At 35.0% G+C, this 71,342-nt stretch overlaps 6 protein-coding genes and 1 pseudogene across 9 annotated transcripts; 2 read left to right on the top strand and 5 right to left on the bottom strand.

Annotated features, from left to right (window-relative positions):
* Nucleotides 1-6,042: 6,042 nt before the first annotated feature.
* Nucleotides 6,043-7,727, top strand: LOC147408402 (cytochrome P450 89A2 pseudogene; annotated as a pseudogene).
* Nucleotides 7,728-8,999: 1,272 nt separating this feature from the next.
* On the bottom strand, nt 9,000-11,721 carry KPL (kokopelli). Its single transcript, XM_086437387.1, has one exon. The coding sequence runs from the start codon at nt 11,406-11,408 to the stop codon at nt 9,390-9,392; it is 2,019 nt and encodes a 672-aa protein (XP_086293513.1). The 5' UTR covers nt 11,409-11,721; the 3' UTR covers nt 9,000-9,389.
* Nucleotides 11,722-14,948: 3,227 nt separating this feature from the next.
* Nucleotides 14,949-30,991, bottom strand: LOC147408400 (protein ENHANCED DISEASE RESISTANCE 2-like). Its single transcript, XM_086437385.1, has 22 exons — nt 30,188-30,991; nt 29,880-29,954; nt 28,271-28,324; nt 27,655-27,720; nt 26,567-26,673; nt 25,894-25,961; nt 25,680-25,796; nt 25,491-25,531; nt 25,291-25,391; nt 24,659-24,754; nt 22,814-22,878; nt 22,651-22,722; nt 22,375-22,530; nt 21,117-21,349; nt 21,003-21,042; nt 20,756-20,910; nt 20,544-20,645; nt 19,216-19,260; nt 18,991-19,131; nt 16,820-16,915; nt 16,603-16,704; nt 14,949-15,282 (listed from the first exon to the last, which is right to left on the bottom strand). The coding sequence occupies exons 1-22, from the start codon at nt 30,323-30,325 to the stop codon at nt 15,160-15,162; spliced, it is 2,193 nt and encodes a 730-aa protein (XP_086293511.1). The 5' UTR covers nt 30,326-30,991; the 3' UTR covers nt 14,949-15,159.
* Nucleotides 30,992-35,000: 4,009 nt separating this feature from the next.
* On the bottom strand, nt 35,001-41,108 carry LOC147408399 (E3 ubiquitin-protein ligase At4g11680-like). 2 transcript variants are annotated; one of them, XM_086437389.1, is made up of 5 exons: nt 40,321-41,108; nt 39,746-39,868; nt 39,519-39,651; nt 35,597-35,761; nt 35,001-35,389 (listed from the first exon to the last, which is right to left on the bottom strand). In XM_086437389.1, exons 1-5 carry the CDS (start codon nt 40,881-40,883, stop codon nt 35,216-35,218), a joined length of 1,158 nt encoding a protein of 385 aa, XP_086293515.1. In that variant the 5' UTR covers nt 40,884-41,108; the 3' UTR covers nt 35,001-35,215. The 2 variants fall into 2 exon arrangements, with proteins under 2 accessions (XP_086293515.1, XP_086293516.1); XM_086437390.1 differs by having other exon boundaries at nt 39,746-39,865; nt 40,321-41,104.
* Nucleotides 41,109-43,700: 2,592 nt separating this feature from the next.
* On the bottom strand, nt 43,701-48,626 carry RPD1 (Ubiquitin carboxyl-terminal hydrolase family protein). The gene is made up of 3 exons (XM_086437388.1): nt 46,603-48,626; nt 45,690-45,785; nt 43,701-45,582 (listed from the first exon to the last, which is right to left on the bottom strand). Exon 1 carries the CDS (start codon nt 48,612-48,614, stop codon nt 47,028-47,030), a length of 1,587 nt encoding a protein of 528 aa, XP_086293514.1. The 5' UTR covers nt 48,615-48,626; the 3' UTR covers nt 43,701-45,582; nt 45,690-45,785; nt 46,603-47,027.
* A 2,812-nt stretch (nt 48,627-51,438) lies between these two features.
* Nucleotides 51,439-58,037, top strand: LOC147408397 (MOB kinase activator-like 1A). Its single transcript, XM_086437384.1, has 7 exons — nt 51,439-51,560; nt 53,941-53,989; nt 55,556-55,664; nt 55,816-55,909; nt 56,077-56,210; nt 57,235-57,398; nt 57,756-58,037. Exons 1-7 carry the CDS (start codon nt 51,538-51,540, stop codon nt 57,828-57,830), a joined length of 648 nt encoding a protein of 215 aa, XP_086293510.1. The 5' UTR covers nt 51,439-51,537; the 3' UTR covers nt 57,831-58,037.
* A 1,607-nt stretch (nt 58,038-59,644) lies between these two features.
* On the bottom strand, nt 59,645-64,472 carry LOC147408396 (uncharacterized). 3 transcript variants are annotated; one of them, XM_086437382.1, is made up of 3 exons: nt 63,537-64,472; nt 60,806-61,299; nt 59,645-59,947 (listed from the first exon to the last, which is right to left on the bottom strand). In XM_086437382.1, exons 1-2 carry the CDS (start codon nt 63,881-63,883, stop codon nt 60,810-60,812), a joined length of 837 nt encoding a protein of 278 aa, XP_086293508.1. In that variant the 5' UTR covers nt 63,884-64,472; the 3' UTR covers nt 59,645-59,947; nt 60,806-60,809. The 3 variants fall into 3 exon arrangements, with proteins under 3 accessions (XP_086293508.1, XP_086293509.1, XP_086293507.1); XM_086437383.1 differs by lacking the exon at nt 59,645-59,947 and adding an exon at nt 60,007-60,480; XM_086437381.1 differs by lacking the exon at nt 59,645-59,947 and having other exon boundaries at nt 60,648-61,299; nt 63,537-64,471.
* Nucleotides 64,473-71,342: the final 6,870 nt, after the last annotated feature.

The following is a 71,342-nucleotide window of genomic DNA, read 5'->3' as shown; positions in this document are numbered from 1 at the left end:
GCAATCTAAACTAATTAAAAAATTGCATGTAAGAATAAAGTAGGGAATTCACCAATATCAAAATTGGTTTAATTCTGAACTAGACATTCGTTTGAGCTCCAATGTCACAAGATTGTCACGAGATTCTTTTGAGCTCTATTACATTTACAAACAATGTTAGAACATAAGTATGGAATCAAAATGAAAATTAATTGAACAATTCATTACAAATTAAATAAATAAATAATTTAACTATGAAATTGACATACCTACGAACACTTATTAAATCATTCATTGCAAACTACGAGCTCCAACTTAGTAATGTTCAAAATCAGGTTTATGTAATCGTTATTTTAGAATAAGAAAAATAAAGTAAATAATATTCAAACTAAATTAAATTCAAGATCTTCTTAAAACCTATCACAAACATTCAAAAATCAATTAGATTCATGTAAACATCTTCAAATGAGAATACAAGGGTAAAGTTAGAAAACTCATGACCCAACTTAAAATGTTAAATGGATTCTTTTCTAATTAACTAGTTTCAATATTATGAGTCTTAAAATAAAAAAAATTAAACCAATAAGAAATTATGTTTGTTAGTCCTTCTATGGAAATTTTACTGAGTTAAATTAGGTAATTGAGACTTCTTGAAGTCAACCATTATGATTTCATGAGAACAAGAAAATTAGATATACATAAATATTTTTCACTAGCCATGGAGACCACCTTATGAGTATTTGAAAATAAAAAATGCTTTAAGAACCAAGTTTGAGAAGAGAAATAGTGGACTTACAATCGGTGAAGAACTGAACAGCTCACACAACCTCGTTGATAATGGAACTCTGGAATTCAATCCATCCCAAACTACTCAAATCCATAAAATTTCAAACAAAAATTAGAATAAAATCTCTAAAACATCCAATCTCAAACTAAAACTAAAAATCGTAGAAACAAAAAAAGAGACCATCAATGAAGATTTGAAATTACCTGTAATCTTTAATGTTGTTTGAACTTTGAAGATTTAAAGAGAAATCAAAGAGTGGGAGAGGAAGATGGTTGCAAGAAGGAGGATTGAAGAGTGAGAAAATGGAAATAATGCCCAAATAAAATCACCATAATTTAATGGGAATCGCAAGTCTTTCAGGATTCAAAGTAAGAGAGATAGAGAGAGAGAGTATGAGACAAAGGAAGAGAGGGAGATCGAGAGTCTCTAGGGTACCCGCGAGAAAATCACCCCCAAAAATCAAACAGAAAATAGACCTAGATTCGTCGGTGATTTCGCAATAATCGCCTCCCCTAATCGTCTTTTTGAAGGTGTTTTACCAAAAATCGCCTCTATTTTCTGATCATTTGAGGCATTTCTCACCAAATGTCACTAATTTAGTCTCTTGATAAACGGTTAATCTAAAATCGTCATTGATGTTGATGTTTAGGCGACACTTCACTAAATCACCCAAAAAAAAAGCCTCTAAAAGCCCTTTCTTTTGTAGTGTGTTAGAGTGCAACCATCCACTAGTGGCATGCAACTAGTCGGTTCCTTTTTTATTTGTCATAAACCAACGAGATGGATCGAAAATTATATCTAAATGTTAAAAATCCAATCATCATTGAAAAATCAAGGTGTGTGATGAAGATGAGAAAAGGAAAGTTTGAGTATGCCAAAAAATATTAAAAGTGGACGTTGTGGTGAGGGACCAATAAGGTAGAAAAAGTGTATTAAATGAACCATGGAGTTATGTTGATGTGTGTATGTGTCCAAAGTGCCAATTTATTATTTCATAAATAAGACATCCACCCAAGGTATTTAACTCATCTTTGATTATATCAAACAATCAATGTTATAGGTTTTCATTTATTTCTCATATTAATTTGGCAAAAATGTCCAATTATACATAACATATAAGCTCACAAGTATAGTAGTTTTGTTTATCGTATCTCATCCATGGAGGTCTTTTAGCTCCTTTTAGTCTTTTGATCCTCTGCTTGTCTCTCAAAACTTAATAGGATTCAATTCAATGTAAGCAAGAAATCAAAATTACCACTAGACTCATCCATATACCCATCTTGACCAACTTCAAATGGCTTCTTAAATCGTTCTTTGATGTTGAACTCGTCCTCCGTGGGTTCCACTCAAAGTACGAGTCCATCATCATTGTTCAAATTAACTATCTCTATCACGACACATGATCTACCCCATCGTCTTGTCAATTATATTATGCATATTTTGTTTAAATTTAAGCAATAAAGAAAATATCTTGACAAGACAAATGACAGAAATACAATTAAAAGTTAAATCAGAAGAAAAAAAAAAGTATTAATGGTGTAGTACATGGAAGGAAGTATGACATAAATGACATACAACTGCCATCCATCATGACTCACATTAATATCTATTTGAAATATGACATTAAAAAAAATCTAATTGTATATTGAGAATATTGATGATTTTAATATTTGTGATTACGTATAAAATATTATAGAATCTTAAAGTTGAATCTTTTTCAAATTAGCCCAATCAATCTAATGGGCCAAGTGGGAGAATGTTATAACTCTATAACGTGTGACCCATTGACTTCATGATTTTGTGGTTTAATTGCACAAATTTCTATATGTGGACACGGGATTTTCAATATTTAAAACATCTCTCCACTTTGGGGTGTTTTGGAGTCGCTACCATTCAAATTTGTAAAAGGGTGTGAATGGTCACCCGATGTCACATTTTTCGAAAAATCATACATTTTGTATGTTTGATGACTCTCGTTGGATAATGCACGTAGCCCAACCTTGATTCAAGGTAAGGGGGTCCATTTATGAAGTAGGGAAGGTGTTAGGCACCCTACTCCATCCACGTAATGTGGTAACCTCGGATTCGGTTTTTTAAAATAAAATAAAATCGAAGAAAAATTCGATATGTGCCCTCAAGTGTGAGGGCCTTTCAATATTGGTTTCAATCATTAAGGGCACCCTTATGAAGAAGGGGCCCTTTGGTGATTTAACCCATGGTGGTGTGTAAATGTGTGGGAAAAGGGAAAGTAGAAGAGGGGGGTTAGAGGGGATGGTCCTTTTTCAAACCCACCTTGTCCCAATCTTGATCTTCAAGGTTTTTCTTAATGTTCTTCTTTGAGTTGACTTGGACTTGCTTGAGGTTGTAGAAGATTGAGTTGAGTTGTAGACTTTTTAGAAGATTGAGAGTAGAGTTTTGAGTATGGGATGAGAGAGGGTTGAGTGTAGTGAGGTGAGTTGAAGGTTAAAAGTAGTAAGGAGGGAGAGTTATCTTTTTAAGGATTTTTTTGTCAAATTTTCATTAGTTCTTGTAAGGGGAGAATGGAGGGATTTTTATAGAGGTTGGGGAGGTATTTTAAGGGTATAATGGGGTGAGGGATGAGAATAGTGGATAATGGCATGGGTTTTAGAGGGAAAGAGTGTGAAATTTGAGATGAAAATGAGGGTAGTTTTGTAATGAGAGAAATGGGTTGTGTTTTAACCCAAATGGTTTGGATCTTACCCAAATCCATTTGGGTAGAGTGTTTGGTGGGGTGAAATGAGTGATGGTTGATGGGAGGAATGGTGGTGTAAGGGAGTTGTTTGGAGAAGGAGTGTTGAGATGGTTGAAGAGGTAAGGTGTTTGATTTGAGGGGATGGGTAGTGATTGGTTTGATTTTGAGATGATTGAAGGGATGATGACATGTGACAAATGGAGAGATGAAGAGATGGGTTGATTGATGATGGTGGTTGGTTGATTAGAGAGAAGAGTATGGGGGTGATGGTGGGAGGTATGGGTTGAGGTGATTTTGTGGGAGTGTTTTAAAGAAAAATGATGGTTTGATGTGTGGGAGATATGGGTTATGATGTGGGTTGTTAAAGAATGGGGAATATGTTAGGGTGTATAGGGTATGGGTTGAGTTGTTGGTTGTTGATGATGAGAGGATGGGGAATAGGTTAGGTTAGGGTAGGGTTATGGGTTGAGTTGATTAGATGAGGGAGGTGGAAGGAGATGATGACATGTGTCATCTCTTGGTGATTGGTTTGATGTGATGATGATGGGTTGGATTGGATTTGGGTAGTGGATTGGGCTTTGGGCTTTAGTAGTAGATTGGGTAGGGTTTTGGGCTTAGATAAGGGATTGAATAGTGATGAGGATGGACTTGGATTTTAAGAAGAGTGATTGGGCTTGGGTAGAATAGTATTGGGTTGAATTTAAGGATGTAGGAGGGTGGTGAGGTGTGCGGGTCCATGGGCTACATGAGTGGCCTCGGACATTTATTAATTGAAATGTGTTGGATTTTTTGTAGGTTTGGGCTTCGGGGCCGATTCCAATTTTCGATTTTTGGGGGCATCTTGCGTCGAGGGCCCGCCCAAATTCGGGTGTCTACACTATATATAAAAAATATCGATATTTAAGGAATCCCAATATCATTAAAATTATAAATATTATTTAAAGTTAGTAAGAGATCTTGATGGATAAAAAACTTACTAAAAAAAGAACTCTAGGCCCTTAATCTTCTTTTTTAAAAGAGGATCGACGATCCCATATTGGAATGTACGAATATAGATAATATACTAATTGTGAAAAACGTACAAAGAAAAGAGTTCACAAGAGTAATATCCATCAATCACTAGAACCTTACTCGATCCACATAGAAAGAGAAGGGAAAATGTGAGTTTAAAATAAAAGACCAATTTGATTAGGGTTTCAAAAGCTTCGATGAACATGTGGATTGTAAGGCACATCTCCAACAATTTTTTAAATCAACGACTCTATGATAGCACAAGGTAAGTACCATCAATTCATTTTGATAATTGAATGAATAATATAATTGAAGTATGCTATAGATTATATCCTATTGGGAAATCATAGTTTATTAAAGTTATGTTTAAGATTTTAAATATATAAAAATCTAAATATACGCTTTTATCAAATTTTAAATAAAATTGAAGTAGAGATTGAAAAACCAATACCTTCAATTGGTGTTAAAGACAACAAGAGCAAAATCAAACAAGAAAAATAGAGCACGAACACAGAAGAACCCATGGGAGGATCAAAGATAAGTTATAACTCATAAATCATATGATTATTATTAAGAAGTTCAATTGATAATTTAAAATAGAGGTTTTATTTTTATTTTTTTTAATGTTAGAGTGCAACCACCCACTAGTGGCATGCAACTAGTCGGTCCCTTTTTTATTTATCATAAATCAACGTGATGGATCAAAAATTATATCTAAATGTTAAAAATCCAATCCTCCTTGAAAAATCAAGCTCTATGATGAAAATGAGAAAAGAAAAGTTTGGATATGTCAAAAAATATTAAAAGTGGATGTAGAGGTGAGGGACTAGGAAGATAGAAAAAGTATACTAAATGCACCATGCAGTTATGTTGATGTGTGTGTGTCCAAAGTGCCAATTTATTGTCCATAGGGACCAGCAACATTTAATAACAGTGTCATAAATATTTTAAAATCATGGATGTGAATAAGTTATGAAAAATTGTCAAATCTAATAAATTTATGTCATCTATCATTAAATTTGAACGCTGGTCTATTTGCCCAACAAACCTCTTAATGGAGTTTAAGAGGATTGAGTGTCCCCAGCATGGCATTTTCAAGGGGAGGGGAGATCAAACTGTTTACTTAAATGGTGAAAGGAACTTGCAACAAATTATTCAGACTCCAATGTGGGAATGCGAAAATAAATTTAAAAAATCGTACAACACTCATTAATAATTCTATGGGCACAATGTACACTACTAAAGTAGTGCAATATTTATCATACATGTTGGGTTGATTTTGTCGTTATATCTAGATCGATGAAGCTCCTTGAACAAAACAAATCATGCATGAAGAAACTCTTATAAACATGAACCAAAAAGGAAAAAAGTAGCGTTTGTAGTAAAGTAGTGGATTAATATACCTACGACTTATAGCTCTAGTAGCTTTTTTTAAAGTTATTCGTGTTCTTTATTTCAAGGAACATGAGATTGCGGGAGAATATTAGAGTATGTATAATAATGTACATTGTGATATACTGAATCATAATTTTAGATTAGACCAAATCTTAAGAGATTTAGATTAGATTTAGGATATGGTCTGACCTCCCATTGATTGCGTCTTAAGATTTCCATTTTCTATATATACCCTCTTAGGGTTTCTGTAATAATCATTCAGGTAATCAAATATTCTTGATTTCACATGCTCTCATTAGTGTCCCTAGTTTTGTTCATCATATATCTGGTCATACACAATGGTCTTTTTGATCCTTTGTGTTTTCCTCAAATACCTTCTTAATAGGATTCAATACAATGTAAACAAGAAATCAAAATTACCACCAGGCTTATCCACCATACCCATCTTGAGCAACTTCAAATGGCTTCTAAAATCATTCTCAGACGTCGAACACATCCTCCGTGGACTCCACTCAAAGGATGGGTCCATCATCACCATTCAAACTGGCCATCGTCTCCTCATCTCTATCGCGACACATGATCTGGCCCAGCAAGCCCTCATTCAAAATGGATCCACCTTTGCCGATCGTCCTCCAGCTCCCGAACAAAGTCGGATCGTATTTAAGAACCAACACAACATAAGCTCCGCTGCATACGGTTCTACCTGGCGACTCCTCCGTCGAAACCTTGTGTCAGGAATCCTCCAAGCATCTCAAGTCAAATCCTATGCACATGCACGTCGATGGGTACTAGAGACATTGAAGGAAAAACTCAAAGCTGAATCCGAATCGGGTCAACCCGTTCAGGTTATGGATCATTTCAAGTATGCAATGTTCTCCTTGCTCGTTGTTATGTGTTTTGGAGAGAAAATTGAAGAAAAGGTTATTAGAGAAATTGAATATGTACAAAGATCTCTCCTTTTGAGTTTTAGTAAGTTCATAATTCTCAATTTCTTCCCAAGATTGGGAAAGATCGTGCTTCGTAAAAGGTTGCGCGAACTTCTTGATCTACAACGAAATCAAGAAAATGTGCTTATTCCTCTTATAAGAGCTCGTTGAGGGAAGCAACAAAGTGAAGGGGACCAAGACTCGTCTATGGTTGTTGCATATCTTTAATCTATTTTTACCAAACGAAGAAGGAAGGAAACTCAATGACAAGGAAATTGTAACTTTGTGCTCCGAATTACTAAATGCGGGCACCGACACTACGTCGACTGCATTGCAATGGATCATGGCCAATCTAGTAAAGCACCAAGACATCCAAGCAAAGGTATTTGATGAGATTCAAAGAGTCATTGGATCGAACGATGAGATCAATGATGGGGATCTACATAAAATGTCGTATTTAAAAGCGGTCATATTAGAGGGATTAAGGCGTCACCCACCATCACATTTCTTACTACCTCATGCAGTCACTGAAGATATATCGTTGGATGGCTACGTCTTACCGAAGAACACTTCGGTGAATTTCATGGTAGCAGATATGGGATGGGATCCAAAGGTTTGGGAGGATCCAATGGAGTTCAAACCTGAGAGGTTCTTGAGTAGTAGTGGAGAAGGGAAAGTATTTGATATAACAGGGAATATGGAGATTAAAATGATGCCATTTGGTGCTGGGAGGAGAATTTGTCCTGCTTTTGGTTTAGCAATGCTTCATTTAGAGTATTTTGTGGCTAATTTGGTGAGGGAGTTTAAATGGATAGCTAGGAAAGGAGATGACATTGACTTGTCGGAGAAACAAGAGTTCACAGTTGTGATGAAGAATCCATTGTGGGCCCATATCATTCCAAGATAAAAATAAGGTTTAATTTTTTAACAAAAACTTATAAAAATAATTGAAGTGAAGTGGAATAATTTGTCTGATTTGATACAGTAATTATTTTTATTTGATAAAATATAGATGTTGGAGTGTATATTCTTGAGATATAAATCGAATTATAAAGAAAAAAGATCCAAAATCACAGTCCCAAACGTACATGTTAATTGTAGCCCATTGATGTTGAGGTGATTTCTAAACATGATTGATGAGAATTAAAAAAGTAAACCTCTTATAAAAAGGAGTAAAGCTAAAGGAAAGTTGTATTTTATTTTAGCCAAATTAACTAAGTTCACACTTTTGTTTTCTAAATTGTTTCTTAATCGTCGGAGTGGACAAAACACACACCATCCACCTTGTAATCAAGGCATAAAATATAAAGACCCGAGGATTCAATTATTCATGCCATGAATAACAATTATTCGTATTGAAACTAAGGGTGGCTTATCAATCTTAATTTCCAACTTTTGAGAGAAGATTTTGGTTCATTCTTTCTTCGCCAAAATTCAAGGACAACATTTTGAATGCATTGATGATGAAAAGGAAGAGAAGATAGAGGAAATTTCCTGAATGATAGGAATGAAAAAGAGAAGCACACTTACAGCCCGTGTTGGGAGCGGATCCCATGTAGTACATTTTTCATGAAGTTCCCTCTGGTTATGGAGGTATTGATCAGATTTTTCAGTGATTTTGCTATTTATTAGAAAATAGTGTTTCAGTAGGTGAACTAGCACAATGTGGGTGCAAGATAGAGCACCCCCATTATTTTTTTTTTCCTTTGACCCAAACTGACCAAAACATGAAACTCATTTATATATATATATATTGGATTTGATATGAAAATTTTGTTCGGTAGGAAATTATTGGAAATTTACATTGTGGCTCAGTAGGATCCTACCTAATCCACTTGAAAGGACTAAGGCCGAACCTATCGATCAAACCATTGTAGAAACTTATTGAATCATTTTAGGTGGAATAAATGGATTCCTATCAAATTTATGTTGGCGAATTTGATTGTAATCTACCAAAGAAAGCTTCATTTGAATTTTTTTCCCTACCAAGATTTTCTAATAATAACTAAATTAAGAGTTGAGGTTTTCACTATCATTGTTAATCTATTTTGCAAGTTTTATATGTATTGCTTCTTGTACAACGAAATCTTAGTTGAAACCTATTGTAGGTTGAAAGAAGAATGATGAGAGAGAAAAAGAAGAAAAGGAGAAGGAAGAGACCAAATGATTCAGTAGGAATGACGGGTGAAAGCAATAAAGTGTGAGGCGAGCAAATAAAGTTGTGGTAGATAGTGTGCTAGAAAAATAAATCAATCCTAAGCTAAAAGGTTTTGGGACAAGAAATGCTTGATTGTAATAAAGAGTTGAAGACAATGGCATTTTGATAATGTCCCCTAGTCTGACTCACATTCTTTAAACTAGAAGATTATTTCCATGACAATATTGTTATTTCCAGACACCAATTTTGGTCATTTATATATATAAACCATATATTACTTCATTTGTATTATAACTTTATGGGTATGGTGTTAAACTCTTGAAAATGAAATAAGACAACAACGGAGGAGTCAATCCATCTTGGACCCATATCTTAGATGATCATCTAATCGGAAAACAAATGTTATCTTCTTAAATTAGCTTAGCCAGCTTGTAATTGTGGTCTTTTAGTTTTGAACCCTAGTCTGACACGTGGTTTCCCACTATTGGCCCGTTTAATAACACCTCCACGTTTGTGAAAATTCTGCCACCAGTGCCACTTCTTAACAACCTTCTTCCTACGACTATGGCTTTTCCCCAACCGTTTGATTTCACCTTTTGACGGCTTGGATTTCCTCGAATGCCAAACATGCCTTACCAATCCTTCTAAAAGCGCATGGAGATACCCGTTGTGGTGTTGACGTGGCGAATTTCTGGTCGTAGGTTTTCTGAAGTTCTCAGCCGTTCTTTCTCCGTATATCTCAGCCACATATTTCCCGTGATCATCTTTACTTGTGCGGTGGATTATTTTTCGAAGGTGCCTCCAAAATGAACGGTCATGCTTCGGTGACGTTCCATGGCCCAACTCGGAATCACCACTACCACTATCATGATGATGATGGTGGTGGTGGTGATGATGGTGGTGATGGAAGATGATTGCGAGCTTGTTCTTGAATCTCCTCAACCGTCCGATCTTTTTCTCGTGATTTGTTCGGGTGATAGTTCTGGAGCTGACTCGACGTGGTAGATGAACCATAGAGAACGGATTCGTTGTTGAACGATGATCGTTCTCTTTGATGCGTTCTTCATGGCCCATGTTCGTTCTAACCTTGGATCTAAGGCCCACATGTGATGATCTATTTTGTGATGTCAGGCCCATTCGACGTTGAGTCAGCATCTTACCTTGTTGTGGGTCCCACTCGCTTTCACTGCTACTGGTTTCCTGAGTTGTCCAACTAGAACTTGAAGGAGATGATGTTGAGATTGTTTCTTGGGCCTCTGCTTTATGTGGCAGATGCTTCTTGAGTGGGCCCAGATGAGCATTCCTGTAGGTCCCACTCCTCGCTTGATGAGACAGATCTTTATCTTGGATGGACCCTACCTTAGTTTGATTTGGCTTCTGATCTAGCAAAGTAGGTAGGGTGTGAATCTGACGTGGCAGCTGATCCTTTTTATTTTGATTCATCTTTGTGGGCCTAGGTTCTTTGATCGGACTCATCTGATAATTCTTGGTGTATGGATCTACTGAATCATCTCTCACATGGGTGGGCGGTGGACCCAGTGTTCTAGTCTGAACTGGCTGTGTAGATGTTCCAGTCTTCTTGATCGACTGATTCTTTGTTTGAGTCTGACTCAGCATCTGAGCTGGCAAAGGGGAAGCAGTTTCTTTAGTCGTCCCAATCTTTTGACTTCTTCTTTGACTCATTGAGTCATTTCTCTCTAGAACGGGCTTGCGAGTCTGAGCCCTCACACTGTCCTTCCCATCCTTCTGACCCATTCTTTCACTCGGCAACTCATTTTTCCCTTCCTTCTGACTCGCCATCCTACCAATCAGACTAGTCACTCTGCCCTTCCCATCTTTCTGACTCGTTACTTGACTTGGTAACTCGTCTCTCCTTCTAGTGGGTTTGCTGGTCTGACTCGAAATCCGATCTGGCACTCTAGTCTTTTGAATTGACTTGCGAGTCTGACTCAGCATCTGATGAGGCAAAGTAGTCCCCTTGGTCTTCCCACTGAGTTGACTCTTCATCTGACTCGGTATGCCATTTCTCTCTAGATCAAGCTTCCGAGTCTGACTCAACAGTACCTGATCTGGCATAATAGTAGTGGTGTCCGTGGGCTTCAAATCCTTTTGACTCGGTATTTTCTCGGCGGCCCCACTCTTTCTACTGGGTCCACCTCTAATTTCCTGCTGTGGGCCCATAATAGCCAACCATGCATTCTTCTCGTTGATTGGGTCAAACAAAATCCTAGTCAACACTTGATGATCAACAGGTATACGGGCTTCTATCCGCTGTATCGCATTGGCAACCTCCTCCTCTACTACCTCAACCACCTTCTCTGACTTCTCCTTCTTCTCATTGGATTCTGATCTGACCCACATTGCCTGAGAGGTTGCGACATCCCGCGGAGATCTAACGATGCTCGAATTAAACTGAATTTCGCGAAAACTTTTCTGCATTGGCTTTTTATTGTTCTCAGATTCTTTAGCCTTCTTTGTTCAAATTCATTAATGGGCCCACTAGTAATCTCATTGCGATGATGGTAATGATCAAAATTATAACGGTGGCGATCGCGATCACAGCTTTGATTTATGTTATTGGAAGGTGTCTTCTCTTTGGCAGAATTCATTCTCTTCAAACCACTTCTCTCACATGTTCGACATCGTTTCTTACTCTGAGACGTTATTGGATGGCAAGTGGAAGCGTTCCATGCTGTATCCAGCGGCGAAGTACTAGAATGCATCTTAGGTGGATCCTTAGACTGCTCCCCTATGATCTGTGATTTTAAAATCAAACACATTAGAAGCTAAAACATGAGCCTATTTGTAAATGGATTGGATCAGACCCAAAATCCGATCCATTCCAATCGACTAAGAGGCTAGGGATAAGAAGGAAGATTTGGGTTCCAATAATGACCCAATTTAAAATCTTATCGGATCAATTTTGGATAAAATATATTCCAATCCGAAAGAGAGCGGTGGAATAATAATATATAAATTAAATATTACATAATTTATTTAGATTCATGAGGTATTCTATATTTTATATATCCAATCCAATTTGATCCGATTCAACCGTCATTTATATGAGATTTTAGTCCAAACCCTAAACCCTAAGTTCATAGATGTCCTCAACACGTGATACCTTGGAATGATAGTTGAAAGCCTCTTCAGTAGTAGCCCCATCCAACCAACCTCTTCAATATAAGTTTTGCTTTCTCATCCAACTGTTAATGAAAAATAGAAAGGATATTTAGAACTAAAAAGGTATGGAACAGTTCTAGCTCTTCGATATGAAATTAAACTAATAGGTTTTTCTATATTTCAGTAGAAATTACTATTTATTTTGTGATATATTTCCAACAACCAATAATGTTTTACTGAACTAATCAATTTTCACAAGTAAAAACATAAAATTTTAGTAGAAGTAATTCAATAAATAGCAAAATTCTATCAAGATATATATAATTGAAAATATTATAAAATAATAAATTTATAAATTACTTGTAAAATGAGTGGGACTTGTAAATTACAGATAATATTTATTTTTAAAAATGAATCATGATTAATTAGGTATTTATCTATCATATTTATATTCATTCATATTCAAAAAATAAGAAACTTTAATAATGTTTAAATATTGTATTTAATAGTTAATTATTTATTTGAGCAAATATTTCCCATATTATAATATGTTTAATCATTTTAACATTATTGTTCGAATTTTCAGGCACATACTATTATTTTTGGTTGTCGGCTTTCAGATACAAACAATTACGTGTTTATTCTAGTGAGTGCATAATCGTTTCTATAAATTTCCATGAAATTCCATAGATATCGAAATATTTCCACCTTCAAGATGATTGAAATAAGTAATTGTTGCGTGTTTACTTATATTAGATAACAAAAAATAATCAATTCGAGATGGTGAATCTCTAAATCCAAAAGGTTTTTCTTAATAATATTTTCATTTAAGTTTTAAAATAATTTAAATACAAATAAAACTACCAATTTCCTCATTCTCCACTTTTACATCAACTACTCCTCTAAACTAACAACCCTTCACTCCTAAAAGCCTACCCATGTAAAACTGTCTAATCCCCTAACTACAACTCACTCTTTTACAAGTAATGATTATGCTTATAAATCCAATTAAATATCTTAATTACTCCCGTATATAATAAACTAACTATCCTATAGATCTCTTACACAAAATTAAATTACTCCATTCCCTATATGTGTCAACAATCGAAGTAAAGAAATGATCGAATTATACATCAAAACAAAATTTTTAATATATTACGTAAAACTCAGAACGGTTTTTGTTGTGTGTGTGTGTGTGTGGGGGAGGGGGGAAGAATACTTACATTTTGAGAGTCTGGTTTTTGAAAATCATTATTATTTCCTTTAAGTTGGAGAAGTCCATATAATTTTTTCAAGGCGTGAAGATCTGAACGTACATCCTCAATTTCCATGATCTTTTAATTTCTCTGATTTACGGCCCTGCATTAGTAACATGTTTTGGTTGAGAGACGGTACTTGAAGAAGAAATTCATGTGTCCTCTGTGTGTGTGAGTGAGAGTGAGAGAGAGAGAGAGAGAGAGAGAGAGAGATTGAATTAAACTTGACCTTCTCTGTAATCTTTTGTTTATTAAATGAAATCGTGGCTTCAAAATACGAAAGAACTTCCACTATGCATTGCTTCAATTACTGTTGCTCACACAAGCATTCGGAGAGGGAGAGAGAGAGAGAAAGAGGTCTCGAACGGTTAAACTTAAAAAGGTAACCGACGCCTTTTCTACGGCTGAGATGAGAGGGGAAAAAAAAAACAGATTTCCAAGGGATTAGTACCAGTTCTTAGAGATAGGAATGTTTTTAATATGGTACCTTTAGCTTCGGAGTTGGGAGTATTCATCCCTCCATTTCAACCGTTCGTTTTCTTGAAAAGAGCCTCAAACATGGGGCGGGATTCTTTTCCGCGAAAACAGCAATACTATCTGAAATGACGAATATGCCCTTTAAAAATATATATATATGAAAGAAAATTGGAACTAAGGTAACAAATATCACTGGGTAGTGGGTAATGCATTTTTAGTGGAATAAATCTTAATTTCGATACTTCCAACGTGTGAGAATGCCCCCTCAATATATATAGAACAAAAAGGTTTATTTATTTATTTTTATTTTTTTTTAAGGTCTACCGATCAAGTAGCTACCAGACGATTTTGAAAAATATCTTCCACTTCCCTATAAACCTTATCTTCTTCTTGAGATTTAAAGGTTTAATAAGATAAAAAGAAATTGGGGTTTTAGGAAAAAAAAAATGTTACCATAATTGCCAATTTACCCAGAAATCAACAATTAATTTGCTGGAAAGTTGTTGATATGTCACAAAATTTTCTCCCCAATGTATCATATGATCAATAAGTCGTTTGTCATCTTCGCATATTTGTTAGAGATTGAGATTGATGAAAGCCAGGTCCACCTTATAGTTATAATACACCACCCAAAATCTCTGAAGGCTTCGCTTGCGTAACAGTGCATCCAACAAAAGTGCTTCTCTTTGAATCACTTATATTTGAAAGGGCATCACAAAATTGACTGTTCAATAGCAACGTTTAAGAAATGCTTCGTATGAAATGAAAGTCTCTTTGGATATTTTAGTATTTATATTATAAAATTAAAGACTTTTTAGGTATTAGGATTGGGATCCTGAAAGCATCCAAGAGAGGGTGTCATAGCTATTAACTTCTTAAAGAAAAGGCACCCTCCTCTAACATAGAACATTAACAACGTCAAGTTCTGTCAGATTCCTGCAAACGTTGAAAGCGAAGTCAGCTTCTACTTCTGATCCATTTTTAACTTCTTTATTCATGGAAAGCTTGCTAAATGCAAATTACAAACCCTAAGATGCCTTTCACCCCCCAAAGTGTGGGATGTAGTTCCACAAATGAGTTCCTAAACGCAACCTAAGTGAACTATATATGGATCAAGACAGAATGGCTAAACCTCATCTCTTTTTTTTTTTAATTTCAGTGTCAACTGAAAAAAATTTCCAGAAACCCTAACAACCTTCGTCACTGTAGGTGTGAAGGGGAAGGGGGTTTGAATTGAGCTGTAACTTCTATATCTGAACAAATCATTTCGAATATAAGATTGATCACCTGGGAATAAAATATAGACAACAGCAGAAACACAGAGGACAAAAGAATTAATTTAATTCTGTTGCAGATGGATCATGTTCCAGTGTCGGGACTACAGCCGATGACAACTCAACATGTGACACACGAACAGCACCAATAAGCCGCTCTGGCAGCTCATCTAAAGTGTGTGCCTGTGAACAGAAAAAATATCACTTCTTAATTAGAAGAGATCCAGATAATTTTGAATTATAATAATAACAAAATATCGTAAATGGTTTGGGCGGTGAAGGAATTGTAATACTCAAGATTATTTTGAAAAAACAAAAAAAACCAACATAAAAGTCTCCATGAACAGTAGTAGTTTCAGGGCTTGGTGTAATAATGGCCAAGCCCAGACTTGGTTTTTGATAATTTCTTAATAAGACATCAAGAACAGAAAAAGACTCCATGAACAGTAGTTTCAGGGTTTGGTGTAATATTGGTCAAACCCAGACTTGGTTTTTGATAAATTTCTTAATAAGATAGGTCCAGTAATACAATTCAAAGTCAGGCCTGGAGAGTGGGCATTGACACCGGGTTGTCGATTTCATAAAATCTTAGTTATGATCCCACAGATCTGTGATCAAAACCCCACCTTCAATTATTTGCTTTTCAACAAAAAAAATTTGGTCACACATTTTGATTCCCATGCATAGAGGGTGAGACCCAAAATTCAATGGCCTGATTGGATGCGACTATAACATGCTGACCTGGACACCATCTTCTACATTTTTTTCTGGACCATTTGTCATAATTTTTCTTGCAAAATCCAAAATAATGCAATGAACAGATGAAGGCCAAAAATGGTTTTATAATTTCAAGGACATGAAGGCCCTTATGGAATGTGTTCCAGTTCTTGAAAATTCCAGAGTTTGAACAAAGTGACTTCATATTTATTCATCTAAGTATGGAAATTCCTTTTTAGCCAAACTTCAGTAGTTATCTCCTAACTTCTCTGTGCTTTCTCTAATCAAATTACTTACTATACTGAAAGACTTAAGAAAAAGGGTAGCGATCCATGGCCAACAGTTTGGCAAACATTTTGGCAAACACATTTTTCAAAACATGGGTTAGAGGTCTTGGAATGGGCTGATTTTTGGTGAGGATGATCTCTACGGTGAGGAGATCATCCTCACCAAAAATCAGCTCATTCCAAAACTTCTAACCTCATCAAAAATGGTTTACAAAAAATGGACGGTTCACGATTTTTCAACTTGTAAAATGGGCTAGAAGTTTTGGAATGAGCTGATTTTGGTGAGGATGATCTCCTCACCGTAGAGATCATCCTCACCAAAAATCAGCCCATTCCAAGACCTCTAACCCATGTTTTGAAAAAGTGTTTGCCAAAATGTTTGCCAAACTGTTGGCCACGGATAGGGACCCTAAGAAAAATAGTTGAGAGTAAACATATGTCCTCAGTTGTTAAAAAGTACACGGTTAGGGGTAGAAAAGGTAGTTCAAGAGACACAGACCTGTACAAGAAAAGCCATGTCAACAACCAGCGTTGTAATTACACCACAGACGAGCCCCAACACTCCATTAGCAACAGTTGAAGAACCAATATCAACATCTATCTGCGCCAAAGATAATTTCTATTAGATTATAATGGTCTTCATCTTCGGTAAGACAACAAACATCTCCAGTGGGTAAATATCGTGTACTAAAACTACTCAGAGGGGTAATTCTTACTTCTAAGTAATTTGGACCACGAATATAGTTACAATCAACTGCTTTGCCAAGTAAACAAGGGGTGCTTCCAACACTCTGACGCACAATCCAACTGCCCTGCATGATTGTATACATAGAATCAAATACAAATGCACAACAGAAAAACTGCTAAAAGCAAAAATAGAGCATATAGGACTACTCAAGTCAGGATCAGAGAACAGAGGCATTGTTCAGATCTGGTAGAAATATTCTGGCTGGGGGATCCTCACCAACCAACCATAGACATCAGACACGAAATAGGTGGGTGCGCATTTCCCCCAAAGATCAAAGCTGAAAACTGATCCTATTACTCAATATAGGCGTGAGGCGTAACATGGTTTAGGCAATAAACCAGTTGGAGGAATTTGAAAGATGAAAGTTCTAAAAGAGAGATAGGAAGACCAAAAAGAATGTGGATTGAGACATTCAAAGCAAACAAGAACACGCATGCAATAACAAAATATATGGCTCTAGACAGAATTGAATGGAGGAACACAATTCGTTCATCCAAACCCAAATCTTTGTGACAAGGCTCCAATGATGAGGCATGACATGGTTTGGTGCCGCATGACACTATTTCAGGTCAACTAACCCAGTGAATGTTCTATTAACCTTTAGTTGAACCTACCATACAAAAAACAGCCAGATGAGTCATTCCTAGTTTCCTAACAATGTGTGTTCCAAGTGTTTCTTCATCATGCTTCATGAATAGGCACATAGAACCCATGGGTCAAAAGCACTGGGTCCAGGTCCAGGTCCAGGATGCAAAAAAAAAAAAAAAAAAAAAAAAAAAAAAATGAAAGAAAAAACAGGAAGAAGGAAAAAAATCTAATGTTCAAACAGATAATAATTGGTGGTCTTTTTGACTCTTGGGCTGTAGGTTGACCAAAGGGTAAACCAAACATTCTTGGGATAAGCAGGCCAAGAAGTGTGCCACCACATCATATAGAGAAATTCCTCCATGCATCATACCGTATGTGACAGGGCTCCCTACGCATATGCAAACAGTAGTCGCATTGGAATTCAATATGCTTGCTGCAGATGTGTGCTCTACGAAAGTTGATGGTTTTTAAGGTTTGGCCGAGAACAAGTTGACTCACCTGAATCATCTGAGTCTGGATAAAGATCCAGGTGTGAACAGTAGTCACATTGGGTCACCCTTGCCTCACTATTACATGGCACTTGACCATTTGAATTGCTTCAGTTTTGGCCTTGAACAATCAAGGTCAAGACTAAGACCTAAAACATCCGTGGTCATCAATACAAATGTTCCACGTGCTACAAAACCAGTTGGGTGAACCACAACCTAAAAATGGCAGTGCCTCTTGACCCAGATCATTCAATGCAGAGCTTCTTAGTAAAGCTTAAAAGAATTCGTGCACTGTTCCAAAACTGGTACATCGGAACTGAGAAAAAAAGTGATTGCACAGTGACGTAGCGGAAGCATGTGAATCAATATATTCGATAGGTTGTGTTCAATGGAACATTCTAAATCAATTTGAATCAATAGATTCAATTGATAAACAAGTAATAGCTTGAAAGAAAATAAAACATAAAACTAATAAGTAATTAAAAGAGAAAAGATAATTGAATTGATTATTGACTTTCGGATTTGAAGCTCCTTATATAGATAACTCCACCATAACAACTTAGAATCCTATTAAAATATTAAAAATTAACATTACTAACCTATCTATAACATAATATTAACTTTCTAATCCTATTAGAACTCAAATTGGACACTTCTAATCATAACATAAATAATAAAAACGAATTTAAAACAAATTAAAAACTAACAAGGAATTATACTCCTAACATAACTATGAAATAGAAATCCCACTAAAAGTAGAAATAAAAATAAATCCTAATAGAATTAGAAAAATACTTAGAATTGTAGATGTCCTACATCACATGGGCAAATTTCTTTGGATGCCATATTAGGCTAAAGGTGGGGAGGACACTGGTTCACTGGTAGGGATGATCATCAAGTGTGCCCTGTGGTAGTGTTAGTGGTAGTGGTACACTGATACTACACAACATGCATAAATAAGACTGCCAGTGCATGCACTGTCTTCCTCACATGTGGATTCCTCATAATAGAATCCTGACTTGAGTATTACTTAAATAAAAAGTACATAGATGAAGAAAGAGACCTTTGGAACTGATGGAATGAGTTTCAGCCTACTGTTACGGAACTCATCATCACCATCAACAAAGCGTTGCAAGAGTGATCCGGGAGCTAAATCCTTCATTACAAAATAAAATACCATACTGTAGTGTGTTGATCCAGGCACCTGTTGTGACACCATATCATCATTTCTTACTGGCTCCAGAAGCATCAAGTGAAATAATAAAAAAGATGAACAAAAACAACTTACTTGAAGATTTATGGCCAGTGAGAATAGTCCTTTTTCCGTGGCCACCTACACAAGCAGCACAGTTTGGATCAAGTGATCCATAAACAAAAGGTGGCACTCCTAGTACCAATAGAAAACGAGAGTTCAACCAATCATATCCTTCTTCGGGTAAAATTGTAACCACCATCCATAATGTTGGTTCGATCGGAATTTTAGGATTATTATGTAAAGATTTAAACCATAAGTTCCATTGATAATTAGCTTTTTCAGAAAAACAATCTTTTAGACTAGCAGTTCCCCAGTCAGTCATTTCACATATGCTTGTGCATAATTTTTTGTTAAAGCCAACATCATCTTGATCTGCGGGCATATCATAGTGCATAAAACAGAAAAAAGGGAAAAAAAAAATGAGGAATATTAGAGTCAGCATAGGAATAATCCATCTACCCAATGGCATGCCATGCAAATATGCAAGGGGATAAATTGAAGCTTCGTGAGTAAGAAACTGCCTTCCTCCAACCTTGTATTTTATCCCATCATCAATAAAATCCCATTACTTATAAAAATATGAGATCCTCCACATAGTCTAAAGTCCCATGAGCACTTTATTGACATTTTCATTCCCTACATCCCGGACGATTAGGAAAGATTCTAAGGTTACAATCATTTAATGAATCTATTTCTGTCTTAGAAGATCTCCTTGGAAGACCCATCAAAATTGTATGTTTCAACATTCAACCACCTTCACTGTGGATGCTTTGCTCTATGTGCAAAGTCAGTGGAGAATCCATCAATCACTTGTTAATCATTGAGCTTTCTCTCATGCTGTTTAATTTCACTTCATTCTCCTTTTCAATCTTGCTTCTCTAGATCTACCGTTTCTTTGTTTCCTGGTTGGCAGACGATGGTTTTAGGTCCAGAGAAAGGATCCATTGGAGTTTTGACTCCCTTAGCTGTGTTGGGGAATTTGGAAAGAAGCAAATAGCCATGCTTTTAATGGGAGGGAGTAATCTCTTCAGGAGCTTATCATTTTCATATTATTTCTCCCCATTTATAGGTGAAAAGCTTTTAAAGAGTTCGAGAGAGTCTTTTTAGAGGAATTTCTAGGAGCTTTTTTAAGAGAGTTTGAGGGCATCTTGTTTGCAAGTTGTGAGAGTGACTTGTGTTTGTGCCCCCCACACCCCTCTCCCCCCAATGGTTTTTTTTTCCTGTTTGTTTCCTTTTTTTCTCTTTCACTAGGTACGTCTACTTGACTCCTATCTTTGTTTTCCACTATTTCTTCTCTAATACAATTTATACCCATCAAAAAATATTTAGAAAACAAGGAAATGATAATTCATAATACTTACTTGCACAGCACAACCTTGGCGCCTCGCAACATGGTCCATCCGTTTCGTGTCCTTGAACCAATCAACTGCAACAAGCTCCATCAGATGCTTCCCTGCAGGAATCTGCGAACATGTTTTGCAAATAAGGTAATCAGTGCAAGCCTAACATGGTCATAACATGTCCCCCACCAGAACCAAGATGCACAAGGACAACAAAGAAAGATCATAGTAACCTTGGTTTTATCAAAACAAAAACGCTTGCTACGGACTCTGAAGTTGTTTCCATCAGATACTCTCCAACAGTCACGACTATTATCACGGTCATCCCGACGCAGATTGCCATGAAAAAGGGACAAATCAATTTGATCGGTCGGTTCCTCATCAGAAGCTTCAATTCATGAACATTACATTAGACATTCACTTGATTCAAAGATAACTGTCAAATGAATCAAACGTGAATCTGGTTTAGCCATCACCAACCTGGTCGTTTCGTTTCATTCTCAAACCTATCAGAGTATGCCTGAAAAAGGTGGAAAAAACCCCATATTCAGAGAAAAGATATCGAAACAAAAGGGACAGAAGCAGAAAGCAAACCTCTTGTTCAGACTCAGCTATTTGAAATTCTTCGTCATCATCAGAGTATTCATCCATCATTACAGAATTTCTGCTAGCGTTATTTATTTGATCCAGTGATGGGGGCTGAACAGAAGGCTCTGGGGTTTTCTTGTTCTTTTTTGAAGAAGTAGAATCGGAAGTCATATTGACCATTACCGGGATCCTTGGAACAGCAAGTCTTTCATCTGTTTGAGAAAACCATTCACGCAGCCCTGTCATAGACAAGAATCAACATGCAAGATCAATTAAATGATAAAATGCCGAGTTCTTATGCTAAATAAGTTGTTTCTAGTAGGTTCCAGGTGAAATAAAATGAAATCCTGATCTCAATAAGTTTTTAGCAATATCCTCCATACCCTTTCTTTTTCTTCCCCTTTTTACTTAATTTTTTTTGTTAAAATAAATTGCTGTTCCATGAAAAAGAAAAAATTTGTCATGTGAACTGTATAAAAAAATCCCAGTGAAGAAAAGAAACTTTACACTGAAGATAAGAATAAATGACTATAAAAAGGGCAAGAGACCACTGTCCCTAGACTACCAAGCTATTAGCAGTATCCACACCCTTCATTGGCCAAAGAACGAGTATCTTCTAGAATAAATCCAGTAACACAAACTCACTCTCTAGGAAGTATTAGCAAAAAAAATGTTACCAAATATACACCAAACTCAGTAACAAACGAGTGTAGTGTTTTTCCAACAAGCAGTATCCTTCCCCTTCTTTAGCCAAAGAAAGGGTATCTTCTTGAATAAATGCAGTAACACGAATTCATACTCTAGGAAGTATTAGCAACTAAGATGTTACTAAATGGACTTGAAGTGCCAACTTAGCTAAGTAGTAAGACATGTGGAGTGTTGTTCCCATGTCCTAGGTTCAAACCCCCTTGAAACCCAACTTCATTTGCAAACCACTAATCCTAAAACTACAACAAAAAAAAAGATGTTACTAAATGGACAGCAAACTCTGTACCAAACAAGTGTAGTTTCTTTCCACCAATTCCATGATTCAACCTGCATCCAAATTGGTGAACAAGATGTCCTAAAAGTTTTAAATTAGAGGAACAAGAGATTCTGAACTCCACAAAAAGACGAAAGCAAACCATCTATTCCAGTCAAAAATTCATATGGAAATTCTAGTGGGGAATATATCGGAGAAAAGGGCAACGGTAACCATCTGGGTGCATAGCAATGATTAGCAACACTCCAAATCATTAAGTAGGACTTAAACATGAGAAGTTACCAGCAACACTATTCAACATCTGGAGAAGACATTGTTGCTGAAATGAAGGAATGTAACCGACACCCCACCCTTTCAGATCAATTTGCATAAGATGTTGCACCTGTGTTCGAGGCCTCCCATTTCGAGATTTAAGAGGAGAAATGTTGAATCCTCCACCTGCAATCAGCAAAATTCACAAGGAAGGCAGTAATGCTTAAACTAAATTTAGCGATAAAAATTTTGAACAGTTCCTATCAAATGAATTATAGCATAGAGCAGAGAAGTGATGAAATATACTCTCAAGATGGGCCCGAACAAATCCTGGCTGTGGACCACAGTTCTCATGCTCCCTAGAACGAAATAACACAACTGCACAATAACAAGCAAAGTAAAGGGTATTTAAAAATTAAACAGGAAAAAAGGGTGTGAGCCAACTAAAGTGGTCGACCAAAGTACTCACCATAACTTCCATCATCATTACGCCGCCAGTAACGCACATAGCAAAGGTCACGAGGCCACGTAAGCCTGCAAAAGCCAGCACCATTGATAATTTTTAGAAATTAAGATTTGTACAGAATAGAGTAGATGCATCTTTCTCAATTCATCATCTTCTACACCTTTATCCAAAATATTGGATTAACAGCATTAGTATGGTTTTCCCTTTAGATTCACTTCTTGATAATCTAGCAAGAAGAATTCTGTAACATTACAGTGTAAACTTATTCATATTAGTCTCCTTTCACACAGTCAAGCAGTCACTATCTAGAACATTATAGAAACTGTTGAATTGGCAGGTTCTTCACTTTCTACTCATTCGTATGACAAAAGGCATGCTTGAGATATAACAAATGTCCTACAAGGGGAAAAAAGCACCAAAACTAAAGCAGAAACTCCAACAAGAACACAACAGAAGCAAAATACTCCGCCACACAGAAGATGGCATTCCTCTTATGATTACTCCTAGAGTGGAGGTGACATCATGCTAATATACTGATCCTGTCTTTACTTTAATTACCTTCTGAAAGCATATATATATATGGGGTTGGGATCCGTTGACTCCTAAGAATAACTCATGAAAAAAACACATGATCCCAACCCTTTAAACAAAAAATCCAAGGGTTGAGATTTATGAGTATCTGGATAACAAAAACCTCGGATCCCAAGGATAAATCTCAACCATTGGATTTTGCATTTAAAGGGTTGGGGTTTTTTTTCATGAGTCATTCTTAGGAGTCTAGGGATCCTGACCCTATATATATATAAACCATGCCATAGCCTGTATTAAGAGATAAGAGATGTAATGTAACACATGTATACCAGCTAATGTAATGAATAAAATTCATTATCTGGATAGAATTTTGCCCCTCAAGATGACAATGGATCGTAAATTGTTCCCAACCACAATGGTTTCCTTAAACAAGACTGCAATTTTACTTTCCAAGGCCCTGTTTAGATGTGCCCAAATGATGGCCAAAATGTCATTTTGGTACACAAACTACCCAACTGGTAATCAGAACGATGAGAGATCAATAGAGCAATCATTATTTTACCCAAAAAACACTGAAAGCTAAACACAATTAATTGAACAGTGTCATTTGGATGAATTCAAATCGGGTGTCCAAACAGCACCTTAAGACACATCATCCAAATTGACCTCATTCAGGCATAAATAAACCAAACCAATCCCTCACTAACTTTTTGAGCCAAGAGTCGGTTTATTATAAACTCAAATAGAGGATTGAAACTCAATTAAAAAAGCCTTTGCCTTTTCATGAAAAAGAGTATACGAAATCATGGTATGTGATATGAAAATATGTTACATCATAGTTGAGATAAAAAACATTTAATGATTATTCTATGATACACAACATCACAAATATAAGTAAAGATGACACAAATTTACTCGTAGATTTTAAGTGTGGACAAGAAAATATACAGTTTCGAGAAGAGAAAGGAACTATAAATGCTGTTCCCCAGTGTATAAAAGAATATACATAGATACCCCACAATATCCTCATTAAATCCTCTCCCATCAGCTTATAGCATAGCAGCTGATGTTTCAACAAAATTGAATTCACAGTTGCAAAAACAAAGGCCCGCCACCCAACAGCTTTGAAATCGAATGAGCAGTAAAGGGATCAATTTTCATGAAGATCAGGAAACCTAGAAAATATGGAAGAAGCAGATATGGAGCTAACAGGACAGATTTCAGGTCCTTCAGGACAGATGGTCATGGTTTGAAAAAACGACATGTATCAATACATTTAGCTGATACATAAGGCATTTGACTAGGAGAAAATCTTACATTGGGAACCAGTCCAGCTGCAGTCTGTGATAAAGTATTGCAGTGTGTCCATCCACCTCCTCAACTAAGCTACCATACTGGAAACTGCAATCCCACCTACAATACAAAGCATGAAAAAATCTTCAACATGATGAAGTTAATGTTACCCCATATTAGTTACAAAATATAAGAATAAACTATCGGTCTCAAAGGGGATCTTAAGGGGAATCCAGATGTTGGCTAAAACAATCATCCTGTTTTCCATTTTCACATTTTATCACACAGAGGATAGGAAAAGGTCAACCATCAACGTCTATGATTGAAATGTAGGAAAATATTGTGTTATCCACATAGATGCTCAAATATGTCACACATACAAGGGAGACGGACAAGCCACATGCCACAGGAAAGTATCAACTAGAAGTAGGTAATAATCATGTGAAAGAGGGAACAGCTGAGCATGGTTTCAAATCTCAGCCAAAATGTAATGATCAACATTTTCCGTACTTTGAGATTGCTAAAACCAAAGAAAAGTCTAGATTCTTCCAACTACTGTATGATATTTATCTCAACGGTACGAACTTTTTTCCGAAATACAACAAAGATCATCAAGATTGACTTTAAAAAATTGTGTTACACATGGAAAAACTTACTCAAACCGAGTCCCATCCATGCTCATTATAAGCTCAAATATTTCTTCACACGTAGCTTCCACCACACCTACAGCCTTCATTGCTCTACTACAGCTCCTTGGCTGCATGTGAAACAGTATACATAGTAATTTGAAAAGTCTCACATATACTATTTAAAGAACAAGGTATACACAGAAAAGTAATATGCACCCTGTACGTACAAGGTAATCAACTTCAAGAAGCTCTTCAAAGATGCGAAGTCCTGCACATGTCCAGACCCAAAAAATCATCAACGGTTCTTTGACATCATTTTAATATGGCAAGGCTTAAAATTATCTCGGTATAGCTTATCCTGATAGTCATGCCCTCTTGTGTTAGATAATAAAGCAATCACTGAAATTAAAACTTGCCATTCTGGCATTGAACAAGGCGCCAATGCTTCCTTGAGAAGACTTGATCACTGTTATTCTCATTTGACAAGTCTGAGGCGACATCTCGGGTCCAGTCGAGTATTGTATCGGGAAGACCTGCCAGTTGGAAATGGTTGATGATTTTCTGCTATAAATGACACTACACAATTTCGCAGCTTATGAAACCCAGAACAATAGGTGAATCTTAAACTACCGTTTCCGATCGTTGTTCTCCGTAGTAAAGTTGGATTGTGTTCCTCTTCATCCCCCAGAGCGCTACCCCTGTAAGAAATATTTCAGAAGATAGGCACTGGCAAGATCTAAGCTTGGCATAAGCATATGGGCAGTAAGCAAAATCAGGAATTTGGTTAAAATAAGAATTAAAGAGTGAAAATATGCAATGAGATATTTTTTTACTTCTCTAATAGAAACATCTAAAGAATGGCAGCATACATAAAATAAAGGAAAAGTGACAAAACATCATTATCATGTATGATTGCACAACCCATCGTCATCTGCACAGTTATTTAGTTCTGAGGTTGGAAACATGAATCCTATTTCATTCAGAAACATGTTATGGTTTTAACATATGTCAACCTGATACAAACATCCTCCTTTCTCCAGGTTTGGGACAGGTAAAGCAAGCCTATTGACTGCACATGTAAAGACTTAAAACCCAAGAATAGGAAAGGAAAAAAAATTGGTGGAATGTATCCACGCCACATTTTCTATCAAATTATGCATCTTGATGCCCTCAAAGTGATCAAAATTATGATTCTAATTTCCATCACTCGGAAAGAAAAGATGAAAAGCAAAGTCAAATTCATGAAAGGAATTCCAGTAAGTTCAGCCACACAGAGAGAAGAAAAGATAAAATAGTCACTTACTGACTCTCGTGATCAGATGATGAGGCAGTCCTTCCATTATCCATGCCGGATTTATATTCAAATGAAACATAAGCTTTGTTGCCATTAGACATCAATGGCTCCTGATGCTGCAATCAACGAATACAGGATCACTCCTTTACAAAGTGCATGCATTTTTCAAATTAAAAAAGCAAAGCATCATATTAGGCATTAACCAAGGTACAGGAATATTTGGGGTCTAGAAGCATGGAATAACGTCAAAACAGATCCGCATTAAGCAGATTTACTTAAAGGTAAAACATTTAGGAGATAAATGAAAAGAAAATGCTGTTCAGAAAAGATGGAGTATAAATGAAAAGTAAAAAAAAATAAAAAATAAATTAGGGAAAACTACTAAAAAAGAGTTAAAAATATTACAAAAACCGATTTAAGATGCTGGATTGTCCCATGTTTTTTGAAATCGTTGGACTGTCCAGCATTTTGGGCTCTCCTACATCTTGGCTGAGGTTATGTGCATTGTAAAAAAAATACTTTCCTTACAACTTCGCAAGATATTCAAATCTTACGAAGAGCCCTTGAACTCAAATGGATTACCAAATTAGCAAATCCAAGACCATAGCCTAATAGATTTCATGGAAAAACTCAGATCCAATTTTTTGTTTTTTTCAAAAAAGTAATGATTTATTAGCTTGATCCAAGGTTTTAAAATGGACAGCAACTAAATTCTCAACAAACTCCCAAATTTTAAATTAAAATTAAACATTAAAAAAAAATATTTTTTTTTAATTCATAGAATTTTGTCCTCTACATCCGTGAGGCATCAGATCATGTTTTTTGATGCCACAAGATGAACTCAACAAACCTTAGTAAGATTTGAAATCTTACTAAGTTGATTAGGATAGCCTTACCCTTTCCATACTCAAATATGGAAGAATCCTAACATGCTGGACAGTCCAGCAAATTGAAAAAATGCTGGACAATCCAACGTTTTAAATCGTTTTTGGTAATTTCTTCAAAATATTACTTTTTTAATAATTGATTAAAAAATTAACCATTTTTTAGCAATTTTCCCAAAAAAAAATTCTCTTTTATGATGAAGAGTAGTGTACCTGATCAATGACAAGCACAATCTTTTCCTTCCACATTAGTGCCTCCTGGATGTTGAATGCCGCCATCTGGAACCAAGAGCAAAGCTCATACAAAAGATATTTCCATGGAAGATACACAAGCTACATTCTTTTTTTCCTTCATCAGTAAAGGATATAATCATATATTAAGCAGAGAAAGAAGTACAGACAAAGCGTACACTCTTTTGTGCACAGTATACACCTTTTTCCTATCTTCGGAAACCTGGTTTGTGCACGCAACATAAAGGCCTTGGATTTTCTAATGTTTTTGTGTCTTATTTTCTTTTCTTATTCTATTGGCATTTCTAATCATTTTGAATTGACTTAACTTCAACAATGAATAAGACTTGTTGACTAACCAAAGCCTTTGGCAGTCTCCAAGTAAATGAAACATTATTCAAGCATTTTTTTTATAGGTCAATTATCTGAGCATAGGGTAAACAACGAGGGACTAGATTAACAAAAGGAAAGCATAGCATGAAAATGATCCTAGTCATTACCTGCTTGATTTCATTAATTGAGCAAAAATAAATAAAAGTTAAAAAAAAACAACAGCTTGGTTTAAATTTCAAAAAGTGAGAGCAAAAAGATCACAAACCGTAATTCGATGGTACTTCTCTTTCTTGTTATAGATGGACAAAACGTAGACCATCTGTTAAACAAAAGGACAGGTAAGATCGTTCCTAAAAGTACATAAATGACAAGAATAACAAAATGTGAAAAAGAAATAGGAAAACCAGCTACCATGGATACTGAAAATAAACACCTCGATATGTGAAATTTTAAATAATCAATAAACAGTGTCACCATCAAAGACCAGTGTTAAGCCTTTTCAAATTATGATTTGAACCCTAATAGTTGGATCCAAACAATATGAATCATATGTATGAATCTGTTTAGTTAAAATAGTCGCCTTGTTAGATAAAATAGTGGGTGCTTTTACTAATTACCTGAAATCACTTGACACAAAGAACAAAAAATGCATGTTAGTTAACCAACGAGGGGTTGGTGAGATGGCTAGGACCATGCCTCGGGAAGCAAAGGTCCTGAGTTCAATTCCCCCTTGGTGGCCACCCCTGGGATTTATTCCAGCGCACTTGGTACGTGTGGAAGGGGTGACATGCGTGCCCCCCGTAGCCGTGGGATTAGTCAGGTGCTCTAAGAAGCCTGGATGCCCAAGGAATCGAGGAAAAAGAAAGAAATGAATGTTCATCTATGCAGTTTACAAGTTGAAAATTAATAATGAGAAATGGAAGCTCGTTTAATTTGTAAGTGTTTGTGCATATTCGTTATACAATGAGTAATTAAGTAATTAGGCATGATATACATTTTTATTTTTTATACTTTTAAATTTTAACAAAGAAAAATCTCTATGAATTTAAAATCCAACAATTTGAATCCCAATTTGACTCGAACCCCATTACTCCCAACGATTCTATGATCCAATTTGAGTCTAACAATATTGGTCAAGAGCTCAACTTTTGAAAGTAGCAAAAATATGTAGATGGAATAGGCAAGCTAGGCAATATAATTAAGATAACAGGTCAAGTCTGAAGCAAGTTGTTGTTGCTTGATTTAGTGTTAAGGCCAAGTACTATGCAATGGCACACATTGCGTGAACCAGTTTTGCTGAATACTCGCATAGCAAAAATTGGAGTGAAAGTCTCCTTGACCAACAAGAATGTTTTTGAGAAAATAATCTCATTAATAACATTGCCCTCATCTTCCAACAAATGATTGAGTGCAACTTTACTTTTAAGAAGATTAGCACAAAGGAAGGAAGCTTCGACTAATAGGAGTGAGTTATGGATAGATCATTGAAGAAGAAAGGGAGGCCTAAAAACCATTCAATGGTTAGATAAGACATGACAAAAAGATATTTCTTAAGTCAAGGTAGGATCACTCTTGTAAAAAAAAACTTGAACCCATATCCTTTGTAAAAGTTTTCATATCCTTCTTTTTATAAGTTCTTTTATTCGCTAAGCAAGCAAGGTTTAGTGGGCAGCATAAAGTGGGTTCAATGGGTTTTGAACCTAGGTTGTGAGATCAACACTCCAAACGTCTTACCAACTTAGCTATAAGTTAAGACACGACGTATCATGAATATTTGATTGTGAACCTCTTTAGAATTCAAGACCAACAGCTTCTCTACTTCTGATCCAGTTTGTCTACTTCCAATGCACAGTAAGCAAAAGAGAATAACTTACATGTCCATGATGCGTCTTTAAGCCTCGGTCCTCCACTCTACAATTTCCATCAATAAGAAGGGTCTTGATTGGAACCTAAGTATGTGCAGAAACAGAATCAAAGATGAGAGTGGTCAAAGTTGATCTCAAAACAAAATTTTCAATGAGAACAACAAAATCAACAGAATATAATAGGTTTTTGAGAATTGTGATTCATATTTAACTAATTAGAAGAAATGAAGCAATAATGCCCTAAAATTCAAAATGAATCAAAACAGAACCAATTGACCTAAAATCCTAGATAAAATTTAAACGAGGTTCGATCGTACCACATTGTCCTGCGGTTTCCTCTTGTAATAAGCGAGAAGCCGAGATTCAAGAACAAAATACCGCATATGGATGAAAGAACGGCCGATCTTCCTCCTTCCATATCGAACCATCCATCCTTCGTAAACTACCTTCGCCATCGCTACTGCAACGATCCTTTCGATCTTCACGAACCTCCTCCAATGATCCACACCATCATAATCGGTGAAAAACCGACCTCAAATCCGATTTCAAACCAGAATTTCAACAAATCGGGAAAAATCGAGCAAAGATTCCTCAATTCTTCGGATCAAATCAACCTAATTAAGTAAAAAAAAATTGCAAAAATCAAGCCGTTCATCGAACCAATCAAACGATCTCAAACGATTCGAAGTCAAATCAGGTCTTGTTTCCTGCAAAATCTTTTTTGACTTAAACGAATCCAAGATTTCTCTGGTCAGAAATCCAGTAAATGAGGGATCGATCCCATCGAAAAATCTCTGCAAAAAACCTTTCTTAGAAAGAAATGGAGAGAGACAGAGAAAGAGAGGAAATGTTGAGGTATTAGGACTTTATTTAAATACAGAAAATCAAGAAAGACAACTGGACTCAAGTGTGTCAGTTTCTCGGTGACGTCAGATCGGGAATTTTCACCGGCGAGAAAGAGCCGGCGGTGCTGACTAGATTGGCGGGAAGTACAGACATTTTGGTGCAGTGTTTGTTTCAACTTTCAGAGAGAGAGAGAGAGATTTTATTTTTCTTAAATTTATTATGTGAAGAGTTTATTACTTGATAGTTGATAGGGGTTGGGGGCCGGATCTGTCTGACACTTCGACGTATGAGAAAATGATCAAGTTTTAGATCCAATGTCACAGAAATGCCCTGTGCAAGCTATTGAAATTACTTAACCAAATGACTAAATTATCCTTTTATTAAGTGTTTCTCACAACCGAACTGCTGATTTTTTGAACTCGGTTCATTCTTGTGTTTAATGAAAATGGATTTTACGAAATTTGAAAGAGATTCAAACTTGAATTGGTGATGGTTTCGGTGGTTTTTGGGATCAATATTGTCTTACTTTCTTTTTGGGAGAGTGTCAATTTTTTATTTTTTTATTTTTTTTCTTTTATGGTCACACATACCAACCATTTTATAAGGATGTGTTCAACAATTAAATATAGTCAATTTTAAGTAAAGGGACGTATCGGATTTGAAGGTGTGACTTGGGAGTAAATCCAATCAATCTTCCTTATCATCTCGGTTAACCTTGATGGTTGCAGAGTGCCAATTTAAAAGAAAGGGTGAATTATATTTTGACCCTTTGTAATTTGGCATTTCCATTTTAACCCTGTTACATTTTGATAATTGCATTTGCCTCCTTTATAATTATTTATAAGGTTCACTTACCTCTCTTTCATCCAATTGTCGTCAATTTAATAGTTAAATTCATTTTATAAAGATCATTTTACCTTTTTAAAATGTCTTTTTTTAATAATAAAATGTATCAGTGAAAAAATGTGTTCAATGAATGCCTAGGGGGGGCATTTTAATTATTATTTAAAATTTATTTTTTAATAAAAATAACATAAAATAAGAAGGTAAAATAGTATAATAACATCTAAATTTTAACCACACCAGTGAAAAGGGAGGTAAGTGCAATTATCAAAATAATAGGAGGTCAAAATGAAATTCTATCAAATTATAGGGGGTCAAATTGTAATTAATCCTTTAAGAAATTATGAATCCGATTAGTCTCTTTACACCCACTTACTCATTGCACCTTCTTAAAATTTTGCAAGTCTCAACATACTCATTTTTTTCTTAATTACTTAGTGATGGTTTAAGTGGTTTTTGGGATCAATATTGTCTATTCTTTGTTTTTTTTGTGGGGTGTCCATTTTGAGGATTTATGAATATGTTTAGTCTCTTTACACCCATTTACTCATTGCACCTCCCTTGACCAGCCTCAACATACCTACCTTTTTTTAATTACTCTTGGTACCCACCACCCTAACCAAATCTTCTTCAATTAATTCTCTCTCTCTCTCTCTTTCTCTCTCTCTCTCTCATTATTCTTCTTCTTCTTATATACATTTTGAGCGTTTCAATATAGATTTTGCGGTAAAAGAAGTAACACCTTTAGAACTTGCAAATTAAGTCAAAAATTGACCATGGAAAGCTCAACTCTTAGTTAAGGGGAAAATCAAGTGAAATGAAGTTTCATTTGATAGTTCAGTATTGAAGGACTTTATTGAATCACAATAAAAAATTTCAAGAACTTCCTATCAAACAAACAAGTTGACATTTTTAAAGTTGGTGCGGAGAATTTTTTGTTAGGGTCAATTTGGTCATCTTACTCTTTTTTTTAAATCGGTTCTACTTGGATCCGGCAAATGGTGGGTGCAAGTAAAATAGTAAAATGCCCTTGATCATGATTTAAATTTGATAAATATTTTTTATTACTGCTTATACTTCTATGAATTGTAACATTTCCAACCTTCTAAAATTATAATTTTGTAGGGCTTGAAAATGGTTGTGAGTGGCATATTAAGAACCCTGGTTTCAATTCTCGATTTGACATCTCGTCTCTCTCGTGAAAGAAACCATGTTATATTCGATGAGTTATCTTGTCATAAACGATATAAACCATTCAACTCGATTTAGAATTATTAATTAAATTATATTTATAAATAAATAATTATAATTTTTTATAAAATAACTAGATTATAAGATCAGTGGTTGTAAAATCATTTTGTATAATAAGTATTAAAACAATAATGATTTTCTGACTAGAAACTCTTCACTCGATCAATACTTGACTAATATGCAAGGACACGAAACCATAGATTCGTTCTCTCGGAATACACAACTGCACATACTTTATAGGAATGTGCAATTGTGTATCCCGAAGAAAAAGATCTATGGTTTTGTGTCTTTGTGACGTCAAGTCGAGTATTGACCAAGTAAAGACTTTCTAGTCAGAAAATCACAACTCATATATAAAAAAATTGTTATTTTAATCAAAGGTACTAAATTTCGATTGTTACTTTATAAATATCATCATAATCATATTTTTCTGTCTCATGAGATAGCGTGAAGCGTGAGACACGGTGTATGTTTGTCTTGTTGGTGAAGGATAGTGAGTCATCTCGAACGAGATTTGAAACCATGATAAAAACTTATAGACTATTAAGAAAGAAGCCCCTTCGCAAGGGTCCTTGAAGTAATTTTCCCCAAGAAACACAAGAGTGAGGACCTCATAATAAGTAAACATGTGTATTACCGTTGCTCGAAGCTTTCAAGAGAAGTACCAAATTGCCACATGTATGAATGACATGTCACACCAAGTCGGACGGGGCCATGGACCCAATAGGCCTGTTGGAGTCCAAAGTTGTGGGCTATTTAATCCCATTCTTTTATACAAAAGGTTAGTTGACATTTTTGTTTCTAATTTTACCATTTGTGTGAGTCATTGCTTAAGAGATACGTTGTTTGTTAAGTTGTTTAACGTGGTCATCAACGTGTCCCATGTTGAGAGTGAGTCTTTAGTAGAGTTTGACTATCATGTTTAAGAGTTGTTGAGTAGGAAAACTCTATTTAATTTGCATTCCTCTTCTGTTTAGACAACAGATACGAACAAAAATCTATTCTGATTAGTCTCCTATTCTACTGTGTTTCCATTTGATTTTAAATTTGTTTATCCTTCTCTTCTATCGGTTTCCTTTCATTAAATTAGCATTCTTCGATTTTACAGTATACATTCAAGGTACATCTGAGAGTTCTTGAAGATATATTTCTCTGTATTGGTGAAAGAGATCAAACTCGTTACATCATAGGAGGAAAATCATGGAGACCTAATAGCACCTTAGAGGCGATAATTCCTTTAGGACAAGGTGCATTGCTCGTGCCTTGGGCCAAAGCTACTAATTGTCGCATGGACTATTTTTCTTCTTATTTGCAGGATATTTTTATTTTTATTCTTATTTTGGTAAATGAAGATTACAAACTAATAGGATCTTTCCTATTATATTGGTTAATTAATTGTTATTTAATTGTTACTATTATAAAGAGAGAAGGCGGAGTACAGGTGGTTCGACACCAAAATATGTGTTACCTTTTAACTCTTATAAGGGTACAACTCCTCAAGTTCACCAATTAATCATATAGATGATGCAATTCTTCACACTGATAATTGACCTATGGTGATCACTTGAAAAGGCATAATTCTCCAATACAATCATTGTTCACGAGATCAATTATATTTGATTATACAATACACAAACTTTATTGTGTCCTGATATTGAATTTTCTAGTGACACATTGCACAGTTCAAGTAAATAACGTCTTAAGAGTACAATGATGTTCACCATGCCTAAAGCTATTAACAGATCAATATTATTTTAAGAAACACTTTCCTTTCACAGAGTAAGATTTCACTTCTAACTAAGGGTCCTCGGACACAAATGGATTACCAAATTAGCAGTCCAATACTACTGCCCTCTAGATTTCATGGAGAAACTTGGATTAAAACAAAAAATAATAATTTTTTTGGGCTTTGATCCATGGATTTGAAAATGGACTAATACTGATCTCTCAAATTTAAAATAACCTTTTTTAAAGTCATTTTTTCCTTTTGAAAGTAATGAGAATTTTCTCCTATACATCCATGTGGCATCAGATCATGTTATTGGATGCCACAAGGTCAGACTACCCTTAGTAAGGCTAGACTCGCTCTATTATTTTTATTTTCCTAAGTTTTATCTGAGTTGAAAATACCCACCAACAGTACCACTATTGCTGCTACTAATAACATAGTTCCCATAAGTGAACACAAGATTTACCAATGCACCGATAGAAATGATGACCAATCAAACACAATAGTGAAACCTTACATATAGACAGTTTAAATGGCAACAAACATGCCTAAACACACAACATACATAGGCTTTAAAAGATGTTTTCTACCACCGCCCAATAGGTATACGCAAGCAAGCGGAAAAGCACAAGCACAAAGTTGGAATCAGAAGCACTAGCATTGAAAACTTTGCCTTCTACACTTCCTCTCTACAATGGTTGCCACCCTTAATGATGTTGTACTTACATAGGGGGCATGTAGCATTGATGTGCAACCACTTGTCAATGCATGCACAATGAAAATGGTGGCCGCAAGGAAGCTCACGCAGCTCAGCTCCATCATCATAGGCAGTAAGGCAGATGCAGCACTCCTATATATATAGACGCATTCATGTCAGATGGTCCGAAAGCAACCGTCATGTATGGCAAGCTTTTTTTTTGTCCCAAGGTATTTTTTGAGGGGTAATATTATAGATAATGAAAAAATACATACCAATAAACGTTTGTAAGGTGAACTGAATAAATTGAAATTATAATAGAAGTTCAAGCACACAAAAAATTGAATTTATGAGACTCACAGAATCCTCTAGTGAAAGAACATGATCAATAGGTGGGTCACTGTTGCATTCAGTCATTATTCCACCGAAAGGTCCTTGTATCTCACCATTAAGTTTCTCAAATTCAGCAATCTTCCGGAATTTGTATTTTGGTAATTGGTCGATGTCTTCCTTGGAAGCTCCTTCCTACCAGAAGTTATGCAACAATGAACAAGACATATAGGGATAAGGATCTTTGTGCAGATGAAACATTGAATACATGTCAGTTCTAGCATTAGCCGGACATAATGTTGGTAAGATGTACCAGACACTATAAATATAAGACGCACAATGCTCATATGCTCATACAATAGTGAATTTTCAATTAATAGAGAAGGCTAAGATGTTATTGATGAAACAATGGAACCCAAATAGAGTTATTGATGCTCAGTTCAATCAATTCCCATATGAGGGTTTTCTGTTTGAGGACAAGTGGCAGGAGCATCTTGACCTTTAAGGGGGATCTTGCCTACAAAGTGGATAAAGTCTATGAGGGGAGCATCATAGTAATTGAATTAAAATTTTGATAATAAAGGTTTGGATTTTATTTTTTATTTTCTAATGGATAATGGACTCCTTCCCAGGATCCACACTGTTGGGTGTTCTTGGAAATCTTAGTTTTCTAGGGCTAGCGTGACCGCAATCCCTTTATTGGTGCCATGCAAATCACATGAGGTGCTTGTGCTTCTTCGAAGGTTCTTGAATACCATCAAACGTTACAGTGGATATTTGAAGACGTTAAGGTTGGGAAAGTCGACGAAGCCCACATAAGTTGCCTAAAAGGTTGATCAAGTTAATTTGTCTGGTTGAAGTAGAAAAACTTCCCTAATCGAAGCAGCAGACAACCAGACGTTGGACAAATGTTGGAATCATTTTTCAAAAAAATGATGGAAGATCGACAATATTACATAAGAAATCCCACCTTGAGGTGCTCAAGGTCAAGCACAAGGTTCTAGCCTTCTAGATGAGCCTTGATTGGACTAAAGATACCTACGCCTCACTCCATCAAGGCTAAAAACTCAAGGTGTAAGGCGCAAATTATGCTTAGACCTCTACTCTATATTTCTGCTATCCAGAAAAGAAAAGAAAAAAAAAAACCTAAAAAACAATAACAATAACAAAAAACAAACCTAATGCATAGAATTAAATCATCTCCAACCTTTCATTTATACAATAGAAATCTGATGCGCATGATTTGGTAGGATCAGCTGGAACTGTTTCCAAGTGACTAGATCTCTAGATTGGTGAAGAAATAAAAAATTATAGCATAGACACAACAAACTCTTCTAAATACTTCTACCAAACCTCACTAAAACTATAAAATTGAGAACTTAAGACACCTAGTACCCAAGATTCTAATTCAACTCGCCTACAAACATGCAACTATTGGGGTAAAGAGTATCCAAAATCCTCTTACCTTAGACCTGTCACCTCAATATTATCCAGTCCTGTGCCCCAACTCCTTAAACGAACCACATGTCAAAATCCAGCTCCCTAATGGAGAAGTTCTTGAGGTTGCAACAAGATTCCCTCACCAAACAATGCCTTTGCACAAGGACAAACACGAATCATAATGGAAAGGGATCACATTGGAATCTAGAAACCAAGAAACCTACCTTAAATGGATTTAAATATGAATGTAATTCTAGAGATCAATGTGTGATTCACATAAACGGTCAATCATGATTAAATATTAAGAACTTTGTCGTAGGATAAAAAAAAAAAGGTATGTGAGTTTAGTTGATTCAGAGCATATGCCTAATATTCTTAGTTATTTTGCTTAATTGAGTATCAAAGTGAAATCAACACAAACCTCCTTGTGGTGAGGAGTTCGAAGCAACAATGGCATATAAGACCTTACCTTGGGTTTAGACTACAACCTTGGCTGTCCATAATAAACTAAAAACCCCTCAAAACCTAAACCCAAAAGTCAAAAGTCAAAGGAGGAATCAAAACCACAACAATGGTTTTAGTATAAGCATGCTATCATGTTCTTTATGTCCATCACTTATATAGGCACAAGAAGCAGGCAGTTAGCTTAAGTGGTTATCATCTCTGGTGACTTTGAACCTCGTATCATGAAGGTGAGCTGTACTGATGTTCCTTCCTTCTTGTACAATATCACGATTCCTATTTCTGAGTTGAAGTGAACGTTGTGGTCCCATGTTGGAGTACAGAATGGGTCCTCGACAATCTGATAAGGGAAAGACATTGTGGCGGTCTAATCGAAAAAGACTCAATTATCAAGAGTCTAACACTACAGTATGAAAAAACCTCCCATTTTCATATTACTTAAGATGTATTCCTTCAATTTAAATTCATACTAGATGTGTCCCCTTCTCTTGGTTGCCAATCTTATGATCATGGTGTACTCACTGTCTATAGAATTAAGGGCTTCAGAATAAAAATCAAGATACAGTGTACATAGTGCAATTTCAGTGAGGACACACATAGAAAGAAAGTTCCACAAAAAATTGAGCTAGGAAATACCTCAAAGCAAATTTTATTATCCATAAGGATGAATGATTAAGAGGAATGTTGTCCAAAGATTTAAAGCTGTATGGTTACAATGAGGATGCATTTTTGGACATAAACATATCAACACATCCCAATCAAATTGAAAACACACACGCACACAATGCAATAAAATCGGCTATGGTTTATGGAATTGAATGTTGTGCAATCAAGAAGTAACACAATCACAAATTAAGCATAGGATAAAAATGAGGATGTTGAGCTGGAAGAGTGGGAAAGATAAATCTAGAAATGGACACATTCATGAATATATAAGAGTAACCCTAAGAGCAACTCCAATGGCAATGCTATATTTGCATTTTTCACTTCCATTTTTTGAAACAATAAAGTAAAAAAAAAAAATGTCATATTTGACACATGCCTCTCCAGTGCTTCATCTCAAAAAAATGCCATTAGTATACTTTGGATGATAATTTAGTAAAATAAATAATCCAAAATAATAATTTTTTTACGCTTTGGATGGCAATTTGGTAAAAAGAAGAATTCAAAATACACTTTTTCCAAAACAAGACACTTTATCAAATTTTGAGATATTCTAAAAATAACATCAAATATAACATTGCTTTTAGCATATTTCATTTTTGAGAGTTCATATGGCACTTACAATAGAAAGCGTTTCTAGGAGAGAATTCCAAAATTTTGGAATTGCCACCAAAATTTTTAAGGCACCATTGGAAATACACTAAATTCAATACACAAAGAGCAACTCCAACAGCATCTCAAAATGGAGTGGCAATTCCAAAATTTGTCAATAGCTCTCAAAAACCTTTTCAAACGCATGAGCCAAATGCCCTCTAAAAAATGGAATATGCAAAAACCAATGCTATATTTGAGATAAGTTTTAGAATACCTTAAAATTTGCAAAAGCGTCTTTTGGGTTAGAAAAAGTGTCTTTTGGATTATTAGTTTTTTACCAAATTGTGATCCAAATCATAAAAATGTATCTTTTGGATTATTTCTGTTTAAAAAATTGACATCCAAAACTTATCATTGGCATTTTTTGAACTGAAGCATCGTAGAAATATGTGCCAAATATTTTTAAAAAAATCACTTTATTGTTTCAGAAAATGAAATTGAGAGAGACAAATATAGCATTTCCATTGGAGTTGTTGTAAGAGACAGTTGATTGTGATGGTTCATAGTGCAGAACAGAGATCAACAACAAACCTAATTAGAAGGAACACATAAATTGAAGGTCCTAAAATAGTGGCAGGAGGATATAGTTCAAATTGATTAGTGGAACAAGACTAAATAAGACTTGTAAGCTGACTCCAGGGGATAGGCTTTGGAGATGATGGATGGCATGAAGAACATATATACACAACATAAACAACTGAACAAGAAAATACTGATGATCAAGAGAACATACCTGATCTGCTACAGCATATAAGATTGCAATAATGCATGGAAGACAACAGCAAACAGCAATACCAATTACACAAGCCAGGGCCACACAAAAGACAACAAAGAAAACATCAAATGCAAGAAAAACCATACAAAGCCTGCAGAACAAAATAAAAGTAAGATCAGTAGCAAATCTCTAAGTGCTTCATGTTCAAACCACGTTTGAAAAAACAAACCAGCAGTTACACAAACCAGTAAAGCTGAGGTGCATCAGTAGTCAAGGATTGTCCACCAGAAGATACCCAATAGAATCCAATGATCCACCATATGAATGAAAACATTGTATTTGCAGATTCCAAATGTTTTGCAACGCTGCTGTCAAAAATTTAAATATTCTCAACAAGTTATGTCAAGTAATACCAATTTTTTATATACAAAAAATCTATGCACATAAACAGATAACAAAAATTGTAGATTTTAAATAATAAAAAAAGGGTCAGTCAGAAGCTTTGCCCCAAATGGCAAGTAGTAACAAAGTTCGGATTCCATAACTATTCCATGGGTTCAATTCGGATAAATTTAAGAAATTATAGCAAAAAAAAAAAAAAAAAATGGGGAATACAGAAATAATGTTTGTGGGTTTCTTGTCAAAATCCATCACATTCAACCTCCCTAAAAATCCTTATCTTGTAATCTTCTCACAAAATAATAACTTTTTTTAGGGGGAAGGGTAAAAATGTTACCACATTCCACAATTAATCAATAAACAACCCTTAGTCCCTTATTTGGAGAAATTTTCCGACAATTTTACGAATTGGAAACAATACCTAGTTCTATCTCCCTGATCCTGATGAAACTGAAGAGATGTGTACCCAACATAATCTCGACCATTATCCTGCAAATTCGAACTCAAATTCCCCGAACCGAAATTCTGTATCGGGTGTCTTCGCCTATACTCGAACCAAACGCACACCATGTGAAGAACACATTGAAAAGCGTATCCAACGATCCAAAGCCTCAACGGAATCAAAGGCGATTCGTTTCTGCTCAAAATCAGAACCCCAATCGCAACAATCACAAACCCTAAATTCCAAACGATGTCAAGAACAACAACAGGTTTCGAATAAGCCCAATCGCTCTGTCGTTCCTCCAATTGCTCTGCCGCTCTTTCTCTCACTAGCATTGATGGCTCTCTCATCATCCGACGACTGCTAGCTCTTCGAAGAAATCGAGCAGCTCCACGTAAGCTAGGTCTTCCACCGAATCTATGGCTTCGATCATCATCTCTAGATCCTGAAGAACTCAACAACAACGGATTCGAATCTAAAAGATTTTCGTTGGATGATGAATTCGAAGTTCTACTGGTCGAATCCATCCTTGAACACTCCATCCAAAATAAGAGAATCGCACCAGAATTAAACCCTAACCCTAATTCAAACAAACACTATATAAATTTGTGGAAAAGTATTGAGATTGTATCAAAACCTAACCCTAATTTTCTGCATTTTGTTCTGGTTCAAGAGATGGCCATACTGGAAGAACGTTAGCTGTGAGTCTGTGACGCATGTAATTAATACCCGATAAGAGAGAAAAAAACAAGTCAGTGTAAAGGTCGGGACCACAAGTTGATAGGTCGGTGTTGAACCACTTCTGATAATCTCTGATTGGTGATTTATACCTATGGAGATATTTTCATAATAGATCAAGGCCATTGGCAACATAATACTGAGTTCCAATTTCCTAACCCATAATTATTAACCCCACACCTAAAGAATGCTATGGGCACACTGAATATGATTCCGAAACCCACTACCATACTTGAGATTTAAAATGTCGTTTCGGATGAATGTTTCTTTTAAGGAAAAAACATCAATAACATTCACCGATATAAAATAAAACATTCCAATAAATTTCTAAAATATTTCAAATTATTAATAAAAATCAATATTTAATGATATATAATGCACACACCAAAAAAAAAAAAAAAGGTGAATCTCTATTTCCCTTGACTATGACGAAATTACGAGTTTGGTACACTGTTCATTTTAAATCTCAAAACTTGCATTTGTCATTTTTGTAAAGGTAAATGTTCAAATAATTACAAAAGTTTTCAAAATGTTGTTAATGAAGACAAAGTTATCACATAACATTTATCAAATTGTCATCATTACGAAGTAATTGTGTCAACACATGTAATATTTTCAATATTTTTAAAAACTTCGATAATTATTTGGGAATTTACCCTTTTTATAACCTACGAGAGTTCATCACTTCTAATATCTAATAAGTCATAGATATACAAGCAAATTCATTGATTATAAAGGTGATGAATTTACTCGAAATGCATGTTTTGGGAATTAAAATTAACATGTACCGAAATCGGAATTTGGACATAAGTTGCATGCGTTTTGAGAAAAACTTATATGGAATAAAATTTCAGAAGAGGTGATTTATGGTGAGATCATCCTCACCAAAATCAGCCCATTCCAAAACTTCTAACCCCATCAAAAGTAGTTTACAATAAAGGTATTATTTAAACCATAATCCAAACAATTTCTCTCCTGAAGCTCATGAAACCCTCTTAAACGATGTCCTAAAAATTCTTAAAGAAAATTAGAGTAAACTCATCTGAACCTAGGTCCTTATCTCCACTAAAAAAAAAAATAAAAACACAACCGATCTCACCTCCTTTCAAATCGATTCCTCTAACAAATCCATATCTTCTCATGATAAGGTATTACAGTCTAAATTATCAGGACGAGGTCTACGAGTTTCCTTTTTCTTGTAGAGATTAGTATAAAAATTCACAACACTTTCCCTAATCTCCTCCCCTCCTTCTACCGAGATTCCATTGATTGTAAACTTTGAGATTTGATTGCTTCTTCCATGAAAATTGACAACTTTGTATAGCTATCCCTTCTTTCAACCGCTTAATCATTGAGTATTTGAGTATTTCAAAAAGATTTATCCAATGTCAAATTCAAAAAGTAAAATATATTGTTCTGATGACAATTTAGATTAAATCTTCAAAATTATACATATAAATCTTTGGAGTTATAAGAACATTGTTCCTTGTTTGTCATTTGTCGTCGCTACACATCACAACAAACATTGACAAACTCGTGCAAGGTAAAAGACATGAGAAAGGTATTTTGAGTACCAAGGAGAGAGGCACTCTTGGGTAATTTAATAACCCCTCTTACGAAATAGGCGAAATTAGTGTCCCCAAGCAAAATGCAAGATGAGGTCTACCCACTAAACTTTGTTGAGCCGACGAAACGGTTAACAAAAACTTAATAGATATAATAAAAAGTCAAAAATACCCTTATATGTTGAAATTATGAAAATATCCTTCAACTAAAACAACCCACCTGTCTTTGATCTAATTGTTTAAAACACAATAATTGTGAGAATCCTCATCATTCTCAACCTAATTTTTTATCAACTTAAACCTAAATATTATAATTTTGAAACTAAATCTCATCTTTACAACTCGTTCATATCATTTTTAACCCAATTTCATATTTTTCATGACCTATTTATCGATCGCCTTCAAGTATGAATTTTATTTTATTTTATTTTTCATTTGAAGGACTTTTTCCTTCTCTTTGTTTTTGTTTTATGTGTGAGGGTTTTAGTGAGGTCTTCAAAAAAAAAAAAAACAAAGGTTTTTGGGGCTTGCAATGGGAAATAATGTCATCTGCAATGTTGTTAAATAGTTTATGCGACCAACAGGTGTTATTGGCATATGCGATTTTGCACATCACAAATATGGTGGCATATCTGCACACACACAAAAATTTATTACCGTTGGTCACTATGTCATCGCATATTTGTCAAATAGCAAATTTTTGGATATACGAAGGTAGCAAATGCGATTTTTGTTTTTGAAATAGCATACGTGATCACATATGCAACCACATTTGACAACACCAGTCATCTGCAAAGCTTTATCACAAAAATACAAGGTTGATAAAACAAATCTTGTCAATCGATTCAATTTTGTCATATGCAAAGTTTTATCACAAAAATCCATGGTCAATAAAACAGATCTTGTTCTTTCATGCAATTCTGTCTAAAGTCATCTCTTCATATTAATTATAAGATTTCTCTTCTAGTACTTTATCCCCTTTTAACAGCTAAAACTATACAGGAAAAGCAAGACAAAAACAAAATTATTAAATGGAAAATATGTTTTAGAAAAACATTGATGGGCCAAACTTCCCTTAAAATGCGACATATACAATGCTTAAAAGGGGGAATGCACTTTGTTCCTTAAGTGATGGCATTGCTTGGTTCTTTTTATTAATTGACTTTTTTTCTATATTTACAGGGGAGCGTATGGAAGGCCTAAAGAGAGCCAAACATTTTTCAAAACATGAGTTAGAAGTTTCGAAATGAGCTGATTTTTGGTGAGGATGATCTCTATAGGCCAAACATTTTTCAAAACATGGGTTAGAAGTTTCGAAATGAGCTGATTTTTGGTGAGGATGATCTCTTCATCATAGAGATCATCCTCACCAAAAATCAGCTCATTCCGAAACCTCTAACCCTAGTTTACAAGTTGAAGAATTGTGGACCGTCCGATTTTTGTAAATCACTTTTGATGGGGTTAGAAGTTTCAGAACAGGCTGATTTTTTGTGAGGATGATCTCCTCATCATAGAAATCGTTCTCACAAAAAATCAGCCCATTCCAAAACTTCCAATCCATACATTGAAAAAATGTTTAGCACAATGTCTGGCTCTCTTTAGGGCCTCCGAACGCCACTCATATATATATATATATTTTTAAAGATGAGTGGGCAAGTAAAATAACTATATTACTTTTGTATAAATATAATAATCAGAAAAAGAAATCAAGTTTCTAAGGATATTATAGACAATCTTGAAATGAACATCATTTGATATATCTTGATAAATCCAAACAACCTATCATTGGATAGGAAGACACAGCTTTTAAAGAAATCCAAAAGATAAAACTTAAGGAAAATCTCTCTTAAAATTACCAAACACCAGTCCACACAATATAACAAAATCCTCCAAAAAAAACCTATCTTCAATTCAAATAATAAACAATAATTGTGCATGTTTCTATCATTATCTTTTAGGGAATATTTTTAATCAGTCAGTTCTCAAACAAAGCAAGGACCGAAGGAGGAAGACACCATTGTATACCAAATAATGGTAAGAAATGAACCCACTCTTCTCTAGTAAAAGGACAATGGATAAGAACATGATTGACAACTTTATAATTTCAATTAAAATATCATAAGAATTACAATTCGATAATTTAAAATAATGCAAGTCAACTTTTCAGTCTAACCATGAATCACACTTTTTTCTTCTTTTTCAAGAATATTTTATTTTATTTTAACTTCCAATGTACAAGTCTGTTTGCAATAAAAACAATGCCACAAGAAAACTTCAAGCGAGATCCTTAGAATGATACTCCTATAACTATTTTTATTTAAATACAAAATTATACATATGTGTGTGAGTGTGTATATATATATATATATGGGTCGTGTTCGGGAGGCATCTACAAGTTACAACTATTTTTACATCTCTCGGAGGCCATCCATTTTACAAGATGCAACGACATCTAGCGGTGTTGTAGAAAGCATTGAAAAAATGGATGGCATCTAGGTGGTGGTGTAAAACTAGTTTTCGGTCTTAGATATCCCCCCACCATGTCCCTACTAATAATAATAATAATACCCCTGAAAACTTGATTTTTTATAACCAAACATGATGAATACAAACATAATATAATTATTATACCTACCCAATTGGCTTTTTCATAATTTTCTATTACTTATTTTTTTTCAGAATAACTATATTAGCGAAAAAGAAAACCAAGAAATGCTATCATCCATCGGAACTTTGTGCATTACTTTTATCAAATTGCAGTCTCCTCATAACTTAAAACAGGAAAACCACTTTAAAAGATCTCCATACCAAATGGGAGAACTACCTTGTCTAGAAACTGCCCTCTTCCCTCTGGCCAGGCTTTGTCATCATCCAATCTCCAAGGCCAAATCCCGGTTCATAAATTTATATCTCCGAATGCTTAGCAATGAGGCCAGCCCTGTGAGAGATTTGGCATAACAAAAGTAGGATAAGGGTTCAGGTTAGCCGAATTACCAATAGAAACAGTGCGGGGAAAAAAAAAACAAGATGGTTCGATTATTTTACCTTGAGGTGTGAAGTTGCATTAAGGTGGAAGTGGGTAACAATTAGGCAACCAATTGGGTCTCTAGCAACTCGTCAAAGAAGGGTGTGCACAAGCCTCTGCAATTGTAGGAAGTGAGAATACAGCAACATTTATAAGAAATAGTAACAAGTTCTCTCCTCTTTTTTTTTTTAAATTGGGAATACCTTTCAAGACGTGCATTCGTTTTTCTGATTATTTTATTGATTTAATCCACAGAAGATTTTAAAAAATGCCTTTAATCATCGTCTATCCAACATAGACTAATCAAAATCAATCCAGTTTAGATTCTAGCAGAATATGTAAAGCAACCCAGTATTTAACGGAATTGAAAGGAAGAAAAAATAGTGAAACTTAAGAAAAGCCCTAAAACAAGGGTTTTTTTTTTTTTCTACTGAATGGAGTTCTGTCAAAACTTCTGCCGGACTATACTCCTAACATTATTGGCCTTGTAAGGGTTAGAGAATGAATGGTTTTAAGTATGGAGCTTCTTACTTAGCCAAAAAAAAAGGTGTGGAGCTACTTCATTAGAGTTTGGCATTTCGTGAGCCATGTTAAAGTCAGTTGTTAATCTCTAAATGGAATGTTTTTTCGGGCTTTCAAACGTCAAGAACACTTCCGTGGAGATTCTGTCATAGATGGGTCTCATCATAAAAATTCCAGAGTACATTTTCATCTTTCTAAACTAACTGAATGCAAGTAAGTAAAAGCTTGACATTGAAGCACTGTGGTACAAGTTTGGCACATCTGATATGGTTTGAGTTTGCTATTCAAGTACATTCAACCAGTTTGAGATACTATACATCCATCTTAACATGATCATTAATTAGCATTAAAAAAAATAAGGTTTAAGACTACCTTGAGATGTATGGAATTTATTTAGCTAAAACAACTTACAAGAAGGCGTGTGTGACTGAGGCAATAAATAGTTGTGCACAAGACCTCTTCCAGTACGGCTTCTTTTCACTGACTGGTCCAGATAAGATGGTGAGGTGAATGATCACTACTACTACTCTTCTTCTTGTTCTCATTTCTTCAATGTAAATCTTTCAACTTCAAAACAAAGATTCCCATTCACTAGTTACCAAAAAAAGGTCCAAACAATCAATGGCACACGTATTGAGCCAAGTATATAGGATCATCAAGATTCATGTTAGGGACTAAAATATGAAGGCGGCATTGGCAAAGGGTATACGACGAAAAGTTCAAATATCAGATTGATGAGTTGTTCTCACTAGCCTTCGTGATGTTCAAAAATTATAAAAGGAGAGGCCTCACATGATCTCAGGGCTCTAAAAGCAAAAAAAGACTAACATATAATCTCATTTGTTGGTTTCAACAGAATCACAATCATCACTAATACAATCAGAATCAGAAGCCGAATCCAAATCCAAATCAGAATCCTCGTGTCCCTCCCCATCACTCCCCAAAGTAACACTGGAATCCGAATCCTTTTCTCCCTCCCCATCTCTCACCAACTTGTCTTCAACCATGAAACCTTCACAACTATTGTCAAAAAACGCTCTTCGAACGTCTCCCCTTTCATCATCTTCTCCATCCCTTCTAAAGCTAACCAACTCTCTATCCACATTTGCCTTCCTAGGACTCAACAAGATCAACTCAACCAACTTTCTCCTCGCCAAATACAACTCATTAGGCTCTATCAACTCACCTTTCCTATAAGTCTCCCGAAGAAAAACCGTATGAAGCTTCCCATGATTTCCCCTCGTCGAAATATAAAAAATTCCTTGATGTTGAAGGAGAAACTCCTTCAACTTCTTCGGCAAGTCCATTGCCATCCTAAAATGCGCTATTCTTTCTAATGTAAGCTTCTTCTCAACGGTCAATGACAACAATTCATGAATCATCGCAACAGCCCTCTTCTCCATTCGCTTTTGTGCCTCAAGCGATCGAAGATCATAACCCGATACATCCTCATAAGGAGACCAATACGGAAGTCGTTGCCATTTCCACACCGCAATCTTATAATATTTACCAATTTTAAATCCAGGAGGAAAATTGACAATAAACGAAAATCGAATATTTTCAGCATCAATACCTCTTTCTCTATACTCTTTCTCTCTAAGTTTCTCAATCGCACAAACCGTCAAACTGGGGTCTCTCTCGACAATCTCAATGTACTTAGACCGGGCATCTTTACCATCAAACAATCGAAAATATTGCGGGTTTTTGAGAATTACCGAGTATTCAAAATCGTCGGGGAGACCAAGATCAAGTCTTGCAATCCGTATATGTTCAAGACGAAGACGACCCGTGTTGGACAACATGAGAAATTTTCTAAGACGGACGACAGCATCGGGAATTTGGGCTTGAAGGGCTTGATTTTCTTGTTGAATTTGAAGAGTGGCTTTACGGGTAAGACGACAATAGAGGATTCGTTGAACAGGATGTTCGAAGATTTCGAATATGTGAGGGAATTTGAGGATGAAAGCTCCAGCTTCGAATTGTTTGAAGTCGAAGCGACGAGCGAGGGTGTCGAGACGAGCAATGCAGATGATGTGATTGGGTTGGGAGAGGATGAGGTCTTGAAATTTGAGGATTTTGCGAACTTTTTTGTGGACTTCCATGTAATTGTCGTAACCATGGTCTCGAACTCTTTGTAGTTTTTTGGGGATTGAAGTGGATTGAGACATGGTTCTTGTTGAGGTGAAGCTGTTGAGGAGATTTGATTGGATAGTTTGAAGTAGAGGATGGGTTGTAAGGGTTTTGATGGAGAGATTGATTTTGTGGAGAAGAGATGAAGAAGTAGTGAGGACTTTGGAGATGGGTTTAAGAGTGGGCATCTTTGTTTTGTAATCTGTGTGTGTGTGCGTTTGTGAGAGAGAGAGAGAGAGAGAGAGAGATTTTGTTAGGGTTTTGCAGAGAGGAGAGGAGTTCAAAAATGGCATTTTGTCTCTTTTCAGCCCCAAAAACAACACCGAGCTCGCTCGTCCAAATCAACTCGACTTAGTTTAACACGATTTAAATTGTCTATTAATTTGCATTTATATTCAAATAAAAATAATTATATTTTTTTTTTTATATCATAAATACTTAAATTATAAATAAATAAGTTATTTTAACAAATGTAAAAGCAGTTTAGGAGTGTCAATGGGTCGGTTACGGTTCTAAAATAAATGGAATCCAAGTAACCGTCAATGTTAATTCTCAAGACTCGAAAAAAGTTGAAAATTTTAACATAATATTTACAAAATTATCAACTTCTAATAATTTGTTATACTAAATATATATGTTGGTTTTTTTTTTTTTTTTTCTCAAAAGTTAAAATTTATCTTCTTGAAAAAGTAATAAACTTTTGGAAGAGATGGTCAATTTTAACCTCTCAACGGTAGTTTTCCATTAATTTTGAAATAAAAGACAAAATAAATTGATTCTAGTACTTAACTAATTGAACCTAACGGTTATGGTTCTTATAGGTTCTAAATCTAAAATAAAATTGAATAGGGGGTTTTGGTTCTGATTTCGATTTGGATCTAGTTAAATAGGTACCAATTGACACCCCTAACTCAATTAACTTGATTGATTTGTTGATTTAGTTGAAATTTCAAAATATCATACTAAATCATCTCAATTATCAAATAAGACATTGTGGTGTGATGATTTGCATTGAACCGGACACTTTTGATATACCCACCTTGAGTATATTTATTTAAATACTACTTAATGAAGTAGTACACACGTGTAAAGTAGTTCTCATTTCCTAGGCTAGACCCCACTAACACCCAACTTTCTTAAATTATTTACCACACCCAATTAAAGATTATTCAGGATAAAGAAAAATTATTCGGGGGTGAAGATAGGTAAAAAAATATTAGACACGATTCGGATTCAAGGTAACTGATAAAATATTACATTATTTACCACACCCAATTAAAGATTAAAACACACCATTCAAACATTAAACTGAGGCACATGTCAAGGTGGGGGGCGGAGAAAAATTATTCGGGGCGAAGATGAGTCAAAAATATTAGATTCGAGTTCAAGGTAATCGACAAATGATTAAATTATTTACCACACCCAATTAAAAATTAAAACACACCATTAAAACATTAAACTGGGGCACATGCCAGCGTGGGGGCAGAGAAATATTATTTGGAATGAAGATGGGTCAAAAATATTATATTCAAGTTCAAGATAACTGATAAAAGATTAAATTATTTACCACACCAAATTAAAGATTAAAACACACAATTCAAATATTAAATTGGGGCACATGCCAGGGTGGGGACGGAGAAAATTATTCAGAGCAGAGATGGGTTAAAAATATTAGATTCAGGTTCAGGGGTAATCAATAATAATTAGGGCCGGGGCCAAATATAGCTAAACCAACCTTGTTGCCATCCCTATCAGCGACCTTTAGCAAGATTTGAATATATATATATATAAATAAAGTGAAACCCTTTCCTTACTAACATGGTAAGACTTTGACTTTATTAAAATGGATTATCAGATAAAAATATCCAACACCACAGCCGTCCTCCAATTTCATAAAAAGAACCTCAAAGAAAAAACAAATTATTGAAAGAATAATTTATTTTGAATTAGATCCCATGATATGAAAATGGACTATTATCGAACTTTTACATAACTCCCAAGCTTAAAAATGAAATTGAACTATTAAAAGTAAATTTTTTTTTTTTTTTTTTTCAAAATTCTAAGAATTTTGTCCTCTACAACTCTGAAGCCTCTGATCATGTTTTTGGATGCCAATAGGTGGGCCCAAGGACTCTTGATAAGGTGAAATCCTTACTAACTTTGGAAGGTTAGGGACCCTAAAAAAATGTTGGACAATTCGTGTTAAATAATTTTTAGTAAATGTTTTTTAATAAGTCCAACTTTTTTAATAATTTTCCTACAAATTATATTATATATTTGGGTCAGGTTCAAGGGTCCATATGAGAAAACATATGTAAAAACATTTTTTTAATAAAATTTTAAGATATGGTTAGAAATTTTGGATTGAGCTGATTTTTTGTGAGGATGATCTCTATGATGGGAAGATCATAAAAAAAAAAATCAGTCCCAATCTGAAACTTCTAACCCCATTAAGAGTGATTTAGAATGTGGATCCGTCGATTTTTTACCAATTTTTATCACTAATTTGTAATTCACTTTTGATGGATTTAGAAGTTTCTGATTGAGCTGATTTTTTGTGAGGATGATCTTTTCATTGTAATGACCATCCTTGCAAAAAATCAGCTCAATCCAAAACCTCTAACTCTTATTTTGAAAAACGAAAGTTTTTTCATATGTTTTCTCATATGGCCCTTGAACCACCCCCTATATATTTTTATTTGGATGTACGAGGTTTATTCCATTTGTATCCGGTTTAAATCCTTACATTGAGAAATGATAGAAGAAATTGTATCGAACATTAGTTTGATCAGATGTTTGTCGGATCCGATCCTTATTAGATTGTTACCAAATCGACTCCAATTTGATCATTCGGGCTCGATCCATTGACAGCTCTAGTTAGTAGACCCAATATAGCGTACACAAGGGATGACATCAAACTTTTCTCATTCAGTAAAACAGCAAAGTTTTACATTGAATGACGTGTCGGCCTAGACGAACTTCACACAGCTTTTCTTATACGATTACTTCGCATCAAATTAGTTTTCCTCATGTGATTAGAGACTTTTTAGGATCCTTTAATTATTGCTGCCCGCGAATAATGACCTCGACGGGCAGCTCTAACTGGGCTGCCCGATTCTGTCTCTTCTGCCCTGTTTAAGACCCCCATTCATATCCTTCACCCCCAACACTCCTCACGAGAAATACGGGCAGCTTCGCTTTTCTTTCTCTCTCGCCATGAGTCTCTTTGGCCTGGGCAGGTATTTTTTTCATAGAGATTTTTAAGATTTCTATCTTAAATTTTACCAAATTTGATGTTTGATTTTATTAATTCTAATATCTTGCTTTGATTTGATTCTTTCATAGAGATTTTTAAGATTTCTTGATCTATATATACATAATTTGGACTAAATTTCGCCAATAAAAGATATGTTGGTCAATTGATATCATGCAATTGAAGTTTTGTTGATCGTTTTAATGGAGATTTTTTTTTTCCTAATCAGTTTATTTTGATTGTTTTAGTCAAGATTCTGCTTATTATGTGTTTTCACACACACAAAAAAATAGTAAAAATTAAAAAAAATTCTTTGATAGGTGTTCTAAAAAAATTCATAGTCTGTTTAGAGTTAAAACAATTGCTTGTGAGTACTTTGATATTTCCTGAGTGTAAGTAATGCTAAATTCGTGTTTTTTTGACGTATCGGCGAAGTTAAATAATTTCATACTCAATTAATGCATCTGCATGTATTAATTAGTACAAGATTGAGGGTGACAACTAGTTGGTTAAAGTCCACGGGTGTTGATACCACAACTTGGGTTTAAAAGCCGCCTTCACCTACTAATTACTGACCACTAACCCAAAAAGGATTATCGTTATGATCTAATCAACATCATCGTCTACAGTTGGGCTATCATAGATGATATGTTGGTATTTTGTAGCTACATGACAGGGAACACGGACGTTTGTATTTGTGTAGTTTATTCCATATGTTGAGTGATATAGTTTTTTAAATTTTTAGTTCATTAGGGGTGACTATTTGGGAACCATTAAGGTAATCCATTATATGTCCAAAAAGCAATAATGGATTATCAGTACTAATAAATTTGTGGAAAAAAATAAAAAGAGCAGGTTATATAATAAGAAGGAAAAGAACAATGGGCGGGTGTTGACGTTGAAATTTTGGTAATATTCTTCAAAAATGTTTTTGGCAGAATCAATTGTTACGAAACAGGTATTAGTAAATAAAATATTTGAGTATTGCTTTTATAAAAACCTATTTTTGTTATTAAATAGTTATGGGATAACTATAAGGTTTCTTGAATGAGCCAAGAGTTGGTGGCATTCTATGAGGTCCTAAATGATTGGATTCTTCAAAGCAAGATTAGAGTTCCATCAATTGGAAATTGAGAGGAACTTTTTTTTGATAAGCAAGAGAGTTAGTGGTTAGTAATTAGAAGGGTGAGGTCCTGGTATCAGCACTCACATACTTTAACCAACTTAGAAAGCTAGCACCTTCAAATTTGAGAGGAACTTGTCTTCTTTTGTCTAAGAAAAAAAAAATGCTCTCAAGCTTTATCAAAATCAGTCATATATGTGAACTATAGTGTAAAATTTAATAAGTACTATTAGTTGAATGAAAGACTTCATCGTTTATCAATACTGCATGCACCATCACGTGTAAGTTGGTCATCATGAACCGTATCCCATAGATTTTGGCTGCTAAATGAATCCTCTTCCTCCATTCAATTCTGCCCAGAGCCATGGCTATCACATGTGAGTTGGTATTCTTTGAAAAAGAAGAAGAATTTATATAGCAAGTGATTATCTGCGCAAGATGCAATTGAGTTATTAAATTGGACATATTTGCTCCTGAATCTTTGGATCATCATTTTTCTTTTCATGATAATTTTAGAAAGGAAAAAAAAAATCTGATTAATGCCATTTGAAGTCTTGACCGATGCTCAAATAAGCAGAATAACAAAGACCAATGTCTCAATATCGAATGCATTAAAGGACTATATCTTTATTTAATATCGTAGCTTTATGCCAATACTTTAGCATGATTGCTTGACTAGTATTTTCAGCTCTACGGAGGATTTGATTATATAAGTGATGTCAACATATTTACTTGCAAGTCTTATTATTATTTGCTCCTAAGCGTCCTAATTAACACATGGAACTTCATTAATCACTATCCAACTACACCAACAAAATTCTATGCATGCCTTTTAACATCTCATTTACTATCATCATAAAGGTTGTGTCAAGGTGGGTATTGGGATTGTATAAATTCGAAGAGCTTCATTTAGCTAAATAAGAAATTCATGTTTTGCTCTATTTGGTGAATATTTTGGCAAGCTAGAATTTGGATCAAACACGGGCAAGATGATAACATCCTCAGAATATTCTTAACAATCAGAACTTATTCATAAATTAATCTCAGGCCTTGATTTTGTTCTTGAAAAGTACCTTCACATTATTCCCAGACATCTAACATAAATATTAATATTGTAGATATATAGGATGTAAACAACATAATGGTCTGTTTCTCTTAATGAGTTCCTTAATGTCAAAATTGGGGATTTTTTTTCTTGTGTCTGCTATACATTCTGTCTTACAATTTGTCGTTCTTCAAACAGGAACCAAAGGACATTTCGCCCAAAAAAGAGTGCGCCCTCAGGGAGTAAGGTGGGTTCCCCATTTTAAAGTTCCTGTCTTCTCTCTCTTGGTTATTCTAGACTGATAAGGGTTCTGATCACATATGCTTTGTATTGTTTATATCATTTCACATGTTTCTGTTCTTTTTTTTTTTTTTCCTTCCTTCCTTTCTTATTTGAACTACTGAAACTCTGAGGTTGATCGTATAAGGACTAATAGCTCGCTTCACTTCACGTGTGTTTTTTCTTTCCTTCACCTCTTATTACTGCTTGTTAAATCGTATAATGTCAGTCCAGAAGAATAGTTGAATAGAAATCGTCAAGTCTCAATTAGAGATCTTGGCAGGAACTTATATTAACCGATCAGTCAAAAAGACTAAAAAACCCTTACAAGAAGAAATATGAAAAATAAAGTCTATAACTAAACAATTAAAGCTAAAATAACTATATTATTTCCAATAAGTCTTAGTTTAAAAAATAATAATAATAGGTTGTTTATTCTTATGAATTGGATAGGCTGTTCATCGCTTGCTATCATATCCAGTTTTAAAGCTGACCATATAGAATAATAGACAAGGGAAACTTCACTTTGTGAAGAGCCAATGAAATGGTGAACTAATTGAAAAAGGATTGTTTCTATGAACAGCACTGCTAATTTAATGTTATTAACATTTTGTTTCATTTCTATTAATAATGTCTTTTGGTAGATTGTTGGAATGTCTTTTGGTAGATTTCCTTTTTTGTATCTTGGTATCCCTTTTGGAGTTTGGTCTCAAGCCAACAGTATTTGGGCCTGGTAACTAAAAGATTGTTGCTTGGGAGAAAATTTATCCTTTTTTTTAAATATAGGAAGTCCATTGCATTTTATTTTTCAAGATCCCATTGGGCTATCCTATCATTTTTTTATTTATTTATAAATATGAAGGGTTTTTACATATTATGGAATGGGTGAGAAATTTCAATTAGTGAATTGTATATGTGTCAGCCTTAGAAGTTTAGTGGGTTTCAGATTTAGAGGTTGCAAATAATCTCTTGGGCAAAACATTATGGAGGTTTAGGAAGGAAGAATAGGTCTTATGGGACAATGTCATTAGTCATAAATACAATTCTACATGCTAAGATGCCTAGATGCAGAAATGGATATGGATACGAGTTCTATTATGGCAATGCTGAAGTAAGTAAAGGCATAGTAACCGGAGTGAAGAAATTGGAAGAAAAATATTGAGTTCAGCTTCTTAGCCGAGGGAAACATTGTATAGTGCATTCAATGAGGGAGGCCAAGTGCATTCAATAGGTCTTGTGATTTCAATGTATTTCATCAATTTGTCTCTTCAGGTGCATGTTTTCTATTTTGTGTACATAAGATGACTGCTATTTTAAAAGATATTTCTCTCAAGATGTAGAATCAATTGTATGCACTTGGTATGCACGTTGGGTTTGTAGGAGCCACTGTGTTTGACACTTATTATCTGCGTCAGACGCCCTGACACTTTTCAATGTCTTTCTTTTCTAAATCCTCGTTTAAATACAAGTCTTCTTGCAATTATTGTGCACAATTTCTTTGTTTTCATATCTGTTGTGCTTTTGACATGTGCAGGGTGCACAGCTAAGAAAGCACATCGATGCCACCCTTGGTAGTGGAAACCTAAGAGAAGCCGTAAGACTTCCTCCAGGAGAGGATGCAAATGAATGGCTTGCTGTCAACAGTAATATTCTCTCTTAGTTCAAAGGAAAATATCAAAATACTGTCTTACTTACAACATGGATGTATAGTTTCTATTTCCTATATTTTTTGTGATAAAATTTTCAATGAGACCCTAAGCTGAATCAAGATTATTGGCTTTTTTCATTCTTCAGCTGTGGATTTCTTCAATCAGGTGAATCTACTTTATGGCACCCTCACTGAGTTCTGTACACCCGAGAACTGTTCTACAATGACTGCAGGTCCCAAGTATGGCTTAATGCATCAATACTAACTTCTTGTTGTTAGGTTTATAGAGAAATGAATATTGTGTGTATCCATGTGTTTGCGGATTGCATATTAATTGTATATCTTTCGGGTTCTTTGCTTATATAAATTTTAAGTTCCTGTTTTTTTCTGGAAATGAAACTTTACAGGTACGAGTATAGATGGGCTGATGGTGTACAAATCAAGAAACCCATTGAAGTTTCTGCACCAAAGTATGTCGAGTACCTGATGGACTGGATTGAAGCTCAGCTTGACGATGAATCCATATTTCCTCAAAAGCTTGGTAATATCTAATATCAATTTTCTTAGGCCCTTTAATTTTCTCGTACATTTCTGTAGGATAAAACCTAAAGTGGTTTACAGTAGACTGCAAGGATGGTCTGAACCATTCAATACATAACTTGGAGGATTACAATCATCCAACTGGATTTTTTTGGCACAAAAAATGATCTAATTTGTGGGACCCACTGAATGATTACGATTGGTGTAAACAGAAAATAGAGACCAATTAATAGAGGGTAAGAGGTAGGAGTCTCTTTACTTTATAGGGAAAATTGATTGAGATGGTTGGTTCATGTGCAATGAAGGCCACTTATTGCCCCGTTTAGAAGGAAATGTGCACATCAACGGGTTCTAAAAGAAGATAAAAGTGAATGTGGATTGAGGCAGTGAGACCACAAGAACACACTAGAGTTAATAACAGGCACGGTCCTACAAGAATTGAATGGAGGAACAAAATTTCTTCAGTGGACACCAAATTTTTGGGATAAGGTTTTGATGATGATGGTTAGCATCGTCAAACAATTTCCTAATCTTCTCTCAGAATCTACTAGATTCTCTACAACACTTGTTAAACTAGTAAATCACTTACAAAAAGATGCCAAAAAACAAAATAAATTCTAAACTATTACAAATACTTACCCCAAATCTTATTTTACTACAAGTATTAAACTGCAGCAATCTTAAAAGTAATGATAGAAAAGACCGAAAAGTTTGAAACCAACTAAATAGATTAAATTTCTAGAACTTAGAATTGAAACTCCAAACAAAAATTGGACTGGACCTTAAAAAGAAGCATGCTGGAAACTTCTCAAAGGGGTCTACAGTGTCTAGAAATGTGGGCTAGAATTGCATTTTGCAAGTGACCTCTCCTAAGTCCTGTTGGGACATGTTTGTGGGTCTTCAGTGGGGTTCATGGCTGGGCTGAAACCTGGTTAAGCTCCAGCAACAACAGGTACCTTGAATTTTTATTTTTTGCTTCCTTTTTTATTTGTTCTTATATTGACTTATCTAACTTTACTTTGTAGGAACACCCTTCCCTCCCAACTTTAGAGAAGTCGTGAAGACAATATTCAAGCGCCTATTCCGTGTGTATGCCCACATATACCACTCACACTTTCAAAAGATTGTGAGTCTTAAGGAGGAGGCTCATCTCAACACTTGCTTCAAGCATTTCATATTGTTCACATGTGTAAGCCACCTTTAGCTTAATCACCATTTTACTTCTGTTCTCTTTAGAACTACACGGCTTCTTTTATCTTTGACTATGGTTACCAAATTTTATACCCATAAAATATTGCATGTTAGTCTAATTGGTATGGTTAAGATAGCTACTTTATGTGCTGTTTGGTCAATGTAATATGAGAGACGCCAAGTTCTATAGGTTCAGGGCTATCTAATCCAATCAACTGCAGGCAAGGCGAATAGGAAGCGATAGAACGGGCATTATGGTCCTTTTGATTGTACAGCAATTGATACATACATAGGTTTAATTTTCGTTTGATGCATAATTTCTCTTGATAATTGCAACTTATATTGGTCCATGCAGGAATTTGGTTTGATCGACAAGAAGGAGCTAGCACCACTTCAAGAGCTTATAGAATCCATCATCTTCCCTTACTGAATCTTCTATATTTCTATAGGCCAACTCTATCATTCTGAGATTCTAAATAAGACTCCTATACTATTGACAATCTGTCGCTTTGGTATCGTTTGCTGCTTACTTGCTTTATTGTATTTTTTTATTTTATTTTATGTTTATTATGTTAGCGTAGAAAATTTTAAAAACAGGCAGTGACGATTGCTCAAATAGTTGAACAGCTTTTGCTTCTTTTTCTTTCTTGTTTGATGATCTTTACCAGAAATTAAACCCAGCCCCCCCTCCAAAATAATAATAATTAATTAATTAATCCCAAATATTTGGAATTCCAATAAAAGAATCCTGGTACTTTCATCCCATTTTGTCCAAATCCAAGTTCATTGTCAGCGGAAGTTAAGTTCAAATCATCTTTCCTTCCCAAAAAAAAAATAAAGTTCAAACCATCTCAGTAGACATTCTCTTAGTCTAATTTCAGACTACAAAAGAATCTGTGTCATCAACAACAATCAATCTGATTGGATGCAATGATCACATGGATCATTTGGTATGTCAAAGGAGGCAAGGGCTTGTCTGGCTTTGATACCCACCTTTGTTGTCCCGTAAGTAACTTGGCATTCGAAAATATAATCTATTGCCATGGTGATGTACACAATTTTAATTACTTTCGAAAAATAAAAGCAAAAACAAAAAATCATCTATAAATTTCAATTTTAAATTTTTGACCAAATTTTTTTCAAACCTTGGATCAAGCTAATTTTTATTTTTTCATAAATAATTTTTTATTTTTTCCAATCTGATTTATACCATGTTGGATGGCTAATGCGACAATCCAGTCCATGTGACGCCAATGTTGAAATAACCTTACTTTTTAAAAAGAGCTGCTATTGGCACCTCAACTTTTACTTGTTACAGTCCAATTAAAATAAAAATAAATAAATTAATGATTGAAAATAAGTAAAAGTTGGAGTGCCAATAAAAACTCTCTTGATTTCTATTCGATTTTATATGAGCCCAATCTTACTCGTAAACCATACGGCAGTTGTTTTATGATGCTCTGTAATGTTGAGGTAATAACTTGAGCCTTATAATTTAATCTTTAATTTGGGGATGTATCATGCGTGCCATTCATCTTTGATCTTTCCAAGGAAAACAGCCTATCCAGGATGACGACACCGTCATGCAAGGATTTCGAGGGAGAGCGTCCTCCTCAGGATGACAATAACATGGTGCAAGGAATCTCAAGTATCGATTGGGTGCATGAGTGACAGTGGAGTGACCTCAAGATTGGACCTAGTGATAGTGGATGGGAATCTAGATGATTTTTCCCTTGTTTCTTTACGAAAAGCATCTATGGATCCTACATTTTCACGTCAGGTGTGTGGTCCAATCTTGAGGTCACTTCAGCATATTCTTCATAAATTGAGAGCAGTTGAGAAGAAATTGTGAGGATTGAAAAGTGAAAACAATCACAATCAAAATAATTAAGGATAATCAAACAAAATAAATAAGAATAATGGTAAAGTGATCTCAAGTTGAAATCACATACCTCAACTCATGACATGAAACCATTGATGTTTTTTTCTATTCGTAATCACTTTCACATCATGAAGTGTGATATGGGATTCCCTTTGAGGTCACTTCAGCACGACTCATAAAATGAATACCAATGAGTACAGTGGAGTTTTTTGTTTTTTTTTGAAAAATGATTGACTACCTCCGTTGGACACTAAACTGACCTGGCAATGCATTGACAACCATTGATTTTCTAAGTTGTATCACAAGAAAATAAATCCATGATTATCTATGCACTACTAGGTCAGCTCAGTGTTGAACCAATCTTGCTCTCTCGATATCTCTAATACTCCAAGTCCAAGCTTATTATCAATGTTATCTTTGTCCTTGGCATTGGTGTATTACCTACCAAAGAATCGAGGATATCAAATAGTCTCTGGTGCTTAAATTATAATCCTTTTTTTTAATAATGATGTTTAAACTATTCATCATGCCCACCCGGTTGAGATACAGTTGCATTGCATCCTGAGGTACCACTCTCCCTTCTTTTGCCAGACTATCTTGCATCGTTTCTACACCCATATCACCACTTAGCATGAATCTCACGACATGTCTTGGATAATGATTAACTGCATATTTTAGCAAGTTAAAAGAGATCTTAAAAGGTGTGAGGAAGACTATTTAAATGGTTTAAAAAATCTGATTGGATACAAGCAAACTAATTTGGAATTGGGATGGATGCACGGATTCAATACAAGCAAGAAAGAGCCAAAAAGGCAAGGACACACAAACCACCAGTAAGGTCTTAGGGCTTGGTTGAGTATAAGTTCAATAACTCTTTAAGAACATGTTGGCCTAACCATATGCTCAGCTATGCAATTAATACATGCAATTAATACAGAAGTATAAATCCCTGCAGCGTTGGCAATATAAGATGGCATACAAGTACACAAGACTCATTGAATGTTTGAAAACATCTGAATGATTCATGCTTTTTATTATTTGCATTTGCACCGAGAGATATCTAAGATGGAACCCACCCTTTGCGAGGTTGTCACATTTGCTCATTTGTTCATAACATGTTCTCATAGGTCGATACTCTTCAGAGAGAAACAGAGTAATAGGAATGGAAAGAGAGCTTATATTGCCACATCAGCTCTTTCTACAACACACCAAATGATGAAATTAAAAATGGTTTCTAGGTGTGTGGATAATTGTTTTATTTATTTTTTGATATGTGCATCTCTTTCCACTTTCAGAGAATACTTAAGTGTGAAAAGCTCTTCAAACTCTTTAAAGGGACTATTTGTGAAAGTAGATCAGTGATCAGAATAGAAATCAAACGTTAGTATTGTCAGAATCCCTTTTGGTGTGTCTACATGCTTGTATGGTGTGTTATACATAATTTTATAGATTGTTATGTTATTAAAAAAAAATTAGTATGGAAATCTAAGCTCTTTCTCTCACTAAAAAAGGGGGTAATTTACCTCTTTAATTTCTATCCAATCCATTTTCATCATAGTTAAATCCGCTCACCTCTGAATGCCCATATCTTGAAACTGCAAAACCATATGAACCCAAAACAGCAACAAAGACACCGAAAACCATGGAGAATAGCTGGAAATTAGCAAGCAATTCTCCTCGAACCTGACTATCCGTCGACCGACATGAGATCATTCCATCCTTCATCAGACAACCATCTGGCATCATAGGCCCATAAAGAGTAAACGCTGTCTGATAGAACCAGAGACCTTGGAGAGTGATAGAGATGCCACAAGACAAGTCTGCGGGAAAGCTAGTTGGAACGAGGGCTCCGGTCACCGTGGTGATTATGCAGAGAGCAATGAGGATGACTAGCAGAAGATGGTAGTATCCCTCGAGTCCTTTATGGGTAGTTGAGTGAAAGTAGAACAAGAGATACTCAGCACAGAAGGCTACGGCAACAATCAAGCATAGAGCTCCTTCTGGGAGGGGAAGATACCTATAGAAGAACATGTGGAATGTGGCTTATTAGAATTAGAGAGATCAAAATGCTTGTTGTCGCATAGTGTTTATTGGAGTTCTGATTATAAAACAGTGCCATTAAATAACAAACATTCATGATCGAGTTTTATTGTTCTCGAGAGCTATCTTGCATGTCTGGAGTTCTGATGGAATTCGATGCGTCAGTGTTGGTAAGGAACAAGAACGTTTGAAAGACACTAAAAATAAAAATACATGCAAAATACGGTAAGATTTACCTGTCTTAGGCGTCCATAACCCTGAAAGCATCTCTAACATAACCTTAAACAGAATTAATTAAAATATACACCCCCAAAAAAAATTACCAAAATTTCCCCTGGTTTTGACATTATGGTGGAAATTTGGGTATAAGTATACAATACTTTGTTAGTGATCAATCACCAACTAGATTCAAGACATCTATCACAATGAACGTGCTTGATTATCTGAACCAAAATACCATCCGCCATTGGTACTCCGTGCTTGGATCAGTTGGCTTCCTTGGACTCCTAAACATAAACTTGAATGAAAGACAATTTCAAAAATAGTAGATAACATTACCACTATTCCCATTAAGTGGATCTCTTAAGTCCTAACAATGATTAAATGATCCTTATCATCGATTTATTTGGGTGGTTTGAAGAAAGATGATAAAGATCTCCCCAGCCCAGGGGTTTTTAGATTAATTTAAAAAGAGCATATATTGTCACACCAATTTTTGCTTATTACACACTAATTGATGAGATAGAAATAACCTGTCTAATAAGAATATACACCCCAAAACTAGTAGTTACATTTCCACTATTCTCATTTAGTGGATCTCTTTAGTCCTAAAAATGATCAAATGATCCTTAGCATTGATTTATTTAGGTGGTTTGAAGAGAAATGGTAAAGATCTCCCCCAAAAAAGTATGGCATACAAAAGGAGGGGGGAAATAAACAAGAGGAAGAAGAAATAGAAGTAGTGGGGCCATTGTTAAAAGAGATGGTCATTAACACCCCCCGAGCACCAAATTTAGTTTTATTTTGTAATACAAAAAGATGGTATGGCAACATTAGATCTCCAATTTTATTGTAGATTTGGGTGGAGCTAATCCATTATGTAATTTCTAACACTTCAAAGTACAGATTCAAAGTTGACAATGAAATGGATAACCTAGAATGCCCAACTTGTTAGTAGCACAATCATCATGTTGGGGTTTGAGCTTTGAGCATAAGTCAGCAAGGGAAAAAGTTGAATTAGAGTTAGTGTAGTGTAATTATTTTTACTAGGTGGTGTTCTCATACTATATCATCAAATCCCATATTAAACTACATTAATAAATTATTAAATCCACGGGTCCCCAACATATTCAAGGTTTATATTATTCAAAATATATATAATAAGATAAAAATCGTGAGTCTAAATTAGGATTCATCAATTAGTCAAAATAATCAAATTCAATGTCATCCTCATTCTTACACAATATCAGTAAAATGGTCACCACCATCTTCATCACGGTCAGATTCTCTTACTAGTGCAGTAAGGTCATCTGCCATTTTTTTTTACACTTTAATCTTAAAGTTTGTGATTAAATCGTGAAATTTGTACAAGTCATATCTTACTGAAAAAGTTGCGATTAAATTAGTGAAGGAAAAAAAAGTCACGATTTAATTACAATCTTTTCATTAAGTGAGAGAATTTAGTGACTATGATTAGGAATGCAATAACAAAAAGAATTAAACGGAGGAACAGAATTCATTCAACCATAACCGAATTTTGAAATCATCCCACTGCCTCATTTCCAAGGTGCACACTACTTGATAACATTAATGTTTGGTCCATCCCTTATAGACCCAACTCCAAAAAAAAAGCTGATTAGTGGTTTTTTAATACTTGATTTTGCTACCTAAAAGGATGCAAAAATCTATAGAATAATAATCATCATCAATTGAAAAATACTTTATCACCAATCAGCTAAAATTTTGCTTTGTAGGCCCAGCTTTATGGATAACTGGGCCTTGAACATTCCTCATGATGGAATGGAAAGTACTTCCACTACACTTTTTTTTTAGCAGATATTTTCTTTATATCAAAATATGCATAAGCTTTTTCACTACATTTGAAATATATAAAAATAAAACGTTTCTATAAGGGGTATTTTCGTCCATTCAAGACAAAAGAACTCGTGGTGGTGGATGAGAGAAAAAAAGAAAGAAACAAAGAAGTCTCCGTACCTGGTTTTCTCTGAAAGTAGGGCAACGATTCCGAAGATGAAGAACATGAGAAGCATTCCTGAGTGTTCGAAATCGTTCATGTGAGATGGATTCAAAATGCCATTAACGAAGAACTTGAGATGGGTTGAGTACAGAAGCTCGATGCACAGATCGATTAAAGCTCCAATGGCGATCACGTAAAGCTGAAGATGCTTCAACCTCCCATCGAATCCCGGTACAGGGTTCCAAACCCTAACCCTAAATGATTTAGGGTTCGAAACGTACCTCACAACTGAACTCCACATGTGCCAAATCCCTACTAGTAGAAACAAAGTTCCTGGAACAACATGTCCTTTGAACGATCCCATCTCACCAATCCAATGAAAAAAAAAAAAAAAAACCTAATTCTCTAAACCCCGATGTTTGAGAGAATCGATCAAAGATTTTATCTTTTTTTCCTTTTTCTTGGGGTGCGATTTTCAAACTCAATTACTCGAAATTCCTCCCTCTCGCCTTCTGAAAATCAAAATTAAAGACCGAAATCGAAAGATTTTTAACATTTAAGCAAAGAAGTTGACAGATGGTGAGCAAAACAGAAGCTTGGACAGATCCAGAAAGCGAAACGAAAGGATATATAGATCTGGAGCTGATAACGAGATTCAGTGTGCAACAAAAAGGTAGAAAAACATGGATTTCAATTCAAGTTCTAATAGCAGAGAAAGAAAGAAAGATAGAAGACGAGAAATCCAAGCTTTGATCTTGAAATCTGGACTTAAGAGGTTTGGAAATCAACGCGCCTACAAAAGAGAAAGAGAGGAATCGATTCTCGAACGTGAATTTCGTCGTCAAAGCGATCAGATTCTCAGAGCGAATGATTGCGATGGGAAAATGTCTCGCTTTTGAAAAATGGATGAAAGAGAGAGAGATAGACAGAGGGGTCCAGACTCCAAAATGATAAAGAAATGATGATGTACAGACGTATTAGTAATTATTATATGGTCCGTTAGTTTTTTGGGCTGCCCGTGCAGAAATTAAATTTAAACAATGTGGGAATTTCACACGTCATAGCTGAGTCAGTTACACAAGGCAACGTTTTTGCCACCTCACCATCCCAGGAAAAATGCTGCAGTGTTCTTTGTAAATATTATTTGTAGAAAAAACGTTTTATTAAGAGGGATGCTATTGCCACATCAACTTTTGTGAAGGCCAACCCCAATTCATATTACCAAAGAATTAGTACACATAATGGGGTGGCGTTAGCAAAAGTTGGTGTGGCAATATAAGCTCTAGGTACCATGGATCTCCAATGTAGTGTGTGTTTTATCCTGCCTAGATCAGATTTAAAAATTGAATTAAATTTAAAATAATTTATGAAGAAAATGTTTGAGTTCAACAATTGTAAGTGACCAATCATATTGTTTTTTGGGAAATTTAGACATGGAACCAACTAGTTGCACACCACCTATTATTAATTGCATACCATATCTTAAAATTCACCCCTAACACTCCATTTAATTTGTATGATTGCACTCCCAAAAAAGTTGCACACATTTTTTCCTTCTTAGATCACGCCCATAAAAATTATTGCTTGTTCAAAGATTTTTGCTAAAAAAGGTTAGGTCAATTTTTTATCAAGTTATTCGAGGGATCGAGACATGTTTTCATTAAAGAAAATCATTGTAACTCAATCAATTGATCAATAAATAATTCAATATCTAAAAACAAAGAGAATACAACCAGAAATAGACAGTATGAAAAATACGAACATGCAAATTAACCAAATTAAGTGCAACTTGTAACTTAAAAGAGAGTGAAAAATAATGAAAAGGATATTAAGAAAAATCGAGTGCAATCAGCAACTAGTTGATCCATTCAGACGTGTCCTTCCATGTTTTGTTGACTTTTGATAAATATTGTTGATAGCATGCACTCCATGACCTCTGTCTTCCCTGATCAACTAATAAAATGATTTAAATACCCTCATCTCCAGTTCTAGTAAAAAAAATCCCTTAGATTTTTCTCTTCCAAAAACTAGTCATCTTCAAGCTACAAATCGTTTTACCCTTGTTTTTTAGGAAAGTAGAAGTCAATGAATTTTTGGGTAAAAAAATGAAGACAAAGAATTTTTATTGAGGTTGAGGATGAGGACACTTAAGTCCATTTTTGTCTATTTCAAACCTCTTTATAGGGGGATAAAGATTGAGATAAAGGGAGGAGACAACCATCCTCTTTTATTATGAAGACTAGAGTCTGTTTGTACCTGCAACACTAGCATCCTCTTTGGTTTACAAAAAATGGACGATCCAGTATTCTTCAACTTGTAAACATGGGGTTAGAAGTTTCGAAATTGGCTAACTTTTGTCGAGGATGATCTCCTCACTATAGAGATCATTCTCACCAAAAATCAATCCACTCTGAAACTTCTAACCCATGTATGACAAAACTTTTGGCCAAATAGTTAGCACTAGAACCCCGAGGGGTTGGCTCAATAGCAATTTTGAACTGAGAAGTAGTTCATGCCTATAGATCGTGAGTTCAATACCCAATATAAGCATTAATTCCTTAGGGGCCACCCGTGAGGGTGCACCTCACTTACTTGGTGTGTGCGTTGTGTGGGCATTGCACTTGCCCTGGGACTAGACCTTGGACAAGATCATGGTCTATGGGTTGAGCAAAGCCCATATAAGGAAACTCAATTATCAAAAATAAAAAAATAAACAATTGGCTCTTGAACATTACCCTGTATATATATATAGGCTATTTTAAAATTGATGACATGCCTCTCTAAACCCAAGTTTTTTCTAAGAGAGTAACAAAAAATGACTTAAATGCCCTTATCTTCAACATTGAGCAGAAAATCCGTTATTTTTTCTTTGATTTTTTTATTTTAATTTCAAGTTGTTAACCTCTAAGATAATTTTTCTACCCAAAATTAAACTCTAGGGTAAATAATTTTTAACCTATTGAATCTTGTTTTCAATTTCTTGTAAAAAGTTGTGATTTTATACCTAAAATTCCATCAGTTTTCTATTTCTCCAAAAATCTTATCTTGTTTTTGCGATTTAAAGGATAAATAAGGTAAGGTCTTAAGTTGGAAGAAGATATTACAAAACTTGGGAGTGGATCCAATGTAGCCTATTTTTCTTGTTGCACTTTCTCAATGAACAAATGAAAGTCACATTGGAAATGAATAAATAAAAACTCAGCCCTCTAGTGTTTATGGCCTAGATGTGATATAAAAATAATAATAACAATAATCTTTTCTAACCTAATCTAGGGCTTTGAAAATGAACGACAACTAAACTCCAAAATTCAAACATATTGATTTTACTATCTTGTTGAAATGATATTCTCTCAATCGTATAAAAGTGTTGTAAGAAAGAAAAAAAAAACACTAAAAGGATCTACTCCCAAAAACTTTACCTTAAGTTGTAGGTGACTTATTTTGGGGAGAAATTTAGATTAAAGACGAAGGATTTCAAAGAAGAAATTCGAGGCAAATAGAAGGTGAGGGCATTTAAAGCATTTACGTTAGCCTTTCAAAGAATACCTAGGTCAAAGGGGCATGTCTAAATCACCTATAATTTATAGGGTGATTTAGACATTGTCTTCCCACTATTTGGTGAATGCTAGCGATACCCTCTATATTTTGAGACTGATGACATGCCCCCCTTGACCTCAGTCTTCTAGATAGACTAACAAAAAAAATATCCAAAGGCACTCGTCTTAAACCTCAAACCAAAAGTCTGTGATTTTTTTCTCAAAACCAATTACATTCAACCTCTTTGATTAAAATTTATAATCTCATCTTCAACTTTTAAACTTGTGGGGATGATAGAATATATATTTTTTGAAATGTAGATTGAAGGAATTTAGTGGGGGAAAATAAGGTTGCATATATTGAAGTTACTTTAACAAAAAAGTTGAAGAACTTGAAAATTTATGATTTTGGGAAGAAAAATAAAATAAGATTTTTGAGAATAAATAAACTCTAGATTTTCTACACAAAGTTAATCTTAAGTTGAATATGATGAATTGGAGATAAGATTAAGTAGATAGCAAAAAAATATGAAAAAGATTGAAGAACTCGAAGATGATTGATTTTCGGAAGAAAAATCAAAGACTTTTGCAAGAAGATGATGATGAGGGTATTTTCTCTTTGTGCATATGTAACTAGTACCGAATTATGAGGACTGAAACGGATTGGATTTTGGACCAATCCAATCCATTGACAGCCATGAAAATTTGGCATTTCCTTTGTCCATGTTAAATATGCAAAAATTCAAAAAATAATGCTAAGTGGCTGATGTGAAGTGTTGCCACGTCAGCCTTTACATGGTCAGAAAATGGGTCAGCTCGTAAAGGATATCTGGACTGGCCATCCAGGAAAAGTTTTCCATCATTTTTTAATATATTTGTAGCGTCGGTTTGATACATGTAACACGTTGTCGTTTTCTTGGAAGGTTCGTTCATTGTGGTTATTAGTGCCTTCAAACTGATTGCAGACTTGAAAATATTAGGAGAATCCACGTGATGCACGTGCTTCTGTAATGGCATTAGCTAGCATAACTTTTAAGAAGGGCCGTTCTATTTGCACACACCTTTTTTTGACTAATTGCACACACTTCCTTTAAAATGTACTTGAGGTAAGTGTACTTAGCCATCTTGATGCGTGCAAATCGAGCGACCCTTTAAAAAATGGTTTTCCGGGTCCGATTGATACCCATAGAGTTCAATTTGAGTCACACCCTCCAAAGAAAGTTTAAACTTCAAACCAATTTTGAAGGTATGTTGTAGGGTTGCAATTTGGACAGGCAAAACCCAAACCTATTAGGTTGAACCTGACCTTGGGTCAGGCCTGGTCATTGTTAGCTTGGCTTCGACCTTGGATTCAGATGACAATAAAAAATGCCCTACTCAAATTGGATTGGATACATACATAGGTATCGGCCAATCCGATTTTGTCCAAACCCAAACGTAATATGATTATAATTTAAAAGTATATCTTATCCTAGTTTCTTTCACACTCATAATTCATATTTCAATATACATGTTTTTATTTATTTATATATCAAAATTAATGTGGGATTATTTTCATTAGATAAATAATTATTTTATTATTAATGTTTTGTTTCAAGTGTAATTCTATATTGTCATACAATGATTATATTACAACTTTAAATATATATTTTTTTCTTATAAATTATGATTAATAATAAAAAATTAAGAAAGATAATTATAAATTTTTAGTTTTTTTACACACCATCTTTATTTAAACCTTACCAATACTAAATTACCTAGTATTAATGATGAATGAATTAACTCGACTTTATTAGGATACGGGTTGAGCATTTCATACCCGAGGTTGAGTTGGGCAAGAACATAGGTTGATGTTTGTCAAGTTTGGGTTTGGCGCAAGTTGCAGTCATAGTACGTTGGACATAGCCCTCCTCCCATTGGTGAATATTTGTAATACTCTCTTATGTTTGCAAACTGATGGCATACCTCTTTGACCTCATTCTACTTTAGAAGACTAATTAAAATGACCTAAATGCCCTCACCTTTAACCTCTAACTAATTAACCCTCCATTTTTCTCTTTAAAGCCATTTATTGTCAACCTCTATATTAAGTTTTATCCCTTTTGTCCTCAAACTCCAAGATTCTATCTCCTTTAATATTCAAACATCAAAGTAAATGGATTTTTGGGTAGAAAAAATTAAGGGATTTTGTAATGTACACCACAATCTGCCATTTGTGATGAGATACATTGAATATGACAATGTGTCTCATGTATCATATTATATTACATGTCCGACTAAGGGCATCATAATTTCAGTATAAATCATTTAAGAAAATAAAAATTCTCACAATTTTTAATCATATGAACCCCAAAATGGATAAGCCAATTAAGAACTTATAAATATCTCAATGAAGCTCTAGAATAGACCTAAAACTCACTAGATGGCGCAAATGGATGTTAAATGTAATCAGATAAAGTAATAAGAGAACAAACCTAAAGTCCTTAGTAAAAAGAGTTGCGATAAATTGACACGCAAAATTGATGCTTTTGATGTGGCAGTGCATAACCATGATCTTTTTCTTCGGCATACACAAGGAAAAGATCTATGGTTCGGTGCATATGCTACGTCAAGAGCAGTAGTTTATCATTAGTCTTGTAAAAAACACTAAGGGTGTGTTTGATTGCATGGAAAGTGACTTTCCATGGGAAAATATTTATAGAAAATAGATAGGGTTGGAAAATCAAATTCTATTATTTGATTATATGAGGAAAAAGATGAAATCATGGAAAAATTATATGAGGAAAAAGAAGAAGGAGAGGAGGAAGAGGGAAGGGGGAGGATGTGGTGGTGGTGGAGACAAGTGAGGAAGAAGATGATGAGGAAGATGAGGGAAGAACGTGGTGGTGATGGTGACGGAGGTGAGGGATGGAGAAGGAGAAGAAAAATAGAGAGAAAGTGACCGGAAATGGTGATGATGGCCACGATGACAGCGATGGTGATGATAGCGAGGTTAGTGTGATGGTAGTGGTGGTTGTGATAATGATGGTAGGGAAGATGAAGATATGAGTGGGAAATAATTGAGGATGGAAAATATGGGTGGATTTCACTTTCCCACCTGTACGGGTGGGAAAGTGAAATCCATGTTTTGATGGACTTTTTGATTGAGGTGGAAATGAATTTCCATTTTCATGTGCAATTAAACACTTGAAAAATGTCATTTTCCATGAAAATTGATTTTCTATCCTATTTTTCATGTACAATCAAACATACCCTAATAAAAAAAATTAAGAGCAAGAATTTTATTATCATTGTAGACCAATAGGCTTATAAGTTTTCCAACAACATCTGTCAAATGTTCAAAGGCTATTAGACTTCTTTTGTGAACAGTTTATGAATGTCTGTTATTTAGATTATTTGATATTAAAGTCAAAATTATTTGATATTTATTATATATATATATATATATATATATATATATATATATATATATATATAGGGTAGCGTTCTTTTGACAAAATCCTAAACAACATTCTAGATAAAATTTTGTTTTATATGGCTAAAAAGTTTCGGAATGGACTGATTTTTTGTGATGATGATCTCAATGGTTAGTAGATCATCCTCACAAAAAATCAGCCAATTCTGAAACTTCTAGCCCCATGAAAAGTGGTTACAAACTAACATTAAAAATTGACAGTTCATGATTCTTCATCTTATAAATCAGGTTTAGAAATTTCAGAATTAGCTGATTTTTTTGTGAGGATGATTTTCTCACTATAGAGATCATCTTCACAAAAAATCAGCCAATTCTGAAAATTTTAACCCATATAAGACAAAATGCTTTGTCTAGAATGTTGTTTAGGATTTTGTCAAAAGAACGCTACCCATATATATATTGAAAAATCTGTGGATCAAGCCCGACTTGACCCGATACAAAATCAGCCCAGCCCAACTCTGTTTGTGCCAAGTTGACCCAGCCCCATTTGCATTCCAATGTATGTGTTTATAATAATTATTTAAAAAAAGAAAAAGAAAACAAAGAGACCCGATCATCATCAATCGTGCAACATTGGACTCTCTCCCTCTCTCTCTCGTCTCTATCACCTCTGTTTTTAGAGAATCATTTAGAATCTTCCTCTTTAAATTTGCCGAAATTTCTTTGCCAACTTCATCCAACCCAACAATTAACATAAATGTGGAGCCGTACATGGTTTTGTTTAAAAGCTTCCCCTAACAATACATGAATCAAATTATAAAAATAAAAATTATAAATTATAATAATAATAAAACAAATCTTCAAAGACTTTT

The sequence above is a fragment of the Akebia trifoliata genome, chromosome 3, assembly GCF_017979445.1.
Source record: "Akebia trifoliata isolate Shusen 1 chromosome 3, ASM1797944v1, whole genome shotgun sequence".
Lineage (NCBI taxonomy): Eukaryota > Viridiplantae > Streptophyta > Magnoliopsida > Ranunculales > Lardizabalaceae > Akebia > Akebia trifoliata.
The sequence above is the reverse complement of the archived record's forward strand: the minus strand, read 5'-3'. Positions and strand labels throughout refer to the sequence as shown.

What these genes read in the sequence shown, in the direction of transcription:
- LOC147408397 (XM_086437384.1), top strand. Translation starts at nt 51,538, where the DNA reads ATGAGTCTCTTTGGCCTGGGCAG. An exon ending in GTGCGCCCTCAGGGAGTAAG is followed by an intron (nt 53,990 to 55,555) that starts GTGGGTTCCCCA and finishes TGACATGTGCAG; the next exon opens with GGTGCACAGCTAAGAAAGCA. An exon ending in ATTTCATATTGTTCACATGT is followed by an intron (nt 57,399 to 57,755) that starts GTAAGCCACCTT and finishes TGGTCCATGCAG; the next exon opens with GAATTTGGTTTGATCGACAA.
- LOC147408396 (XM_086437382.1), bottom strand. Translation starts at nt 63,883, where the DNA reads ATGGGATCGTTCAAAGGACATGTTGTTCCAGGAACTTTGTTTCTACTA. An exon ending in CTACTTTCAGAGAAAACCAG is followed by an intron (nt 61,300 to 63,536) that starts GTACGGAGACTT and finishes GTTCTTCTATAG; the next exon opens with GTATCTTCCCCTCCCAGAAG.
- LOC147408400 (XM_086437385.1), bottom strand. Translation starts at nt 30,325, where the DNA reads ATGGCGAAGGTAGTTTACGAAGGATGGATGGTTCGATATGGAAGGAGG. An exon ending in AGAAGTACCATCGAATTACG is followed by an intron (nt 27,721 to 28,270) that starts GTTTGTGATCTT and finishes TCTTGGTTCCAG; the next exon opens with ATGGCGGCATTCAACATCCA. An exon ending in ATGGATGGGACTCGGTTTGA is followed by an intron (nt 24,755 to 25,290) that starts GTAAGTTTTTCC and finishes TTTGTATTGTAG; the next exon opens with GTGGGATTGCAGTTTCCAGT.
- RPD1 (XM_086437388.1), bottom strand. Translation starts at nt 48,614, where the DNA reads ATGCCATTTTTGAACTCCTCTCCTCTCTGCAAAACCCTAACAAAATCT.
- KPL (XM_086437387.1), bottom strand. Translation starts at nt 11,408, where the DNA reads ATGCAGAAAAGTTTTCGCGAAATTCAGTTTAATTCGAGCATCGTTAGA.
- LOC147408399 (XM_086437389.1), bottom strand. Translation starts at nt 40,883, where the DNA reads ATGGAGTGTTCAAGGATGGATTCGACCAGTAGAACTTCGAATTCATCA. An exon ending in GATGCACCTCAGCTTTACTG is followed by an intron (nt 39,652 to 39,745) that starts GTTTGTGTAACT and finishes TTTGTTCTGCAG; the next exon opens with GCTTTGTATGGTTTTTCTTG. An exon ending in TTCTTTCACTAGAGGATTCT is followed by an intron (nt 35,390 to 35,596) that starts GTGAGTCTCATA and finishes CTATATATATAG; the next exon opens with GAGTGCTGCATCTGCCTTAC.